Raw genomic sequence first — 71,384 nt, forward strand, 5'->3', positions numbered from 1 at the left:
TTGAATATACCTGTTTGTTTAAACTGAGCCATACGGTGTCTCTTTGCCTCTCCGTCCCGTGTGGACCTGCGCATTATGGGGGTCATCACACTGGTGTCAGAAGTGGGGTCTCAAAAGCAAATGTCCTCTGAATGCTGTGACATTCATGACTTCAAAATTGTAATCAAAAGAGAATCACGGGACTGATTGTGGGACTTTTACCCCCATTTGAGAGGCTTGAGGCACTGGAGGGCTTGAAAAAAAAATGACTGTATCTGAGGGAGCTCCCACTCCACAGCCGTCGCTCGGAGCAAGCATGCTGGCATTAGGAAGCGTCATTCCGACGTTTACGGGAGATAAGACAGGGGTTCCAATCTGCGATTTCTTTTCCATGCTAGAAGAGATTGGGAAAATGGGGGGATGGTCCGATGCTCAAATGCTGGGAATGGCGAGGTGTAAGATGGCAGGAGCTGCTCATGATTTTGCATGGCGAGACGAAAAAGTAAAATCCACAAAATCATTTGCGGAATTTAAGAAGCTCGCGTTTGAGCATTTTGACACTGAACCACGTCACGTGCGAGTACAGAGGTTCCGTGACGCCGGACAGATGGTAGGGGAGGACGTGCGAACGTTTGCGTCGCGGCTTCAGCGCTTAGCGCGCGATACGTTAAGCAGGGAGGAGGAAGGAGACCAGCTTAAGAAGAAATACGCGGAGGATATACTTAAAGAGGAAATGACCGCTTTGTTCGTGGCTGGTCTGCAAGACCCCGTGCGCCGGTTCGTGCTCTCGCGCAAGCCGAGCAATTTCGACCAAGCCGTGGAGGCCGCATTGGATGAGGAACAAAATGAGGCGTTAACGACAGCCGCAGCGAGAGTACGCGTCATAGAGAGAGCGGTGCTCAACCCTGAGGTTGCTCTCTTGACAGAGCGGTTAGATCGCTTAGAACAGCTGCTATTTCAGCAGGTAGAATGCCAAGTTGAAGCGCGCGCTCAACAGCGCCCATTCGCTGGAAACCGGGGACCGCCACAAAGCTACAGGCGCGGTATGCGAGATTTTGAAGAAATCGTATGCTTCGCTTGCCAGGGTCGCGGACACATCGCCAGGTTCTGCCAAAACGTGCGCCGTGGGGAGCCACAAAGAGAAGCAGGCGAGACACGCCCTAAGCAAGCCTACAGCGGGGCTCCAGATACCGAGTCAAAAAACTAGTTAGTCCTCCCCAGCCTGAGGAGCGTGGGGAGGGAGCAGTAGATGATGAGGTGGTGGTAGTTTGTGTGGCCGACGAGGCATGCCCTGTTGTGCGTTGCAAGTTAAATGGTTGTTGTATGGAATTGTTGATAGATACGGGGTCAAAGGTGACATTGCTTAAGGAGAGCAGTTTTAACACGCTTCGAAGGAAGGGGGACCGCGAGGTGTTGGAAGCGTCTGGTGGTATGGCAACCAAATTTGTAGGCATAACGGGGGATCCTCTTGGCATAAGTGGACTCTACCGGTTACACTTCTCTCTCGGCGGAATTGCATTGGAGCACCCCTGCTACGTATGCCCGGACACGGTGTCTCTGCCAAACGGAGTGTCAGGTATATTAGGGCAGGATTTTTTGAGAAAAGGGAAGGTAGTAGTCTCATTCTCTGAGGAAGAGGTTAATGCGGGCGGCTCAAAAGTTCCGTTTTTGAACAGGAGAGGGGCTGAGATTCGCATTACCGATATTGACACCCGTCAAACAGTGGTATCATTGGAGAAGGTATATTCGCGGGTTGCCGTCCGGCTGGTCGAGGAGGCGGTCTTCCTTCCTTGGTCGGAGCACATTTTGTACTCGTTTGTGCCTTCAGATGTAGAGAGCGGCGCCGTGGGAGTGCTTGAGCCGGTCGACTCTCTCAGCAATGGCCTGAAGGCAGCCGCGTGCCTCGTGACAGTTAATGACGCCCACAGAGTGCCCCTACGGGTGGTTAACTGTAGCCAGCAGCCACTGAGCCTTCCCAAGAACAAAACATTGGCTTTCTTCACCTCTGCGATAGAGCAACGTGAGCCCACCGATACGGTACTCGCAACTGTAGAGCATGCTAGTCCTTCGGCTGCTCCAAAGGTGTCGTTCGATCTTTCTCACGTAAAATCCAGGGAGAGGGAGGCTCTGGCTGGTTTGCTGAACGACTACTCGGAGGTATTCGCCGCGTCCAACCTGGATTTGGGCTGCTGTGGCGTTATAAAGCACAGGATAGAAACCGGCACTTCATCGCCCGTTTACCAGCGTGCGTACAGGATTCCTTACTCCCAACGTGAGGAGATGGAGCGGCAGGTGCAGGACCTGATTGATCGCGGCATTGTCGAACACTCAAAGTCACCCTGGGGAGCACCAGCACTATTGGTGGAAAAGCCAGATGGCTCGTATCGATTGGTAGTGGACTACCGCAAACTAAATGCCGTAACTCGCATCGATCCATACCCCATCCCCAATATACAGGAGACGCTTTCTCAGCTGGGCTCTGCCAGGTACTTCACGGTAGTGGACATGGCGGCGGGATTCTGGCAGATAGCAATGGATCCGGCAGATGCCGAGAAAACGGCATTCAACACGCCCTCAGGGCACTATGAATGGAAAAGAATGCCGATGGGTCTGGCCAACAGCCCTGCTGTCTGGCAGAGAACCGCTGATGTTATCCTGGCAGGTCTTCTGGGGAGGCTGTGCTTCGTGTATATGGATGACATTATCATATACAGTGGCAGTTTTGATAACCATTTGCGCGATATTGAGCAGGTTTTGGTGCGACTAAGAGCAGCGGGTCTCAAACTGAAGCCCTCTAAGTGCCAATTCCTCAAAAACGAGGTGAAATACCTCGGGCACGTTGTTTCAGCTGACGGCGTGCGACCGGACCCTGAGAAACTAAGGTGTGTCTCGGATTTTCCATCCCCGACTAGCGTCCGCCAGGTCCGGCAGTTTCTCGGCCTGATCGGTTACTACCGAAGGCACATAGAGGAGTTCGCCAAGCTCGCTAAGCCGCTCACCGCCTTAACAGCCAAAAATGTCGCCTTTCGTTGGGACGAAAACGCGGAGAATGCTTTTGGGGCCCTGAAAAGGAAGCTAATGAGTGCACCGCTGTTACGCCACCCGGATTTTAGTTTGCCCTTCGTTATGGCCACAGATGCGTCAAAGTTCGCAGTTGGTGCCGTGCTATCTCAGGTTATCGAGGGCAAAGAACATCCCGTTGCTTTTGCTAGCCGACAGTTGAGCCCCACAGAGCAAAAGTACGGAGCTACGGAAAGGGAGTGCCTCGCCGTTGTCTGGGCAGTAAAGCACTTCAGATGCTACCTTTACGGCCGCAAATTCAAGCTAGTCACAGACTGCCATCCTCTGAAATGGGTGATGAGTGTCAGGGACCCTAGCTCGCGACTCGCTAGATGGAATCTACACCTGCAGGAATACTGCTTTGAAGTTGAGCACAAGTCAGGAAAGACACATCTGAATGCTGATGCACTCAGCCGCACAGCTGCCGTGGCAGCTATAGAAGAGTTTGTCCCCGTAGTCGACCCCGCCGAATTACGCACAGAGCAGTGCAAAGATCCTGACCTGAAGCGAATAATCGAAAGCTTAGAGGGCGCACCGTCTCATCCCGAACAGCTAGGTTATTTCATTGACAAAGACGGCACCCTGTGTCGGCGCACGAGGCCAACCAGGAAAGGGAGACCAGAGAAAACCGCTTGGGAGAGAGTCGTCATACCTCGGTCGTGGACAGAAAGGGTTCTTCGCGCGTTTCACGATGCGCCATGCGCCGGTCATTTTGGCGTAGCGAAGACACGCAGGCGTGTGGAGCGTTTGTACTTTTGGAGTGGCATGCGACAGGATGTTAGAGGCTACTGTGCGAAGTGTCATTCCTGTCTCGAAAGAAAAACACCCAAGGGACGAAGACCAGCTCCAATTCAGCCGTTCCCTGAGGTTTCGGCTCCCTTCGAGCGGACAGGTATGGACATAATGGGCCCATTGCCCACGACCACTTCCGGAAACAAGTACATTTTAGTATTTGTAGACCACCTTTCAAAATACGCGGAAGCGGTAGCACTCCCAGATCAGAAGGCAGACACGGTTGCAAGAGCATTTGTCGAACAGATCGTGCTCCGACATGGACCCCCGAGGCAACTCTTGACAGATCGGGGAACGAACTTCGTGTCGCAGCTAATGAGGAGAGTTTGCGAGCTGCTTAAGATCGCTAAGAAGCAGACAACACCGTACCATCCGGCTTGCAACGGCGCGGTGGAGCGACTGAACCAAACCGTGGCCGGGTTCCTGTCGCATTTTGTTTCGCGCGACCAGCGGGACTGGGACTTGTGGCTCCCGTATGCAATGTTTGCCTACAATTCCGCAGCACACGAGAGCACGGGCGAATCGCCATTCTTTCTTCTCTACGGCCGAGACCCGGACCAGCCTAGTGAAGTGCCAGAGGGCCCCCGTCGTGTCCCATACGCTTCACTGGACGACTATAAGGTTGAGCTAGAATCGCGCTTGCAAGTGGCGAGGGACATCGCAAAGGAGTCCTTAAAGAAAGCGGCGAAGCGCAGGAAGGAGGTGCACGATCGCAGTGCTAGAGACGCGCCGTTTGATGTGGGGGACAGCGTGTACATTGAAAACTGCCAAAGGCAGATTGGGCTAGCTCGTAAGTTCCAGACGAAGTGGAGAGGACCGTGCGAGGTTGTCGAGAAGCTTTCTCCGGTAAACTTCAGAGTCCGAGACGTGAACCGGCGTTTGATAAGAATACACGCAAATCGCCTCAAGTCGGCACCGGTTCAGTATTCACGAAATGAGGAAAGGGAAAGCGCGGATTTTGATGGGGACAGAAGTGAAGCGGAGCGCGCAGATAGTTCGCAAGAAACGCCCTCTCCTGCATTTGTTCGGCAGGCGCCCGAGGTGACGGCCGGAATGCCACCGGATTTACTTCATGCATTGCTAGAAGAAGCGCGCGAGGTTGCCGCGCAGATAACGCCAGGAGATGCTCCTGCCACGAGCCCTCGCGAGTCCCAAAGCAGACAAAGGGGCACAGACTTACTTAGTATGACTCATGAAGGCCGATATCCGCTGCGAAATCGGAAAGCTAAGTCGGACTAATGGCGTAAACAGAGCGGAGTTGTGAACTGGTTAGAATTGTGTAATGCCGCAGCTCATAACATTGCTATGTGCTTATGTGTTAAGTTATCGGAGTTGGTAGTTAAACCTTTCTGTCATTAAGTAACACCTGCACAGGAGAGCATGCGGAGCGCATGCAGAACCTGCCCTACTTCCTTTCGTTATCTATATTTTTGTCTGTGCCGTGATCGTGCTAGAAGTGGGAGCTCCTTTGTAACTGTGGTAAATTTATTTCGTCCAGTTTGGACTAGAAAGGAGAGGCTTGGGTGCTGAGTTTCATGTTTATCTGTAAAAGAAGATCAGTGCTGCCCCTGGAGACGCCAGTATTGACAGCGGAGGCATATGGTGTTGTGCAGTGGTGTTGAGTGCAGCGAAAAGTGTTTTGTCGGACGCACTGTGCGAGGCGATTCAGAAAGACAAGGGGAGCTGCGTGGACTCAAATGTTCGGAGAACATTCTTCTGGAGGGTGAGCGAGTGTGACATTCCGTGTGTGCTACGAGGATCCACGTTCGACGGCGCGGCGTAGACGGAGACCCGTGACAGCGGCATCATCAATTACCCAGCCATGCTCTTTGAGTGACGACCAGAAAAACCGGACCCGCCGCCGCCCCGGGGAAACAGGCTTTATCCTCCCCAATTTCCGGTTACATTCCAGGACAAGGGAGCTGTCAGCGGGCCAGAACGCGCCGTACCACAGCCGACGCTATGCGATACCGCGAAGACGACATTCTTTCCCTCCCCCCCCCTTTGTCGTGGGCTATCGCCGGGAAGGCACCCACAGCTTCCCAGAAGGGCCGCGACGGACACCTGTCATGGCGGACAGGCAGTACTCGCCAAGAATGTGGAAAGACAGGCGCTAGTGAATTAGCTCCGAAGAGAGAGCCTGTGTATACTCTCACTTGAGAGAGAGTGGTGGCGTTTTTGTTGTTTATTTAGTTTGTATTGTTAACAGACTCTGGGTTCGAGGCTAAGCCCAACCCAAAGGGGTGGTCCCCATCTCGCATGTTATTTTGGATTGGAGAATTGATGCTTTGGGCGGGCCACTGGAAATGACCGCCCTTAGTCCTTTGTTAATCAAGTGCTTAAAAGCACATGTAAACGGATGCAGTCCAGTCTGAGCTGGGGCTCCATGCTTAGCATGTAATGTGATGCTACTTAGGCACTAACCTGCCCGGTCGATGAGTAAAGTAGTGCAAAGTTTGTTCTTTTGTAAATTCAGTTCTGCTTTTTCCAGTTTAACTCTCTGTATATGTATGTTGTAAAATTATGCTCTGCTGTCATCATCTACAAGCTCGCCTCCTGTTCATCTTCCAAGCCGAACGACACTAGAGGAAGGGTTTGTGAACCATCCTCGAAGAAACGGACGACTATTGAAATTCTACTGCATACACGCTGAGGACGACATCGTTCGCCAAGAGAGCCTTCAGTGCCGAAGCCCGACGGCGTGCAGCTTCTGCCAGCAACCGCTCGAGCCCAACTCCGGAGCCACTCCATCGCCCCCATGAAGTCGTCGGCACGTAAGCTCGGACGCCCCAGCCTCTGATGTATAACCTTAACCATGTGTAATTATTGAATATACCTGTTTGTTTAAACTGAGCCATACGGTGTCTCTTTGCCTCTCCGTCCCGTGTGGACCTGCGCATTATGGGGGTCATCACAATGTGCTCCCAAAGCTAGCCTCCCTACACCACATTGCTTGATTTCTAACCTTGGTTGAACATCTGGTCTCATGCATAGGACCACATTACCGAAAGTCAGGCTAGGATGACGTCACGGTTCAATATGGTGGATAGCGATGGAACTATGTGAGTATGGCGTCATGGGACAAAATGGATATTTTCGGTTTCTTGAGTCCAAGATGGCGGCCACTAAAATTGGCTGTGCCCTCTCATCCCCCCCCCCCCCCCCCTCATCAAAAAATATCCTAAAACAGGTAGAAAAACTGTCTCGTTCTGCTATATATACTCCGACAATGGGCACCCATCCGGGGACAGTTGTATACCGAATTTTATGGACAAATAAAACCCTATGGCTTGTGGTATAGAAATAAAAACAGAATTACATAATAGGTAAACATTGTATACATGCAATTACTAATTGAAGCGTTACCATATCGCACCGCACGCCGAATTATAGGCCCACCTTGACCCCCCAAACGAAGCAAATTCCATTTGGGACGTACCTTAAGGGGGTGAAACTCGACAATGGGTTGATGTGCATCGTAATTTCTCTGATAGATGGCACTAAGCGGCAATCGTTCCGCTAGGCATCGTGTGTGCATGCGTAGCCGAGCAGGGTGGCAATCCACACCGTTTCAAAGGGTAGTACATTCCGTTTCCCAAGACGAGCGGCGCGTTCTTCGCTTTCTTCATCTAGTAAACCAAACAGGTAACGCTCATTACTTCAATGACTTCAAGACGGTGACAGCCTTTTTTGGCACGTTTCAGTGCCAGAACTGCTCTTTAGAGCAGTAAAACTTTGCTAATTGAGCGCACCCCATGGAATGTTGCGACGCAAGTCTGCCCGCAGCCTTTTGGCCCCTTTTCCGCATCCAAAACACCATGGTTTTCTGGCATAGCATAGCGTCAGGAAAACTTTATTTTCGTGTGGATTCTATCACGGGGGACACAAGCAATGTGCTTGCAACTCAGGTTAAATGTTTGGGCGCGCTGAACCATGAAATTTGACAGCTTTCGTTCACTCCGCTGAGGTGGAAGCACTCGGCACTCGCTTGGTACTCATTACTAGGAAGGCCACTGGTCATGGGTTTGATACTTTTGTGGCCTGTTCTATACTGCATGAGTCTAATTCATCGATGGTATTAATTTGACACTGCATGCGCAAAGGGTCGGTGCCACGGTGGCGATGTCTCCTCTCACCATTTCGATCTAAGCCGGGCAAGCTCTTCGTGCGCTTCGAGTAATGCGGCTTAAAATGTATGCATTTGGGTCGGGACAGGAAGAAATTTCTAATAAAGCGATATTTCAAGTTAAGCTATTTCGTTATAACGAGGAATTACTGTATTAAACGTCAAAAATACGCAGTTGAAGGTTTGTCGAGTTGGGTTGCCCGCATTACATATTTATAAAATGGTGTTGCTGCACATGGCACTGCTGCTGAAACCAAGTCACCTTCTTTTAGTCATCAAATACACAAACGGCTTCCGTATTTGATGCATGATAAATGCGAGCAACACCATTTTGTAAATACACAGTGCCGGAAGGCCAACTTGAGGCTTTGAATGTGTTTTTTGACGTTCGCTATTTCAAACCACAGTGCCGATTAAGGAAATTTAGAAACAGGGCTCACCTTCGGTGGTGATGGCCTTTAATTTTGCAATCTAATACTGCCTCCTAAAATTAAAAATGAAAAGCTTATTATTTATTTTAGTTAATCATATAATTATCTAGTCATATCAGGTACGTAATGTTCGCCTTGCTGTACAATTTACATGCACAAACTGCTCTGACGTATTGCTCAGTTTTCAAAACACAGATCTGTGAAGGTTAAAGAATATCCAGCCACTTGTTAGAATCATCATCATCATCATCATCATCAGCCTTACTACACCCACTGCAGGGCAAAGGCCTCTCCCAAGTCTCTCCAATTAACCCTATCCTTTGACAGCTGCATCCACCCTTTGCCTGCAAACTTCTTAATCTCATCCGGCCACCTAACCTTCTGCCGCCCCCTGCTACGCTTACTTTCTCTTGGAATCCACTCCGTTACCCTTAAGGACCAGCGCTTATCTTGCCTTCGCATTACATGCCCTGCCCAAGCCCATTTCTTTCTCTTGATTTCGACTAGGATGTCATTAACCCGTGTTTGTTCCCTCACCCACTCTGCCCGCTTCCGATCTCTTAACGTTACACCTATCATTTTTCTTTCCATAGCTCGCCGCGTTGTCCTTAACTTAAGCTGAACTCTTTTCGTTAGCCTCCACGTTTCTGCCCCGTAGGTGAGTACCGGTAAGATTATGCTGTTGTACACTTTCCTCTTGAGGGAAATTGGTAAACTGCCACTCATGATCTGCGAGAATTTGCCATATGCGCTCCACCCCATTCTTATCCTTCTAGTTATCTCCCTCTCATGATCCGGATCAGCTGTCACTACCTGCCCTAAGTAGACGTATTCCGGCACAATTTCTAGGCTCTCGCTGCCAATTGTGAACTGTTGTTCCCTTGCTAGGCTGTTGAACATTACCTTGGTTTTCTGCATGTTAATTTTTAGACCCATCGATCTGCTCTGCCTGTCTAACTCATTGATCATGATTTGCAGTTCACCTCCTGAGTGACTCAGCAAGGCAATGTCATCAGCAAATCGCAGATTATTTAGGTATTTTCCATTTATTCTTATTCCCAACTGTTCCGAATTCAGGCCTCGAAATACCTCCTGTAAACATGCGGTGAACAGCATTGGCGAGATCGTGTCTCCTTGCCTGACGCCCTTCCTTATTGGAATTTTATTGCTGACTTTATGGAGGACTATAGTAGCTGTGCAGATGCTATATATATCTTCCAGTATTTTGACATAAGGCTCTTCTACCCCCTGATTACGCAATGCCTGTATGACTGCTGAGGTTTCCACTGAGTCGAATGCTTTCTCGTAATCAATGAAAGCTATATATAGAGGTTGGTTATATTCTGCGCATTTCTCTATCACCTGATTGATAGTGTGAATATGACCTATTGTGGAATATCCTTTACGAAAGCCTGCCTGATCATTTGGTTGATTAAAGTCTAACGTTGCCCTGACTCTATTAGCGATTACCTTAGTAAATACTTTGTAGGCAACGGATAGTAAGCTGATCGGCCTGTAATTTCTCAAGTCCTTGGCGTCTCCCTTCTTATGAATTAAGATAATGTTTGCATTCTTCCAAGCTTCTGGTACAGTCGAGGTCATAAGGCATTGCGTATACAGGGTGGCTAGTTTTTCTAGCACGATGTCCCCTCCATCCTTCAACAGATCTGCTGTTACCTGATCCTCCCCAGCTGCTTTTCCCCTTTTCATTGCTTCTAAGGCTTTCTTTACTTCATCTTTCGTTACTGGCGGGATGACGCATTGCTGTGCACTGCTGTCTTTCTCATTAACGCTCTGATTACATTGGCTACTGTACAGGTCTGTGTAGAACTCTTCGGCTACGTTAACTATCTTATCCATATTGCTAATGACATTGCCCTGCTTGTCTCTTAATGCATACATCTGGTTTTTACCTATGCCTAGTTTCCTCTTCACTGTTTTTAGGCTACGTCCATTCTTTATAGCATGCTCGATTCTCTCCTTAATAAACTTCCTTATGTCGGCTACCTTGCGCTTATTTATTAACTTTGATAGCTCCGTTAGTTCTATTCTATCGGTAGGGTTAGATGCCCTCATGTTTTGGCGCTTCTTAATCAGATCTTTCGTCACCTGAGATAGCTTCCCGGTATCTTTTCGAACTGTCCTACCGCCTACTTCTACTGTGCACTCCGTAATTATTGATGTCAGATTATCGTGCATTGAATGAACATCAAGATCATCTTCCTCAGTTAAAGCCGAATATTTGTTTTGCAGCGCTATCCTAAACTCCTGTGCTTTCCCTCTTACGGCTAACTCTTTAATGGTCTTCTTCTTCACTAGCTTCTTCCGTTCCCTCTTCAAGTCTAAGCTAATTCTAGACCTTACCATTCTGTGGTCGCTACAACGCACCTTTCCGAGGACGGCCACATCCTGAATGATGCCAGGTTTAGCGCATATTATGAAGTCGATTTCATTTTTAATCTCACCACTGGGGCTCTTCCAGGTCCACTTCCTGTTTTCTCGTTTGCGGAAGAAGGTATTCATGATCTGTAAATTATTTCTATCCGCGAATTCGACTAATAACTCTCCCCTGCTATTTCTAGAGCCTATCCCATAGTCACCTACCGCGTGGTCATCAGCCTGCTTCTTACCCACCTTCGCAAGGTACCAGATGCATAACCTGATAACAACACAGCGCCTACAAAAAAAATTGGCAATACTAAAAAGCAAGAAAGAATGCATAAGCCTTCCTATGTCTAAGTGAATGACAAGCTGAACTTATTCAGCTTGCTGTTGTACACATACTATCCGGCGGCCTTGATTAAGGTGCACCATTTATTGTAAAACAAAAGATGTAAGAAGTGGTTTGAGATCAGTGCGCAAAGGGCTATTTCTTTCCCTCAACCATAATGATGTGGTAGCCAAACTTGGTCTTCACTGGTGGGTCTGTGTAGACAGGGCTGGCTATACTGCTGGTGGGTAGTGCAAAGGCTGCATCCTGGAACGGCCCCACCATGGAGCCCCGCGTCATCCAGCCCAAGTCACCCTGCGGGCATAACACCGGGCAGGTTGTGACCTTTCACCTTTCAATGCCATGCCCTGTGCTCAATTTCATGTGTGGTAAGGTTATCACCAAAGCCCTTATTGGTTAGTTAACCTGTTCTGACTGTCATAACATCAGATGGAAAACAGCACAGGAAAAGGAAGCACATGCACTGCTTAAATCGAACCAGCAATGAAGCATTTGTAAGTAGATAAGCTTTGGAAACATCAAGTGCAGGCAGCAACACAGCAATGAATTTGCTGTGCTATGAGAGATGACAAAACAGTCCTGGGCAAGTCAATTTGCTCGGGATGGGGGATCACTCCTAAAAAAAACATTCAGCACATATGAAAACATAACTGCAGTCTCATACATGCTTCATTAGGCATTAAGCTCATAATGCAAAAAGTGTTGAGTGTCATCAAAGTAGCCCCATTTTCCTGCACACTGACAGAAGTAGCGCTCATATTGTCTATTCCGTTTGTCCAGTCTTTCGCGCAAACTTCGTAAGACATGGAAAACAGACTAGCCCAACTTCACATTCAGACGAGCTACTGTAGTTTTCTCTGGTCGCAAGTTTTTGTTGCCAGAAATGCATATGGCTCGCACCCACAATCAAGTTCACACCCGAATGAGCACTTAGCAAGCTGCCCAGAATGGCCAGCTGACATACCCCAACAGGGCCAGCACTTTCATTTTCCCCACAAATGCAGCGCGCACCACTGCCACTAGGCATAACTCACAGTTTCCAAACCTGTTTCAAGTTCAATCACAGCTATTTGCACTTTGGAACTGGCTGCTTCTCAGCACGAAAACCACAGTTTATAGTAAGATGTCCCCAGCTTACCAGGGGCAGCAGAAAAGACTGCTCTTGTTTTCCAAACTTCACAGTCCCCAAAGTACCAAAGAAAGGAAACCAGAAGGCACTATTCTTGCTTTCGCCCACCTAGCCAGTTCGTAGAAGGCAACGAGGGGCTTGCAGCCCACACTCTCCAGTGAACTGCTTTGCTTTTGTCAGTGGAACTGTGCCGGCCATGCGGTCATCACATGGGCACCTGAGGACCCGCGTTATTGCGAGACGATGAGTTCATGTTTGTGTGACAGTGTGAACCGTTGGGTTTTTACATTGCAAATATAGGTGTGTGGAATAGGAAAAGCCATAAACTCAACAGGGGGGTCGCTTCAGCCGGGAGCCCTCACCACAACAGACTCTTTCACAGTGTAATAGTAGAGGCACAAGGGAAAGATTCTCAGAAGTCCAGAAAATGCAAAGAAGTCATGAAGGCCTGCCTAGAAGTGGCCATGTTGCTTACAGACTGTTGTGTCATGATTTGTGGAGAAAACGAGATGGGATGAAAGAAAACGTGCCCAGTGATCCTGGAAGAAGAAACAAGGCGAGATCGGGGCCTTTTGATTAGAATCACCATCTACAGCACTTACCAATTCCATCAAAATTTCAAGGAAGAGAGAAAGAGGAAAGTAACTCCTTTCTGCAATGCCACTATCACCACGGCCACCAAAGCAGGTTCTACTTGTGCCAACAATTTGGCAGTGCCTAACACTTCTGACAAGGTACACAACTTTGCAATAAATAGTATGTCCCAGGCGCTGAGCATCATAAATAATACGGTGCAAGTCTTCCAACCCTACTGACAGCAATGCACGCAGGCAGACTGGAGGGACAAATACCTAGCTGTGCCTCCCTGGGCTGCCATAGCAACCTACACTCTTCACTAATTCAATTTTCCTGTTCACAACACAAGATATGGTACTAACCGTAATTCTAATTTGCCAATGTATAAAAATACGAGTGATTAATTGAATTCATTGGGATGGAGGTCTGGAGGAATACACTGACTATAGAAATTAAACTCTGTCAGAAATTTTAAGCTTCTTCGAAGTTATTTTTCTTCTACAATCAAGCAAGGTTGTGGTTTCGCTTTTTGTTTAAATTTGATGACTGTATTTCGTTCAAATGTTGGTTTGCACTTCCATTATGCAGTTGCCCAGATGCCTTGTTTGTATTCGACTGGACACTGGTGATTTCACTCTCTTATTTCACTGTTTGCATTTTGCTGAAACCTTAGTTTACACATTTTGTTATGCGGTTGACCAAATGTCGTTTTGTGTTGTACCAGATACTAGCAATGTAGGCTACTGGGCCAAATACTTTGTTCAAATTTTCCTTGACTGAGCAAATAATGCTTCCTTTTATTAGACACTACCATGCTGTTCCGCTGAACATCACTCACTGACCACAGGGAGACGAAATTAGAAAATAACTTCCTTTAATTACTGTTAGAGAGAGAGCAGGGAAGATGGACTTCTCACAAAACACCATATGAACCAGTGGTGAGAGGGAGGCCCCAGTTCACTAGCCGACACCTTAACAACAAAACTTGTTCTTGTCTCGGAAGTCCTTTTGTCGTAACTCTAAGACTTTCCCAGCAAAGTAGGTGGCACTACGTATTCCCACCATACAAACAAAGATAGAGCTAGCATAAGCCTCACTGTTATTATTTTATTGAATCTACATGATTTGACTGCCAGCTCAGTTCATAGTTCGTTGTTTATTCAATGCATTTGCCTTTCCTTCAGATTTTGCCGACTTCTGCCAGAGTGTGTTTGGATGCAGACTGGTCGATATGTCACTTTGAAGTTGGGAGACCCTCAGTCCTCTGTGAGAATACAGGATGGAGAGGAATGAATGCACACAGAAAAAAATTCTTTCGTGCAAACTGGGATGCAATGGTGCATGTGTGCGCATGCCACCAATTGGACTCAAGAGACAAGGAAGTTAACTTTCTTGAAACGTGCGTGACTGGCTTCAGCTCGTTTTCATTGTACACTCCTTCGTGATTACTGCTCAAGTGTTTCTGTCTTGCGGTTGTCCCTTTGACTAGGTCTTTTGGCCTCGGTGTTTAGTGTGATGCAAGGTCTATAAGGGCTTCTGTCAGAGAGCCCACCCACACTTCTGTTGGATTGTGTGTTTGCCCTCTCTTGCTCCTCGCAGAGAGCCAGCAAGAATCATTTTGTGCTCAACAAAACATCACTGCCTGCACCGCCATAGGGTATGGCGGGAAAGCAGTACACTCACCCCCTGGCGTGCCTTGTCCTCGCTGTAAGCGGCGGCCACCTCGTTGAACTTCATGCCCCCCTGGAGTTTCTCCAAAGCCTCCAGGGCCTTGGACTGCTTCTCACATAGGATGTGCCGCACCTGCAGTGATCACACAGGACACACACACTGGTTACATAGGGCTGCTGTTACATAGGCTGAAGTCACACTGACTTCAGCCGTTTGGCGTCACTTCATTACACTACTCTCAGCAAATTACAAAGTATGCGAATTATTCTCCCTGGTAAAATTTTTCAACGATGCAGATAAAGTGAAAATTTGAGAAGGTAAATTGATGCGCACCTGTTTACTGATTGCATGTGATATCTGGCAGTGCAATCCGGGATGTACTGTACATGACAACATCCTCTATTGTGAGCCCATTTCTTTATTTTTTTCCATGTTATGCTACAAGCACCACTAATATTGGTTTGAAAATCTTAATATATCTTTCCGTATTTTCTGGGTGTGTGAATTTGTTCCTGCTTCTATGACTGTGCATAAAAGGTGTCAAGTGGCCTTCGCGTTTCAAGGAATGCTGCAGGCGCCCATTGGGAGAGGAATGAACACAACATAGGGTCGACAGGAGAGGTGTGTTCTGGCATAGTCGGGTCACTCGTGCCTCTTGGTAATCCTTGTTCCCCCTCATGCAACTGGTTTTTCAATCATGAACAGACTAGCCTGCACAGGACTTCAATGTTACCGACTTCAATCTGTACCTCGTAACTAGGGGGCTGTCCACTCAAGTGGCAAGTCATTATTTTAGCCAAGCCTATCCTGGTTTCCATAACGAAAAGGTAAAGAAATAACTAACAGACAAAACTGGGAGGAGTCGAGACACCAAACTTTTGGTTGTGTGCTTTTTTAACGTGATAATGTTAAGGGCCCCATGTCGCTGAAAAGCCATCATTGTCGTCGGTGTCTGCCATGAGTGAAAAATCCAAGAGAAATCCCCAGAGGAGCAACCTAGGAGGCAGGTGAGCCGCCTGGGTCACGTAACCTTGTGATGTCATCACAACCTGCCCACCAGATTGTGAGAAAACAGCACTGTGGTGGGTGGCAGTTAAATATAATTGGTCGCGAGAGGTTGCTCGGGAAGAGTAACCTGAATCTCACAAGCCTCAGTGGTGGGGCATATATATTGCAGGAGAGTGGCGCATAGCTTAACCGCTTCACCAGTGTGCCAGGAGAGGTATGAGGATTCTCAGCGATCTATAAATGTAAAGTAGAGAATACCAAATTCCGCATCTATGGGCATTAACCCATTAATGCTATCACGTCACACTCTTCAGGCAGATTTTGGGTGTTCCCTGCAGTTTTTTCTTTGGAGTGGTGCACAAGGCATTAGCATATGTAAATCTCTGCATGGAATTCATCCATGCGCAGTAAATAATTTGTACTTAAATTTCTTCCTTGCATGTTTCAGACTAGATTTAAACAATCTGAACGGTCACTGTGGCATCACAGGCTAGTTGAGACAACAGTGAGGTAATTTGAGACAAGAAAAAACTGCAATATAAGTGCTGCTTCATCATTTTAATTCAATCCAGCTCTTATGACGGACTAGCCAAAAGCCAGCAGGACAACAAATGGAGAAGCAGCTACTACGTCATCATTTTTGTATCCCCCACATGACCCCGACACAGTCTCAACTCGCCTGTGATGTCATAGCCACCGTTCATCAGTTCAGAAAGAGAGAAGAAACTGAATTATATTTTATTAAGTGGGCCCACGCAAATTTCACATGGTGATCCAGGTACAGTAATGTCTTGTGCACCATTTCAAAGAAAAGAGCACCTCACTAAAAATTTGGCGTCCCTTTTTTTTTGAAACCTTAAGTTAACATTCCTTCACTAGCTAATCAGAAGTGTACACTGCCATGCTGAACAACACATAAATCGAAAGCAGTGTGATGCCATGTCGGCCATATGTCCCGAGCCCAGCGGTCAACAAGCATGGGCCTCAAAATCAAAAGCCAAAAGAAATTTCAATAAACATGACTGTGAAGATATTGATGCCACAGGGACTCATCACCTGTTCCTGATGTGGGCACAGTGTCAAAAAAAGATACCATGCAAGGCAGCTGTGTGCATTTGTGTTGCAACGTATGAAACCATGTGATCATGTTTCTCTTCGTATCTCCTATTGCTTTCATCATTAAAAATCAGTTAACAGTCTGCACCAGTTGTGCAAGTTTATATGCTGTTACTGTTCTCTAGTCCTGTCATAGCCAAGCATTGCAGAGCAGTTGCTTCTAGGATGTAAGCCCATGGAAACGCAAAGCTATAAGCCTGTAATGAATCATGACAAAGGCAGTGCTTGCTGTATGGCACAAACACACATCACTTTGCACACACACATATGCTTTGGTGCAATAATAAAGACACACAGACCAAAACTGCATGAGGCCAAAATAAGAATGCAGGTAACTGCACGTGCTCTACAGGTGCGATCATTTGCAAAACTGTTTGTAGTAAAAGTAACAATCGTTTTGATGCAGCTTCAGAACCAATACTGCCAAATACGCACAGCACAACTTCAGATGATCATTCTGGCATAAGTAGTTTGCATCGTGAAAAGCACTTCAGTAGAACTTCGGTCTGACCTTGTCGGTCCAGGTTATTTTGAACAAAAAGACAAATCACATAGAAAGCGAAATGTGGTTCCAGTGTGATTCGCCGTCTGTGAGCGTGCGCTAACCACCTTGAGAAGTACATACCTGACTGGACATTTATTTTTCTGTTCGTATATGTGGACTTATGTTGCAACAAATTTAACAAGAGGAAGGTCTGGCAAATGACACCTGTGCCAAAAAAAAAGTTCTTTATCAACAGGAGTCAAAAAGGCAATGCTCTTGAAAGGAAGTTAGCATACTCTTGAGCAGCACATTAAATGCTATGCAACCTTGCACTACCTGAAATGCTTTCAACTTGTATGTCTTATCATCTCCTACTTGCTCTTAGTTGCGCTGCCATTACACTTCCATAAATGCAATTAAAACCTTAGTTTTGATACAGATAAAATGTAAAAAACACCCATGTGCTGTGCAATGTTAGCAGTGCACCCTTTGAAACGAGGTCAGTGCAAGGTAAAGAACCCCAGGTAGTCGAAATTATTCCAAACCCCTCTCCCATGGCATCTCTCATGGCCCCGTGAAGCTTCTTCAAAAAATTTAATGCCACAAGCCCTCCATACCTCTTCATGTATGCCAGTTAAATTCTCAAGCAGACTTCGATTCCGCTGCAGATATTTCCGCACAGCCGAATTTCACTTTGTAAATTAACAAAATCCACGCTTGCCTGCTACTTATTCATCTATAGCTAACCCCTTCAGCCCTCTTCGATTCAGGTTCAGCATTCCACTGCTTTGCCATGGCCTCATGTGAGGCTGTAGTATGTTTAAAACAAACAGTTAAAGTGCACAGTCATATATGACCTATTACCTACACTTTGCAAGGAGCTAGTGAGCACGCTCGCGACAGTTTCCAGTTACTCCGGCTGTCCAAGGATCAGCGCGGGAATGAGAGCGCACTGCACCTTGACGGCGGTTCCTCCCTTGCTCTGCTTGCCACCCTTGGAGTCGGACGCTTCTTCGCCGGCGCCTTTGGCCGCAGCTTTGCCGCCCTTGGCTCCTTTGGCGTCGCCGCCTTTGCCTTTTGGCGGCATCCCGACTTTTGCGTTCGGCGGCGGCCTGGTGGTGGTGAAAAACTTTTATTGCTCTCAAAAGAGAAGTTTATGGAGGTGTATACGTTAGCCTGTCCTTAAGAGTCCGGCCCTTACAAATACTAGGTAGGGTCCCTAGTACGGGAGCCCAGTGGCGTCGGCCACTACCCGGGCGCGCTCGACCAAGGCCTTTTGGGCCTGCAGGTCATGGCAGCCGAGCAGGGTCGCCTCCCAGTCCTCCTTAGTGGGGTTGGGATGACGGGGAATAGCTGGGTTGGATGGGCAGGCCCACACCATGTGGTAGATGTCCGAAGACTTCTGCGCACATTGCGGACAACTGCCCGTGCAGGAAGGATCAAAATGTTTGAGGCCTGCCACACACACACCGCCACTCCCCACCTACAATGAAGCGACAAACGAAGACGTAGAATTTAAAAGCAAACTGTGCTTGTGTGCGGGCAGTGGCACATTGCTGCGCCAACATAAGCCCCTTATAATTTACGATTCCCCGGACGCCAGCGCAATGGGTACAGTTTGATTTACTCATTCACTGGTTTACGTTTGTCGAGTCAACCCGACCCGAGTTGACCGCTGTCTGGCGCTCGAACAGCTTCTCGCTGATTCTGTGTCAGAATTTGGAGCAGTCTTGTCAAACGTCAGCCGCCTATGGTTGCTATGGAACCTCGCACTAACTGCCAACAGCTTGCTCTAACGACCCGAATTTTCACGATAACTGTAGCCTCAGCGGTTTCATGACAAGCGCTTCGACGGCATCAAACATTAAGTGCAAAGCTGGTGCAAAGTGAAGCCATGTTGCAATGGTATTAACATACTTAGTAACGCGGGAAATTTCATATATTTTAGACAAACAACACAAATCCAGCTTACTACCTCTTAAAAACCTGCACTGAACGCCGGCTGGAGCGGCTGGAACACGTGCTATCACAAACGTAAACAAAAAAAACTATGTCTGAAAAACAGGACAAGCAGATAAATTATTCAAATATACCAAAAATATTATACTTAATGTACGCGTAAGTCGGTATTTTTAGCGTCTACAATTACTAAACTTGTTCTGTAAAGGTGTTGTTAACGCCAATGTTTGCCAACCAACGCTACCTCACGGGAAGAAGAACGGAGCTCTATAGATCATAGTCGTGTTAATCCAATCCAGAATCGGTTCGTCAGCGGTGCGAGATGGCCGATAATTCCAAGCTCTTCTACGGTGGCGTGTTTTTACTATTTCTCGCGTATAGCCTTCAAGATTTTTTTCTCAGTGGTGAGCAGAGTACGACACAGATGAAGGAGATTCCGAAGACAAGCTTCAAGACAGACTTCGCGAACCCAAAATTAAAGTTCCTCTACTGGTGAGTAGACGGTTCCGTCGGATGCGGCTGCAATTCCTCCGGTCTACACGGAAAAAAACTACGCACTACACGCGATCTTGCGGACGCATTTGGCCCTGAACGGCCTTTGACCTTCCTTTGCTTTCTTTTTAGGAGTTATTCCAATTTATCTCGTGTTATCCGCTCATCGCCCGCGCCTGTATCGGGGCCTTTGGAGGCGTTCGACGCCGGTGCAATAAGGATATCGCGCACCGTGGTTCCAAGTGATGCGTTGACCCCAAAATTCCAACATGGCAGTTGTTCAAACGGCAGGCAGTTCAGAATTTTCCTGCGAGCTTTATTGAAAGTAACGGGTCTTCTTTTCCATTTCGGTCGCAGGGGGAAGCGCTGCAGCTGCCTGTTGTTACGTTTGCTATGTGGTTGAACGGCACTTGTAGAGTAACGACCCGCCTTTGTCGGATGTGTCGTGTCCCTTACCCGAGAGGTCATCCTATGTACTGTTCGTTTTGGCGGTTGGAGGTGTTCACAGCCGCGTGACCTTTTGCGGAGGTGATTGCTGCAGTGAAGAAAAAGATGTGAGCCTGATTAGACGACTCCGCGAGTTTCGTCACTGCCCCAATCGAGTGGTGTGACGTCGAAAGAAAAAAAAAAAAGATGAGTCGTTTGTACTGCTACATATTTCTTGCTGCACCACGTTGCCCTTGTGTATACAGCACTGACGTCGTATGACCCGTTGCGATCTCAGCTGCTGCCTTCAGCGCCTATTCATTTTTAGAGCGCACTTCGGAGTTTGCACCGCGATGAGATGCACATAAAGGGCCAGTGAGTCGCTAATTGCAGTTTCGCTTGTGCGGGATGAGCTAGCATGCTCGTGACCGATCATTGTCACAATTGAGCATTTGCTTCTCGAGTGCGCATCTCGCTGTGACAGCCTAAGCGAGCTGTTTAGATAGTTACCGACGCCAACGAACTCGGGCATAGTAAAGCAAACAACGAGCTGCCTTTTAAAACAAAACAGTGTGCTGTCTGCCGAAATTTGGCTCGAGTGGGATTTTTCTAGCAACAGCACTGACATCTATCTTTTGGAGCGTCTTTCTTTGCATGCTTGCGAAATCGAGCACTCAGGCCTTCAGTTACTTAGTACTGGACTGCAAACACTTAGCGATCTTTGTCCATATCTTGGCCAGTCTTGTGACATATTTGTCCAGCTACGGTTGTGAAAGGTACTACACCTCCACTCCTGAAAATCTTTCTTTGCAAAAGTTGAACATAAAGCATGCACACGTACAAGATTGGACACAAGACGGGCACTTGTCCCGTGTGTGCATGTGCACAGATGCACAAATTTTCCATGTCTGGAGAATCATGTCAACAACATGTTCTACTTGAGAAAATGAGTTTGCATGCTAGAGTAGAAAGTTCGCGGTTGCTTAAAGAGATCCTGACACAGTTATTTATTTCAGTATGTAAATATAACCGTGGTACAATGTGGGTGCAATTTTCTGTACATGCAGAGACGTCCTTTGTAAAAGTAACTCCACAGGTGGCATGCATGTTTTCAGCCATTGCAAATTCTTTCGAGTAGTGGCACTTCGGGACTTGTGAGGCGATAGAAACTCATCCACATCTGAATGTAGTATGCAACCAGTGAACAGCTGGTTCAGTTTATTTTGGCTGTTTAAATATGCAGGCAGTAGTTTACGAAGGACTTTGCTGTCTTGCATTGGCACTGTTTGCAATTTTTCAAGCCATCCTAAGTTCACATTCGAGCTTGCTGGTGCTGTTTTTTAAGCATGAGCGCACAGAACACGTACCACTAAGTTTCTAGTTGGCTGTGTGCCAAGAGACGTAAGTAGAACTGAGTACAGCGTGTGTTACTGTGACATAGATTTCCTGCCAGCTGTCTGTATGTTCTATTATAGTGTGCTTAAATGCTCTGCGCTGAACCTGCCGCAGACGTGCTTTCACATGTGGATGTTATCCACAGAATGAAAAAACTTTACAAGTCCAAGAGTATGTGAATGATTGTGTGCTCTTATTATTGTATATTTTTATGAAGTAAAAATTGTGTGGAATTCTGGCATTACACTCTTTCTGTACTCGTGGCCTGCTCAGTACAGTGTAGCCTCGTTAAAGTGCTACTCTTGGAATTTGGAAAATCTCTGATATTGTCATTTGCAATTGATGGCAGTTTGTCTGAGGGTGGTGGGACAAACTTGAAAGCTATTTTGTAGGCAAAGTGCAAAGCCAAAACTTAGTGGTGGTGAGGCAGGGAAACACACATAGTGATTGTTGATTCAGATGAATGCACTTTATGTCCAGCCACTGCTTATGTATGTCCTTGTGCCATATTTATTATCTCACTTAATGGTTATCACACTATCAGTGAAGCGCTGCAAACATCGTGGTGCATGCATGATTTGAAATTGCATATGCACTTTGTACTGAACTAGAGATTCTTGCGTGGCTCTGTAAACTGCATTTCAGCACGAAAAGCCTCGGCTGCTCAGTGTATTGTGTGGCGAAGCTGAGAAGCTTATTTAGTAAAGCAGTTTTGTTTGAGTGCCTAAAGAAAAAACTTGTGTCAGCTACCCGGGGCATTTCTTGTGAAGTAGTGTCTGTCTGCTCTGCTCTCTCAACACATAGACTTGTACAACAAAGGTTTTTATTGCAGTGTGTGAGGCTAGCATTGTTTTCTTTTTTTTTTCATTTAAATTAAAAGAGAGCTCTGTAATTGATTCTTCAGCTAAACACCCCGCATCTTTGCAAAAGTTGTTCAAATTATCACAAATCTTTTTTGGCCTAAAATAGAACAAAAATAGTAGTGCACTGTGGAAGTTAAGTTGTTTCATTACAAGTCAAACTTTGTTTTCATTGACCGGGAAAGTTGTCTGTTTTCATCAACTGGCGGTTTAATTTTTGGGCTGTCGGAAGCATTTGCTGGGAAACTTTTGTAGGGTGCGACATTTATTTGAATCTGATGACTTTTTTTTGTATAGCCATGGTCAGTGTGTACCAATGAGGCGAGGCAGAGGCTTTTTTATTTTTATTCTTTTTTATGCCTCACAATAATTTATTTATACCCATGGTTGCAGGAGGAGTTGGGGCATCTAAAAGTATTACAGCAGAGAAAAATGTGTGCCACAGGTAGCATGTAGCATTTTAAGTATTTGCACCATGCATTTCTCGAGCTTTTGGTTGTAAGCAGGATGCTTCTCATTGACATGGGGCAGTGCAGGCGTACTCTCAAACTAGTTTACATTAGTAGATGGATATAGCTCTTGGGTGGAGAGATGCTTATGCAGTGACAGGACATGACATGTTGCCCGGGAAAGGTAGCATCAGTGCCTTTTGGGAAGAAAGCATTTTGCTCCTTGTGCAGGGATGCTTATTAACGGCCGGAAAAGTGTGGTGTTTTGCCAAGGGGCTCTGGGATAGTGATTTGCAACTGAAATAGAAGGGGAGGGTCGTGCTGTTTTGTGGCAAGTATAAAAGAGCCATCCGGAGATTGGGTTACACATCTCATTTATGCAGCTACTCGTGAGGCTACCGACGGGCCTTTGAGCAGTACGCGGGGCTGCTGATGGAGAAGTACCCATCGCTGCTAGTGGAAGGCGATGCATACCCTCCACCGCCCCCGCGCATGCAGCTGGCGCATGCCCTGTCGCTGCTCAAGCTGGCCCTTATTGCCCTCGTGCTGCTTGGCTTTGACCCGTTCACAAGGCTGGGCTGGGGCCAGACGCCCACCTTCTTCACCTGGATGCTTACCAACAAGGTATGCTATCATCCATCCATTTCTGCCTCGCAACTGCTGTGCATATTTGTGCAGTCAAGGACTGTTGATGTGAATTTTTTTTAGCATCATTTTTGCAGAGACTCTGGGGCTTGTTGTGGGCTCATTGCTAAGCTACTGCAGGCAATCTTGCGTCTTGCATTCTTAGCATCTGTTATCGTGCAGGAGAGTGCTTAGAACATATAAAATTTTGTTCATTTTACGCAGTCTGCATTGCAGCAAGGGTTTTTACAAATTCATGTCATACAAAAATTTGTCACCCATGATCAAATCACCGACATTCGGCTTATTAGCTAAAGCACATGCCAGGTTTGCATTCCTGTCCTATAGTGGGTCAGACACCTGCAATTTTTTCTTTAGTGAAGCAGGTTTGAAAACATACCTTGTTCGGTGTATGTTTACGTTGCATGTTTGTTCACCATGAATTAAGCTTTATAAATGGAACTTTAATGTATGTTTTTGGCCTTTCAGTTGCTTTGGAAGAAATTATCTAATCACAAGGAAAAACCATGCATTGTAGCTGCATGCACAAGTATGTAGGCAGCACTCCAACTGTCCCGATAGTGTGGCCTGAGTGATTTTACAGGAATGTTTGGAACTTTGAAAAATAACATGTAAAAGGCAAAGGCGGGCTAGTTGGTGGTTGCGCGGTTGCAGTATGCACTCCATTGTTAGAGAAATCACCTGCCAGTTTCTTAATTTGCATGTGACAACACATTAGTGAGTTTGCAAAGGACCCTAGTGCTCTTCTTGGACGTGTTTGGAAAATTTTCCCATTCGTTAGACCACATGCTGTAGGTCATTCGTGTTTAATATATAGCCGCTCTATCTGCAGTGGAAAACATACAGTTTCACTCTAAAAGTTATTTTCCACCCCCTTCGCCTTTCTTTCTCCCTTACGTGATGTGTCGTACGAGAGAGAAAGCAGGCTGAGCAAGCCTGTTGAGTTACAAAGTCACATGCCAAACTGGCAGTAATTGCATTGTTCACTCAGTGAAAAAAAAGAATTTAAGAGGAGTACACACACCGAATTTTAATTGTGTTTTCTGTCTTTAGAAGGATGTGCAGCACATTTTAAAACATAGATAGTTATGTGGATTGGGCCAACAAGTGGTAAATAATTTATAAGGGATTTTTTGAGCATCATGAATGCCTTGCAGTGCCGGCGACGATGCGTATAGCCCGTCGTGGTACACCAATGGATATAGCCAGTGGGTACAAATGGTACACCAACGGGTGCCAATGGGTATAGCCCGTCGTGCTACACATATATTTTGCAACCTTTAATGAAATGTGTTGCAGGGCCCCCTAAAGCAAGTTCGCTCTTCACCTGATCTTCTTGTTTTTCTTTTTGGCTTGGCAGTAAATGGTGCTGCAGAGCTAATTCTGCCTCTGTCAGCATGCATGCACGCAAAGCAGCCAACAATGCACAAAATGCACCATGTTCCTAGCAGTTGGTACAGTTTCGCGAGTGCAGCTGTTGTGGTGGATGTGAATTTTACAGTTTTGTTTTTCCTTCACGGTGTGACGTGTCCTGCTTGCTTGTGCACAGAACTCTGTTAGGCCACTTCCTCCATGCCGTGTTCTGTGGTGCAGCTGTCGTGATGTTATACGTCTTCCCCGCGCGCATTGTGCTGTCAGACACTTATGGTGCTTTCGGTGCTAAGCATTGTGCTCTGTGTGTTCTGCATGATGACCAGTCATTTTATTTGCGTGTGTGTCAGTGCGAGCAGAGAAGCTTTTTGCTTTTCAGCTTGTTGTTCCTGATCCCCTCTTCATGGTAGAAAGCTACTCTTTAAATCTGAGTTTATGATTCATTCATGTGCCAGTAATTTGTTACAGATCATGTGTATTCGATGCTCCCAAAGCCAGAGACTGCAACAAGACAGTTGTGATTGCTGCTAAAGGAAAATAACTTGCTTGTATGAAGCCCAGACTGCTGATAAAGAGTATAGTATGAACACCCATAATATATATATATATATATATATATATATATATATATATATATATATATATATATATATATATATATATATATATATATATATATTGTAATGGGACCGACAGGCGCAGCGCAGCGAAGAAGCGGACGAGTTCAAGCGGGACAACGAAGAAGCAGACAAAGTGCAGCTGGGTTTTTCGAACGACGCCTGTGAGTGTGCCCGTTGTGTCGCCGGACAACCAAGACCAACCGACCTGTGCTTCAAATAAACGCCTTGACACTTGGTGGAGGTGCCTCGGTTCCCGTCCCGGTCCTCATCCTGGAACTTCGAAGTGGAACGCTCCTCGTCTCCGCCACCATGCCGGAAGGTCCGAGTGAACCATCGCAGCCCCTCCCTGCCACCGTACTCTGTCACGGGGTGCAGCGCCAGCGTGACCCTTCTCCTTTTAGTGGCACCGATGACCAAGACGTCGACGATTGGCTGGCCTCCTATGAGCGCATCAGCACGCTTTCCAGATGCTGCTGGCGAAGAACCCCACCTCCGTCGCCACCGTCATCCAGCTGTGCCAAAGCTTCGACGAACTCCACAAGCAACGCGCATCTACGCGGCAGTCCGGCGCGCCTGCGGGGGGTCTTGCTGGCTTGGCCCTTGGTGGCTCGTCTGCTGAGCAGTCCCTGTTCATGCAGCAGGTTAAAGACTTCATCCGCGAAGAGGTCGCTCGCCAGCTTTCTCTGCTGCATCACCTTCCCGACCCCGTTTGCCCTCCGCACGACCTGGCGCCATCTCTCACGCCCACAATCCGTCGTGTTATTCAGGAGCAGGTCGCTGCAGTTCTGCCATCCAGTCCCCCACCTCCTCCTGTGGCAGCGCCGCTCACCTATGCTGAAGCAGTCACCGGTACACGGCGCTCGCCCACCTCTGCCGCCTACCCTAGCAGCCCGGCCTTTTATGCTCCACCGCCGTCTATACCCCTGCCGCAGGTCCCGGTTCGTCGACCCCGCCGAAACCCTACGAACCCTTGGCGTACCGAGGACAATCGACCGATATGCTATTCCTGCGGTCTTCCGGGCCATGTCGCACGCTTTTGCCGTCAGCGATCTCCTCGTTCTGGCGATTTCATGCGCAATTTCCGGTACGATTCCGGGCCGCCCTTGCCTAATGTCTCTTCTGCCTCCTCTACACATCGCTCCCAGTACCCTAATCGTCGCTCGCCTTCCCCTCGTCGACGTTCCATTTCTCCGATGCTCCGCCGCCCGGACCCTCTCCCAGAGGAAAACTGACTGCCGCAGTTCAGGAGGCAAGAACTGCGTGTTTTGCCAACTTTTTAAGTCCTCCGTGTTCTCCTGCTAACGTGATTGAGGTGTCTGTTGAAGGCGTCCCCGTTCTCGCGCTCGTCGACACGGGTGCTGCAGTGTCAGTAATTAGTGATGCTTTTCGCCGCAAACTTCGTAAGGTGACAACGCCGCTGTCTGACTTTTCACTACGTACGGCCACCTCTCAGCGCATCCACCCCATCGCAGCCTGCACGGTCCGCGTTACTATCAACGACGTCGCCTATACCATCGAGTTGTGCTGACCGCCTGCTCTCACGATGTCATCCTCGGCTGCGATTTCCTCTCGACCCACCGTGCAGTGATTGATTGTGCCCGTGCGGAACTTGAGCTTTCTCCCCTGTGTGATGTTTCGTTGTGTGACCTACCTGTGCGCTCCGCTAAGCTTCTTGTAGCTGCCGACACCGACATACCTCCCTCCTCTTCAGCCCTCGTTCCGCTCCGCCCCGACTCTTTCCTCAGCGGCCCTGTTCTTTTCACACCTACCGCAGCACCCACTCGCCATCAGCGCCTCCTCATTCCATTCGCCGTTGTCTCGATTTCCGATGGCCACTGCGCCATCTATGTCACCAACCCATTTTCTTACCCGTCGTTTGTTCTTCGCGGCGAATGCCTCGGCTCTATTGAAGAACTGGACCCTGCTCTTGCTTCCGAGTTCTCCGATACCCGTGCCTGCTCCCCAGTTACTGCCTTAGCCTGTTGTGCGACAGCGCCCGATCCGATTTCCATCGACGTCTTTCGTCGTAACATCGCTCCCGACCTTCCGTCCGCTTACCGTGACCAACTCTTGGAACTTCTCTGCCGCTTCCGCAACTCTTTCGACCTTTCCCAGCCCTCCTTGGGGCGCGCATTGGCCGTCTCTCACACAATTGACACTGGTACCCACGCTCCCTTGCGTCAGCGACCGTACCGAGTCTCGCCGAGCGAGCGCCGCGTCATCCGTGACAATGTTGACGACATGCTTCGGCGCGGTATAATACAGCCTTCTCACAGCCCTTGGGCCTCTCCTGTTGTCTTGGTGACGAAAAAAGATGGCTCCATCAGGTTCTGTGTGGACTACCGCCGTCTCAACAAGATCACACGCAAGGATGTTTATCCTCTACCCCGAATCGATGACGCACTGGATTGCTTGCAGGGAGCGGAGTATTTTTCATCCCTCGACTTACGCTCCGGCTACTGGCAGGTCCCGATGGCGGCGAACGACAGGCCGAAAACCGCTTTCGTCACCCCAGACGGCTTGTATGAGTTCAATGTGATGCCATTCGGCCTCTGCAATGCTCCAGCCACATTCGAAAGGATGATGGACACTATTCTCAGTGGCCTCAAATGGGAAACTTGTCTGTGTTACTTAGATGACATTGTCGTTTTTTCCAAAGATTTTCCTTCCCATCTGCACCGCCTTCAGCGCGTACTCACTAGCCTTACTGACGCCGGCCTCCAACTAAACTTGAAAAAATGTTACTTCGGTGCAATGCAGCTCACAATATTAGGCCATGTCATCTCCAAAGACGGCGTTCTTCCTGACCCTGCCAAACTTCGCGCCGTCGCTGACTTCCCCAAACCAACCACCTTAAAAGAACTTCGCAGTTTTATAGGCTTATGCTCATATTTTCGCCGCTTCATCCGAAATTTCGCCAGTATCATCGCCCCTTTAACGCAGCTTCTTGCCGGCAGCCCGAACCTTTCGTCTTGGTCCCCCGCCTGCGATACCGCGTTCAGCACTTTACGTCGCCTGCTGGTCTCTCCCCCCATCCTTCGCCATTTTGATCCCGCCTGTCCGACAGAAATTCACACTGACGCGAGCGGTGTGGGCTTGGGCGCAGTTCTTGCCCAGCGAAAGCCTGGGTATCCGGAATACGTCGTCGCTTACGCCAGCCGCGCCCTCACCAAGGCGGAATCAAACTATTCTGTTACAGAAAAAGAATGTCTCGCCATCATTTGGGCAATTGCCAAGTTCCGCCCTTACATTTACGGCCGGCCCTTCTATGTCGTCACAGACCACCACGCCCTATGCTGGCTATCCTCCCTCAAAGATCCTTCTGGCCGACTCGCCCGCTGGGCTTTACGTCTCCAGGAGTTTGATATACACGTCATTTATCGCTCCGGCCGCAAGCACTCGGACGCCGACGCCCTTTCTCGTTCACCACTCCCATGCGAGTCAACCTCTGCCCTCGTCTGTGCCTACGAATTCTCTTCGTTCAACATCCCTGATATGCTCTCCGAACAATTGAAGGATCCTTGGATCACCTCGCTGCTAAACTTCCTGAACACTCCCTCGCCGCATCCTTCGACCCGGACCCTTCGCCGCCAAGCCCACCACTTCGCCGTTCGTGATGGCCTCTTATACCGCCGTAATTACCTCCCCGACGGCCGGAAGTGGCTGTTGGTCATCCCTCGACACCTCCGTGCTACAATCTGTGCCTCTTTTCACTCCGCTCCACAATGCGGCCACGCCGGTGTACTGAAAACATATGCTCGCCTTCGTCAGCGATTCTACTGGCGAGGTATGTACCGCTACATACGTCAGTACATTCGGTCATGCATCGCCTGCCAACGTCGCAAGAAACCTCCCCACCCCGCCGCCGCTCCTTTGCAGCCGTTACCTTGCCCTGGCCGTCCCTTTGACCGCGTCGGCATTGATCTTTATGGCCCGCTTCCAACTACTTCGGCTAATAATCGGTGGATCATCGTTGCCGTTGACCATCTCACCCGTTACGTCGAAACGTCGGCTCTCAAATCTGCTACCGCAAACGATGTCGCCCACTTCATTCTACACAGTCTTGTTCTTCGTCACGGCGCCCCGAAAGAACTTCTGAGTGACCGCGGCCGTGTTTTTCTCTCGGACGCCGTCGAGGCCCTGCTCAAGCAATGCCAAATCGTTCATCGCTACACCAGCGCCTATCACCCCCAGACCAACGGCATGACTGAGCGGTTCAACCGCACTCTGAGTGACATGCTCGCCATGTACGTTGACACCGCCCACTCCAACTGGGATCAAGTGCTCCCGTTCGTCACGTACGCGTATAACACAGCTACTCAGACAACAACGGGGTTTTCTCCTTTCTTCCTCTTATATGGCCGGGAGCCTACATCCACCATGGACACCATCCTTCCTTATCACCCTGACCCTTCCGAGACCACCTTACTCTCCGAAGCTCACCTGTATGCCGAAGAATGCCGGCAACTTGCCCGCTCTTTTACCACACAGCAACAATGGGATCAGAAGCACCGTCGGGATTCCCCGGACCCTCCAGCGTCATACCCATCTGGCGCCCTCGTTTGGCTCTGGGTGCCTTCCTCCACTCCCGGCCTCGCCACGAAACTACTGTCTCGCTTTCACGGACCTTACCGGGTTGTCCACCAAACTTCTCCGGTGACTTATATCGTTGAGCCGCTCGTTCCCTCTTCGGACCACCGTCGCCGGGGGCGCGAAACTGTGCACGTTGAGCGCCTCAAGCCTTACTATGACCCGCCCATCCTCTCCTCTCCTTAAGTCGCCAGGATGGCTCCTTTTTCGGAGGGAGAGTAATTGTAATGGGACCGACAGGTGCAGCGCAGCGAAGAAGCGGACGAGTTCAAGCGGGACAACGAAGAAGCAGACAAAGTGCAGCTGGGTTTTTCGAACGACGCCTGTGAGTGTGCCCGTTGTGTCGCCGGACAACCAAGACCAACCGACCTGTGCTTCAAATAAACGCCTTGACAATATATATATGTGTGTGCGTGTGTGTATATATATATATATATGTGTATATATATGTGTGTGTGTATATATATATATATATATATATATATATATATATATATATATATATATATATATATATATATATATATACATATATATATATATATATTAGCAGACAAGGCAAAGGAAATCAAGGGCTTATTTGACGCACATATGAAGAAAGCAAACTGTCCCCGAAGCCAAGGTGCGTAGGGGAATGTTTTCTATTTTTGCCGCCCTCGCCGTTAGATGACGTTCTACGTCACATTTGTTGTAATACAGGACGTGCTATGTCCGCTGCTATGGACAAGGGTGGCACTGGTGAACACTTCAAGGTTTTCTTACACGCAAAGCATAAATACCCATGAGAGCAGCAGATTGGACAGCTGTTGCCGTAGCTCAGTTGGTAGAGCAGTGGACGCGATATTCAGATGTTGTGGGTTCGGATCCCACCGGCAGCATGGTTGTTTTTTCTGCTGCTTTATAAGTAATTTTCATTAAGCAAAAGATTACTGGCAGTGCTATTCTGTCATTTATCAGCACTACAAATTAAAAAAAAAATAGCAAACATTTCTCTATGCACCTTGGTTTCAAAGACTGTTGACTTCCCTTATATATATATATATATATATATAAGAATATCAGGAAGAAAAAACAAAAATATTTGAATTAGATGTACACTCCATCCATATACTAGGGGAAACACTGCACCATATGGATGGAGATTATTAGTTTCTTACAGATAGCATTATAATTAGAAGAGTGCGAAATTTTTAGTAGTTTGCGAACAGTATTTGGTATTCCATTCACTTTACACCGTACTTTCACTATTTGAGCCTCCTAAACTGCCCTAAGTTACACATTTATTGTTGATCTAAATTCGTGGCGATCAATCGTGACATTACCAAACAGCAGTAGCTTGGACTTGTCACATGAGTTAACTTGCTCTTTTCTTATAGAACCAACTGCCAGCACGCAGCAGAAGTGCGAGCTCTGTAATGCTAGGCATTGCATAAAATAAGTGCGCTGACAGCCAAAGAAAGCTGCCGCTGCCGGCACAGGTGTCTGAAAATGAAGCGCAGAACAACGCAGCATATCACTGTGTCATCTCATGATGCAGTCACTAGCTGGCTGCGAACCCTACTGGGAGCGATACCCTCATTCTAAATCACAATGATAAAAGACACGGCGCACGTGGAAGTGGCTCAGGTCGTGGACGAAGGGGCAACAATTGCGGCATGTGTGTGTTGCTGTGGATGTTTCGGAGCGATTGCTCTAAATCTTCACCAGTTCATGTCAAGAAATTGCGCATCTTAGGCCGCAGGGGGCAAGAAAAAAGCGTAAGCCCGCTTCACTGCACCACACATAGCGCGGCTTGAGTGATGGGGCGTCTAATGGTGTGGTTTTGTTTCTGTGCCTTCTGTTGGGCCCAATGTGTGACACTTGCAGTCTGGCAAAACTGATACACGAGGCCTAAGCAGGCAGGAGTCGTCATGGAAGCTGCTTTTGGGCTGAAATTCCGCAGTTGGCGCTTTCTGTTTAGGCGTCGTGAGGGAGCGTGGAAAGAATCGTCCCGCTCGCATTGCAGCTCAGGTTGCTGCTCTTGTGTCCGTTTCCAGAGTCATCTTGTTGTGTTTTGCCAGCAATGCCTTGCTCCTCAGATAATCAACCGCTGATGTCTCTCCTCCAGTAATGAGGCGTCTCACTACTTTAAAGTGCTTCATGACAGCATTCAATAAGCCCCTTTGTCATGTGAGAATTGGGTCAGACGGTAATATCACTTTTTTGTTTCACTATATGCAGTTGTTATCCAGAGAATTATAAACAAGGTATTAGTTTTATGTAATGCCTTGTGGACTTTAAAGGTTTAGTAAATTAAGCTGATGATGGGTGAAACTAAAATATCTTTGCAACATCTTTGTTTTTTTTTGTGTGGTTTCGTTTTGTGGAATAGCATTGATCTTTAGTTTGAGCTACCTGTATGAATACGTATTCAAAATCATTCAAGAATATTCTATTCAGTTTGTATGCAATTTTCAATAATTCGTGTTCACTTCGCAACCAAAAATGTGATGTTCACACACCTCTGTTTATAGCCCTTAAAGACACGCATTATAGTCTAGTGTTGAGAAAAATCTTAAAATTTGTGTATGTATTTAGAAGCTTATATTTCACTAAAATAGCATGATTGTCTAAAAGAAGCTTCTGCCCACATTTGTGCACATAAAGACTCAAGAACATCTAATACATCAGATGCCAATTGACGTTTTGTTTATACAGAGGAAATACTTGGGGTTTTCTTAGCCACATTCTTAAAAAAGAAAATGCGATAGCATTGGGAAGTTGGCCCGCCTTCAAATATTCCAGCAGACCCCCCAAATTTCAGAAAATGGATTAAGGTGAGTTAGTGGGATTAGTGGGTGGGTCAGAGGTGTATTAGTGGGGATCAGCCCATGGATGAATGAGCATTAGTGAGGGTCATGATGATATCACAACCCTCTCGGCCAATCAGGAAATTTCGTTGCGGAGAAACCGGGTTGTTTTTGAAAGGCGCCAACCTAAATGCTATCACTAACTCTGTAATAAGCATTCTTCTTTGTGTTAGGTCATAGAAAGCTCAGTGCTTTGTGTGAGCCTCGAGAAAGCAGTGATTTTCCACCAGCAGGCACAGAGATATACTGCACTTTTTACAGTGCATACGGATCATAGATGCGCAGCTTGCTTTTCTGTAGCATTATGAAAAATAAGTTTCATCATGCTGAGGCCAAAGTTTCTTGCCATCAAGACGTGCAAAATTTTGTTGGGAATGGCTTAGTGTTGTTCTCACCCAAGGAAACGTGTGCCAAAGCAACTGTCGTGAGGTCGTTTTCTTTACTCCTGATGAGTATAACACTCCCTCCTCAGTCACCACTAAGCAGAAAGCCGGTCAGTACTAAATTTCCAGCCTTGCACCAGGTGCATCCATTATTCCGGATGTCTACAAGAACAAAATTACTATTAGACATGCAAAGGGTTTGAATGCACTGCCTACAAAGGGTAGCGGGACCATGCCGTGATTTGGTATACTTGCGGCATGTTGTGTACGAAGTTACACACACTTGGAGCCACAGCCTTGTTCACCTGCAACACATACCTATTCCCAATTCATTTTGTTTATTGTCTGTAGGCTTTCCACTGCAAAAACAAAAACCACAACATCCCTCAGTAATTTGTTCCTCCGGATTGGAGAATGAAAGAAGTGACAGTGCTCAGTTGGCTGCTCGAAAGTCTAGAGCATTGTGGCGTCTAGCTTTCTTATTTTAAAAAAACCAATTCATGCTCTAGACATGTCATATACTACCAGCTTATCCAGTGGGGATTTCATGATTGATGTGATGAAAATGTGCCGCAAAGGGTTAATTATTGTGTTCATGCTGGTTTTATTCTTGCAGCACGTGTATTCTGCCCTCATATCCCAGTATTTTGACAGGTCTAAGTCAAACTGCACTACTGATGGCAGTAAACTTTTCACCCAGCTACTGAAGGCCAGTTTTCAGTCTGCTCAGAAAAGGAAATTAGACATGATGTGCCCTGCTCAGCCACACTACGTAATTGAGGCTAGGCTTGGTGTGGTGTGGCTGTTCTTATTGTAGGGGAATGGCATTGGAATTTATTTTTACCGCTTATGACTGCAGTCCAGAATAAATTCCATTAAGTGCAATAAGTTTCACTGGGGAACTCCCTACGGTGAATCCCAGGGCAGGTTCATTGGTAAATTGGTTACTCTAGTGTAGGAAGCTCTCATCGCGTTATCCTTCTACCATACTGTGTTTATTTCGTTTTCAAGGCAGACTTCTATTTAGTGGGCGCCGTGGTGAAAGAACTAAAGTCCTTTGGATTTGCTTGCGAATGCGCTCATTTGTCAGAGTGTATACTTCAGTTGCCTTTCACTGACTGGAAAGCTTGTCGAGCATAAAGTTGCTTGCTGTGTCATTGACATGTTGCGCGCATTGAGGCGATTACTCACAATTTTGTAATCCATGGTTTACAGGCATACCCAACAAATTGGGGGGAAGCAATAAAATATATATGAATGGCTAGAAAGTTTGTGTGCAATTTTCTTTGGTCATGAATTGCTTCCTTAAAGGCCAACTCCAACGTTTTTTTTTACCTCCTCTTATTTCACTGAAGCTTTAACAGTACGTTCTCTGCAGTTTTCTGGTCCTTCGTGCCGGATTTCACAGCGGGGTGGTGTCTTGCCGCAGTGGAAATGAATTTTAATGTTTCCCATTTCATGGCCTCATTCGGTGAGATTTCTACAGGCAACCTTGTGTCTTGTGATGCCACTGGACGCACGGCCGTCGACATCCGCTCAGCATTTGCTGAAGGACAAAATTTCGAGCTGGTTTTTGGTCATTTTACTCAAATAATGACCCATGCTGCCACTTAAAGCTATGAGTTTGGCCATTCAGTACGCACACTATAGGTTTCATGACAGTATCTGTGACATCATAGTCTGTCATGACGTCATCGTTTGATCGAAAACCAGTTTTTGCTCTTTTTAAATACTCTACTTGGTATTTTGAAAAACTGTTTTTGTGCCGGTGCGAGGTGACTGTAAGGAATGTGATGTGATTATAAACTCAGTGTTAAAAAAAGCCCTGGAGTTAGCCTTTAAGTCTGGCATGTTGCAACCCTGATCTGATGCCTTGTCCTATAATGTGTGTATAATGTGAGTGTCAGGTGCGTAGATGTTGTTGATGTATCTTTTTTTTTTTGTCGTGGTGGTCTTTGCAGCTGTACTCTTGCCTGATGGTGTTCTTTGTGTGTGGAGCCATTGAGAGCAAGTTGGTCTCAACCGGTGCGTTCGAGATCTACTTCAATGGTATGTATGCATAATGGCTGGTACTGGATTGTCTTTTTACCCTGTCAGCAAACTACCGTTCATATAGGTTGTGTATTAGATGTATGCTTTTTACTTTTAATGGGAAGTTGCTTACACTGTCAATTAACAATCGAAGTTAGGGAACAGATTGTGAGTTAATGGTATCCTGGCTAAAATCAAAAGGAGGAAATGACTACAGGCAGGACAGAGGGCAATTGACCAATGTTCTCTTAGATAATGGAGTGTATCGCAAGAGGAAGTAAATTCAGCAGGGGGTGACTGAGATTCAGAAATTTGCTCCATGTTTTTTGCTTTATGAAATTTCTTTATGTTGCCAGTTCTTCCTTTCTGCTTACTGCTGTGCATGTAAGTTAAAGCAATAGTGTCTGCTCTTTTCTTCGGAATAATGGCAAATTTTGTTCTGCTGCTTTTTCTTTCCTTTCTGATGGCTTTGCCGCTGCGTGAAATTCTGGGCATTTCTTTTTTACAATGCTTACACAGATGTCCGGGTGTGGTCCAAGATAGAAACGGGCCGCATTCCATCACCGCCGGAGCTGTTCCAGATCATCGACAACCAGGTGTTCCTCAAGTCCTCTGTCCTCGGACTGGCAGACAGCTAGCTGCCCGCTGTCACTGTGCAATCGAACACACATTCTGTTAACCAAGGTGAGTTCATAACCACATGGAGGCAGTGTCAGTAGCTATGAGTGAGTTGCACAGCTTAGCAAGAGGTGTATCAGCGTTACTGTTTGTTTGATGTTTGTAGCCCTTGTCTTTGAAGGTTGGTGCATGCTTTATATTATTTCATGCTGAATCCTGCCTTCTCACTGAATTGTCACAGCTTGCATGTTACACAGGAGTCAGCAGCTCTTTCAGGAAGAAAGTCTGCTTTGGAATGCGCTTTCAAATCACGAAAATTCCGTAATAAATTCGAATTTTTGAAAACACCAGATTTCATATCTATAAGGTCTTTCTAATTATGTCCCAAAAGATTCTCCCTGAAAACAGCCCAGGAGTGGCTTGGAAAACGTTTTTTTGTGACCATTGGTACCAAGAAACTGGCCGAGATCTCCGTGATAATGCCAGTTTTTGACCTGGCTGCCCTGCTTGCAGAAAACAGCGTGACAATGGCTTGATGGATTTTTATGTGGTTTGTTGCATTGTGTTCTTTGATAAATTCTTTATGCAGTGACGTTGCTATATTTCGGAATTATTTTCGAATTTTTTCACTCTTTCACTAATTTGATGTGACGGTAATGAGTGCATTATGCAAGCATTTATATAATGTTCTGTGTAGAAAAAACTCAGGTTGAAGAAAAATATTTGGAGAATGTCACTGCATTAAGGGGGGACACCCTTCTTAGAACTATTTTCATTATTTATGGGTGGATCTGGTTGAAACTTGCACCATTTGTATATTTTTGCATGCTGATTCCAAATATCTGATTAGTTTTCTTGTAGATGACTATTTCAGAATTATACCTAATTCATGTTGTTCGTTTGGCGGTGAGCAAATTACTAAACACTCTATGGCATGATGAGAATAGACCTGCCAGAGTGATCTAGAAGGATCATAGAGTGCAACAAGTCAAGAATTAATGTGCTAGAAGAATTTCAACCAAAGTTACACCTAGTCAAACTTTTGTGACAAAAAGCCCAAGTTGGCACCCAAGATTGATAATTAATTTTGTAAATGTTGCCATGTAATAACACAACGTACCGTATTAACGCGAGTAAGGGCCGCACTTTTTTTCCCAGATTCGGGGGGAAAATTTCGGGGTGCGGCCCATACACGCGATTTTCGAAAAAAAAAATTTTTTTTTCAAGTGAAAGCAAACCAATCTGGAATGCGCGGCATTTATTTACCGTTCAGGCATCACTCATGGAGTCTTCAGACTCCGAGCCGGTGCTGTGTTCAGGTAAATGTTCAGCCCACAGAAAGTCGTCTTCGGTCCCGTCTAAACTGTTTGAAATTCCGGTCACTATGAAACTCCGGGTTACAATGTCGGTCGACACGGAATTCCACGCGGACAAAATTCATCCAAGCACAGTCGCGAGCGGTGCCCTCTTAAGCCGCCCTGTCGGCGTCTCGTCGTGATTGCCATTGGCCATCCATTCCGAATACTGCCTTCGAAATTCAACCTTAAAAGGCCGTTTGACGCTTACATCCAGGGGTTGCAGCATGCCGTTGAGGCCGCCCGGTATCACGGCCATGTCTGTGCGGATACCGCGCAGGCGTTCCTTAACCCTACCCGTCAAGTGACCGCGGAAGCTGTCCAAGACGAGGAGCGATCGTCGGGCCAGCATGGCGCCTGGGCGCTTCTCCCAAACGCTTTTTACCCAGTCGAGCACAAGCTCATCGTCCATCCAGCCCTTTTCTTGGGCGCGAACTACAATTCCCTTGGGGAAAACGCCTTTAGGAATCGTTTTTCTTTTCAGGATGACATAGTGGGGCAGCTTCCGCCCGTCCGCGGTGACGCACAGCATAACGGTACACCGTTGGCGCTCCGCGCCGGTTGTCTGCACGAAAACACTCTTCTTTCCTTTCAGTTCAACTGTGCAGCTCTCGGGACAGTCGAACCACACGGGGGTCTGGTCGGCGTTCGCTATCTGCGAAAATATATAGTTGTGCTCGCGACGCAGACCGATGACATACTTCTGAAAGCTGAGCACCTTGTCGGTGTAGTCGGGGGGCAGCCGCTGGCACAGCGTGGTCCTTCGCCGAAATGATAGGCCCTTGCTCTTCAGAAATCTTGGTACCCAGCCGGCACTAGCCTTGAAGTCCTCGTGCGGTATGCTTTTAGCACGCGCCAAGGCTTGTGCCCTCACGCGCAGCATGTCCGTTGTCAACGCGTAGCCGTTGTTCCACACTTCCATTGAATAGCATAGCAGCTCTTCTTCTAGCTCAGGAAATTTGCATGGCTTGCCTCGGAAAGCGCTCTTTTTGGAGCTGGTATTCTTCAACGCATCCCTTTGTCCGCACCACCGTCGGACACACTTCTCGTCCACGTCAAATTTTCTGCTCGCGGCACGCTTGCCGTGTTCGAGAGCGAACTCCACTACTTTCAGTTTAAAGCCCGCCATGTAGCTGTTGAGGTGCTTGCCCATCGTGCAACAGTGACAATGCTCGGAGGCAGTTCATGAAAAAGTTAAGAACGACAGAACACGAGAGCAACAACTATGCCGAGCGACCACGCTAACGCAACCACCAAAAAATGCATGCTTTGACAGCCAGAACAGAACAAAGTTAGACCTGGCGATACCGATGCCGATACGGATAGCGGAAGTACAGTAGCAGAAGCTCGCGGCAGAAGAAAAGATGATGATGATGACCCGCGGCCTCGGGCGCCATCTATGGGCGGCACCTCGAAGCTCCTGTGCGCATGTATTTCGAAGGCGATTCTTGTGTGTTTCCTGGAAAGTTTGGGTGCGGCCCTTACACGGATTTTTTTTTTTTTTCAAATATATTTTCTTTGGGAATACGGGGTGCGGCCCTTACACGGGTGCGGCCCTTACACGCGTTTATACGGTATTTTAGTCTAAATGCACTATCCAAGAGTTTTTCTTTCTAACAGAACAAGAATAAGAGCTGTAGCACAAATAGTTTACGAAATATCGCTCCTCTAAAATTGCAGAACCCTCAAAATTGCAGTTTTGAGAAAACGAGAAAAAACATCTCACAGTATGTACATGTAAATTATGTCAATGATTGATATGTCAACATGATCAGAAACTAGTGGAAAGTGAACTAAAGCAAAAATTAATGGCTTATGCCAATTTCAGCCTAAGTTATGCAATAGGAAACTTTTGAAAGGAAAAGTCCATTTGGGTTCCCAAGACAGATAACCTTCTCAGTAAATTTTCCCTTATGGTCATTGCATTTACCTTGGTGTCTTGTGACTCACAGGGTTCCCTTTCTAGGAAAAAAAAAAGAAATTATAGCAATAGCAAGAACAGGACTGGAGATATAAATCTTTCAAAAATGCAACACCACCAAAATTGGGGGATTGTGAGAAGCACTCAAGCCTTACAGCATATTTAATCAGGAAAGAAAATCCCAAAGACCTTCGCATGCTTTCAAAATGCACTAGGAGCATAGTCAGGGTGCATGCTGTCGCAGTGCTTTTTTTTTTCCGCTTTAGCAAAGCCAAGCGAAGCCGCCCGCTTCTTCACAGAACGCGTGTTATGGTGCAAGTCCTTTTCTTCAGCTCTCCTGGAGACAGTTGCTGGCACGTTTGCGTTGCATTCTTGCAGAATTGCTGTTGCTGTATGCTTGCAGCCGGCATTGAAGCGCAGCACAGCTTCTGCTGTGGCTGCTTCCACAGCAAACAGTGACGAGTGCCGCTCTTTGTGGATCAAGGTCTATATGATCGAGTGGAAGCTCTCGTTTGAGTTCTGGGTCTTCCCCCGACTGCATCTCCGCAGCAGGCTCTTCTCTGATAAGCGACTGTACACGGGCAAAAGAGCTTCAGCCACATCGCTTGGCAGACTGTACTTATGCTTCGGTTCGGGCTCCTCTTTTGCTTTTGCAGCGTTGTGGCGGCACCAAGACTGCTCACCAGTGGGACACAAAGTGTGATTGGGGCAGTCATCAGTAGACGTGATGTGGTAATATGTCGCCATCACGGCTTCCTGCATGGCATCCACATAATCTACATTTGACCTTAGCACTCGGCGATAATATATAGCCAGCTTGTCAACTATATCAGCTGTGAGCCTTCCTCTGCCACCGAGACTTTGTTTTCCTGCACCCTTGTGCCTCTGCAAGGGGTTACGCAAAGCTGCTCCCATACGCTTGTGCACATGGTTTATGCAATTCTCCTTGACTACTTCAACGTAGCCCCAGATTTTAGCATCTTGAAGGGCATTAAACGTGCGACTGTCCCCATCGCATAACATCGTTGTGTAGCGCATGTTGTGGCACTGTAAAGACCTCTCAAATAGAATCTTTGCCTGCCTCTACCTCCATTTGGCCAGCTTTGCAGTTGGTGTTCTTTTGGCACTGGTGGCGCGATTTCCAGAGTTCATAGCCATCAGTGTTCGGCTTTGGGCCAGCTTCGCAGCCCAGGCAAAAGTTTGATAGCACCACATAATCGAGCACAAAACCAGTGAAGAGTTCCACTGCAGCACCGACGCCTATATGTGACGAGTGCCCGCGCGTCATCCATGTGCCGTCGTAACACACGGCAATGTTCCCCCTGTGCCCAAAACACAAGTCATCATATACCTTCGCCACTGCCTGCGCGGCCTGTGCCATAGCTCCCGCGGCTGCTCGAGTAGCAGCAGGTTGCAGTGTGTTTTTCAAGTGCCGTTGAAACGTCTTGTTGTGCATGCCACACCGCGACAATCCCATCGCAAAAAAGATATCGTTCATTGCTGTCTGGCCGTTACCAGCCAACAGCATTGCTCGACTAGCAAGAATATTGAGCTCGAAAGGATTGCACTTTTTCTCGCCGTCAACCCTCCGCGAGTTCCACTCGGCTGCAATCTCACCACAGTTGTCACATAGCATGATCAGTTTCACGGCGAGGCCGTAGCTCTGGTCGCTGGTAATCAACCTCACGCATCCGCGACACGTTTTGCACTGCACGGCATCCAGAAGGACGTTCGCAATGCTGAGGTCAATTATTGCATAGGAGGCTGTTCCGTCTGCATCTGATTCTGCGGACGCACCACTTGCATCGGCGAACAGCGCGGTCTTTCGTGAGGTCGCCGGTGTCGATTCCAGTCGATCAAGTGTAGACTGCTCACGGGTACTCGCTTGAGTTGTGTCACTGTTAGTGACAGGCGCGGTGTCAATTCGTACGCAACTACAGTCGGCACGAAGAACACCGCCGTTATCCAGTGGAGACTGAGAAGCGTCGCCGCCCGCAACATGATCTTAACGCAATCCCATAGCACTGGCGCTTGCTAGTTGCACAGTATGCAACAATGTCGCGTCATTAACACGTTTTTTTCCTTTTGCACGCTTTCGCCCGAACTTGTGCACAGAGCGGTACTTCTTCGCACCTCCTGGCATGGTTCTCGCGTTGCACTAGCGTGGTTGGCAGAAAGACAAAATGGCACTGCCGGGCATCCGCTTTCCATGGCTAGCTTGCCGGAACCAACCAGACGACGCCATTTTGATCACGTGCCTAAATTGGCCAATAGCAGCGCGCGCTGCTATTTATTTTTTCTTTCGTTTTTTTTTTGGCGAAGGCGGCATGTACAGGGTTGCTGCTCGAAATAAAAAATAAGCCGAAAGCCTGCGCTTTTGAACGAGACCAAAATGGCCGCGGTAGAGCACGTAGTTTCCATGCGCCGGGCGACCGAATTTGAGTGTTGTTTGTCCACAATTTAAAGGGCAGTGGGTGTGGTACTGCATTTTTGAATCGCTATAACTTCTTAATTATGTGGGGTATAATGATGAAAATTTGCATACAGATGTGGAATGGTGCGAGGAACACGAAAATGAAAAGATCGAAAATGTGATTTTTGGGCTGATTTTCAGTGCCAAAGAGCCATGACCCCCCTTAAACTAAATATCATGTCAGGTGCGATGCTATCGACATCTGTGCGTGCTTGAACCCAGTGGATGAGTATAGGCCCCGGGTAACATTTACAAGCAGCATGTATGGCCTGGGAAACCCGTAAGGTACCACGGACTTTCTTTATACCCCTGTCACACGGGCATTTCGAGGGCCCTCGAACCGATAGTCTATCGACTCAAAGGCGATCGAGCGCTGCTACACGGGCAGTTTCAATGGCGATCGAGTCAATAGCCTATCGAGTCAACGGAGCAGCACGGAACTCCATCGAGATTTCGAGGGCCTTCGAGCGCTGCCCAAGGTTGCTAGCGTTGCTTCGAGCGGCGCCAAGCGCACTTTCGTACACAACACATTCACGGTGAAAAAACATGAACAAACATTATTCGCATAAAATTTAATGCAAGCAGCCTGTAAAACTATTTTAAAATTATATTAGACTGGTTTTAAGTGCATTAATTTTGCGTTGCAGTCTTTGCGTTGCTTGCGTACTTAACGTTGACAACATGGCGGCACCCTGCCCGCCCGCTTCACAGCGATAACAGCTTCGTCGCTAATCCCTCAAAGCAATATCGTGTTCCAAGCTGTTGTATTCGCCTTCAATTTGCCCATTCTTACCCTCGCATAAAGTTTCAAGAGGCAAATAGCTCTTGTTTTTCAGATATCAAGGCGATTTCCCTGGTCTTAAGCCTGACGAAGCAGCGCTCCGACGCAGTTGGACTGGCTTGGTTTTGGCTCGTCTTGTATTAGTGTGGCTATAGCAGTGTATGCATATGTCCGTCGCGTACGTGCAATTAAAAGGGTTTTGAACGACTTTCGCGTATGCCTGTATTTCAGCATTTAGTATACATTTATCAAATATTTTTGTTATTTTTCCAAAATCCAAAGTAGCGATTGTGGCGCCACACATCCGTGGCGTAAGACACGAGAACCATTTCAATGGCCATTGAGATTTGCCGTGTAGCAGCGGCGAGTTCGATGGCGATTGAGAATCTCGAAGACCCTCGACTCGAGGGTGATTGAAACTGGCCGTGTGACAGGGGTATTAGATGCTTCAGAGCTTCTTGTGAATGAGTAAATAGGTGCACCTAGTTAGAAGGAGGGTCGTCAGGTGAAGCTGCTATGGCATTTAAAATCGCTTGCAGGTCTAAGGGAAGAGATGATGGTGTCAGCACAGTAGGTTTGGCGGCTGTCGAGTTCAGGGTGTGTTGGGCTTATAAAAGCAGTTATCCCCCTGTTGGGGTTATGGCGGCATCTGTGTGAAGGATACAGCCATCATTTTGTGTAGAAAAAGTTGACGGTAACGGCGGAGAGGAGAACTCCGACTTCTTATGATGAGCAGGCTCGTTTGATGTAATGTCACAGTAGTCCCATTGAGGTGGTTGGGGCTCGAATGTCGGACGAAGAAAAACTTTCTGTGCTCTATTGGTCTGTCGCTGGGTTATTAAATCTTTTAGTGTGTTTAGCTGTGCATACTCCTGCAGCAGACAAATAGTAGTTGCTTGGGGTAGGCCAGTAATGGCTCACATGGCTTCGTGGTTGAGTGCTTCAAGTGTAGACCACTGTCGTTTTGTAAGTTGTTTAAACTGAGCCTGGTATAGGAGCCGAGGTTGAAAGACAGCACGAACAAGTTGACGAGCTGTATCTGAGCAGGCACCTCCAGAGCGATTGGCTATTCTGCGGATGAGGCTAAGTGTGTTTATAGCACTCTTGCGCATAGCTGACAACCAAGCCGTGCCTTTGCCTGAAGCATGACAAAATTGCCAAAACATTGGTATGTTCCACTTCAGGAAGTGCTGCATTGTCAATAGTGAGCACAAACGGAGTGGCTTTGAAAATACGGCGGCCAGCTTTATTGCCCACATGGACATAGCAGGATTTGGAGAGGTTGAGGGAGAGGCCAGTATTGGCAAGAAAGTTGTGAAGAAGACTGAGGGCATTTTGCAGGGAGCCTTGCTGCACCTGAGCTGAGCGGTTTGTGGACCAGAGAGTGATGTCGTCTCCATATGCTAGAACTTGAACATTAGGAAGGGCGGAAAGACAGTGTATCAGAGGAATGAATGCGATGTTAAATAGAGTTGGGGCTAAAACTGAGCCCTGCGGTACTCCGTGATTAGAAATGAAGTGGCCTGTGGGCTTACCATTAACGCGGATAGCAAATGTCCGTTGTGAATGAAAAGTAATAATTGCTCGACGTAGCTGCAAGGGCATGCCAAGCGATGACATAGTGTTGAGAATGGCTTCGTGAAGAATGTTGTTGTAGGCCTTCGTGATATCTGTTGCTAGGACTGTGCGAACGAGATGGCTGTAAGGTGAGCGGCGTATTATGTCATTGGCAAAGTGGTCAAGACCATCCTCTGCTCCGTATCCTGGTCGGAAACCAATTTGGTAAGACGAATATTTCTGATGATGGTCGAGCCACCAGGAGAGTCGAGTGGCAAGCAGTTTTTCATGCAGCTTACAAATAGTTTGGGTAAGAGAAATCGGTCCTAGGGCCCCAAGAGTTGTGGGTGATTTTCCAGGCTTTGGTATCGGAACTACCACTGAATGTTTCCAATCAGGTGGCATTTCACTGGATGCCCAGATTTCGTTAAAAATTCTGAGAAGTGAAGTCAATGCTTCACCGTCCAGATTCCGGAATAGGGCATAAGGTACACCGTCTTGACCAGGTGCAGTGTTAGGGCGGATGTCTTCAATGGCAGCAATAAACTCAGCCATGGTGAACGGGCATGTGATCTTACCCTCTGGCTATGTTTGGGACTCACTGGAACAGGTGCAGGTGAGCAGTCATAATTCAGAAAAAACTGACGGGCAGCTTGCAAAGCGAATTCATCTGGAGAAAGGCGAAGGGCAAGGTGAATACTCTCGGCGTAGTCTTTGACGGATGGCTTGCATTCCATGGAATCAAATACACGCCACAAGTGGCGATTGCCGACAGGAGTACTGAGTTGAGAGCACCACTCTGTCCAGCGCTTGTGCAGAAGGTGTTTAGAATACTGACGGGCTTTAGCGGTGACTCTATGAAGTTCCGTTCGTGCATTCTGATCTGACGGATGCTGAGTGACGTATACGCCCAGCTGCTTGCGCCTTGCCCAGAGATTAAGGAGATGAAAGTCAGGATTTGGTTGCATGAATGTAGAAAGGGCTGAGGCAGGAGTTACTGAGACGAGGCGACCATCCGTGCGAAGACTGTCCCAAGACGTGAAATGGATCTTGAGGCGAATTTTACATAAAGTACTTGAGACAAAGTCAATTAGAATGGGGAAGTGATCACTGCCCCAGGTGTCTGCTTCGCAAGACCAGTGAGGATTGGGACCCAGCCACCACGTAAGGTCCGGAGTTGACGGAGGAGCACGTGGGCGGGTATAATTAGAGGAGTCTGTAAATGACTGGTAAAAAAACGGGTCGTAAATCTAATCTCCACGTTTAGAGTTATGGGTGTATCCCCAGATTGTATGTGGCCCATTAAAATCTCCTCCAACTAGTATGGGTACTCCTGGGTAACAGTTGCGCAGATGTGTAGGCCATCCAATGTTGAGTACAGAGGTTTGGGGCCGACCATAAAAAGAGACCAATAATACTGGAGTGCGTTGCGGCTTAGTGAGAATGGCAATTACTTCTTGACGGGTGTTGCACCAACGAGATAGGTCGACGGGAGAATGTGGTGTCGAACAATGAGCATATATAGCTGCTTTACCAGGAGCAAGACCAGTGCGGCGGTTGGGTATTGATGGATTGTGACATGCACAATAACCAGAGAAAGAAAGGGTGGCATTATGCTCCTGGAGAAGGAAAGCCCAGGCAGAGAGTTTGCCTTCTTGAATACGCAGCTTCAATTCAGGGAGCTTATTAGTAAGACCCCGACAGTTCCATTGTATGGCATGGGAAGTAGTTTTAGTGGCCATTCGCTTGCAAAACAGATGCAATCATCTGAGGGAGTTGCTGCAACAGGATAATGAGGGATGGCATTGAAGATGTTGTTACAGATTGCTCGGATTGTTCATATTTTGAGCCTGAACGATTGTGTACATTGGATAAAGGAGGCACTTGGCAAACAGGCTGAACTGGCGGTAGATGCATACGTCGGCAAAGCTGGTCAAGTCGTTGGCGAACGTTGGCGATCGCGTCATCGATGGCAGAGATCTCATCAGACATAGAGGAGGTTATTGGAGGCAATTCATCTTTTTTCTGCTGGGTACAGAAACCTGGCTTTAAAACAGAGGCATAGGAAGGGCAGATACTAGAAGGTGAAGGCAAAGATGCTGGCGGTTTTTCAGTATCATCTCATCTGTGTCTGTCGACAGAGCAGCAAAACGGTTGGAGATCTTGACTCCAGCCTGAGTAGGCGCAGTCACCAGACGACGTTCCTTTCGAGGGCATTTAGAATAAGTGATGTCATGGTCATTTGTCTTACAAAATGGGCACCTCAATGAGGGAAGACCGTCTGCTGGTGGTTTTGGCAGAGTGTCTTGGGATGCGGGGCACAACTCTTTGATGTGACCTTGTCTCAGGCACCAATAACGGAAGACTGGTGCAGGACGGAAAGGTTTCGGATGAACAATTCGTTCATTGTAGAAGAATCGGGTAGGAAGTTCTAACGGCCCCACTAGCAGGAGAAGAAATGTGCCTCGGTTGCCTAGTCGGCGGGCATTAAGCACGAAGTGGGTGTCGGAGTAGAGATCCATCATCACTTCTTTCGGAGGCGCATTAGCTTCCAGGTCATAAATGACAAATCTTTGCAAGCCGGGTCCAGATGCTAGATAGGCCTGCACAGGAACATACTGCGACTCGCTGCTATATAATTTGTCAATGCCACAGATCTTTTCAGCATTGGCAAGTGACGCTACTTGGGCAGTGATGGAGTTGGAGAGAAGGTGGTACAGTTAAACCTGGATGTAACGAACCTCTATGTAACGAATTCCTGGATTTAACGAAATTTTTGAATTCCCTAACGCCGCCCCCATTGAAGCCCATGTATTTTCGACCTTGATGTAACGAAAACGTTGCGGCAGTTAACCTTGATGTAACGAACTCGCAAAGCTGATCAGTCATTACTTTTTGCACTTTTAAGGAAAATTCGACCAAATAAATGCACTATATTAGTGAATATTAGTATTGTACGGAGCCAACAGCTACACGAACGCCTGGGATCACCGCGACCAAGCGAACTTAGCGATGATGATGATAGCGACGGTTAGCGCGCGGCTAGCGCCGCCCCGTGCCCAACGTAGCAGCCTGTTCAGGCTTTGCTTGTGTAGCGTGGCACCAGGTGGCGTTTGTAGCGGCGGTTGATTTCTTTTGTTGCATTTTTTATGTATGGATTTGAAAAAAAGCATTTTTATTTTGTGATTTCCATATGTTTCAATGGCTTAGACACAGTTATGTGCAAGAATTCACTTTAAAAGCAACGCTGATGGCCGGTTCTTTCATTACCAGGGCGAAGGAAGGAGAGGGGGGAAAGGAGGACGAGACCGACGGGACGACGCGTTGCATTCGCCATTTTGCGTTTGTCCTGCGTCTGTGCGTGTCAGCTGTGCTCTCGTGCTGGTTCGTTTGACTTGTTTTGGAGGTGCTAGGCCTGCCGTCGGCGTGTAGTCGTGCGTCTCCGCTTGTAACTGCGTCGTCGGTTGGTCATGATGAGTTCTGCTAGTTCTACTGCCAGAAAACGAAAAGTTTTGTCTTTCGAAGACAAACTTGCAATTTTAAATGCAGTCGCCGCGGGCGAGAAGAAGAAGGACATTGCCGCCCGTTTCAGCATTCCAGCGAGCACCCTATCAACGATTTTGAGTGCGGAACACAACATCAGAAACGCAGTGGAGTCGGGAACAAGCTCGAAGAAAAAAAGCCTGAAGACGTCGACATATGCTGATGTGGACAAGGCAGTGTTCACGTGGTTTTTGGACACGCGAGCCAGAAATGTGCCCATTAGTGGCGCGATTTTGCAACAGAAGGCAAAGGACTTTGCGTGTATCTTGGGCCATGACGATTTCAAGGCAAGCAACGGGTGGCTGCAGGGATTCAAGAGCCGACACGGTGTCGTCGGGAGAGTAATCAGCGGCGAATCTGCCTCCGCAGACAGCGATGCTGCTGCTTCATGGGTGGCTGACAAGCTGCCTGGAATACTGAGTCGCTTCGAGGCGGCCGATGTCTACAATGCCGACGAGACAGCTCTATTTTATCAAATGCTTCCGGGCCGCACGCTAGCACTAAAAGGCGATGACTGCCGCGGCGGAAAGCAGAGCAAGCTCCGCATAACGATTCTGCTGTGCGCCAACCTCGACGGCACAGACAAGCGAGTCCCGCTGGTTGTCGGCAAAAGTGCCCGTCCCAGGTGTTTTAAGGGAACGAAGCGTATGCCCGTCAAGTATGTGGCGAACTCCAAGGCGTGGATGACTCGGCCAATATTTTCAGAATGGTTAACGGAATTTAACCAGGACATCAAGCGGCAAGGCCGTCAAGTTTGCCTACTGCTGGATAATTGCTCGGCGCACCACGTCGAAGGCCTGCAGCTCTCGAACATCGAACTGCACTACTTCCCGGCCAACTGCACGTCCCTAATACAACCCCTTGACAAAGGGGTCATTAACAGTTTTAAATGCTGTTACCGACGCCGACTAATCCAGAAGATTCTTCTCGACATCCGGCTGGAACGGGAGATGAAGATTGATATTTATCAAGCAGTCGAGATGCTTGCTGCCTCCTGGCAAGAGGTCAGGGCAGAAGTTATTAGGAATTGCTTTTTAAAGGCCGGAATAGTAGCAAGAAACGCACAGGCTGGTGCCGATGACGAGGAAGACGTTTCTACTCCGTCCGATGTGGCTGAAGCGTGGAACGAGCTACGCACTAACGGTGGTGTACCCGACGACGTTGAACTGGATGACTTTTTGTTTGCCGACAACGCCGCCGTGGCTACAGAGGAAATGACTGATGCAGCACTGGCTGAAAGCGTGCAAGATGATCGTGATGATGGTGCTTGCGATGCAGATCCGTGTGACGTGCCTACTGCAAAGGAGGTGATGAACGCAATGGACGTTATGCGCCGTTTCGTCGGCTCGCGCGACGATGAAGGAGCTCTACATGATTTAGCTTCTTTGGAGCGGCGTGTCCTGCCTGCACTTGTGCCGAAGAAGCAGGCAGCAATTACGCAATTTTTCAGTGTAAAATAACGCCGCCTCTCCTCTTCTCTCAAAGCTCCTTTGGAAGCTTTTTTTTTCAACGGTCCCTCTCGGGGCCACTAATCGCGCTTCGGCAGAGCACGCAGGCACGATGATTCCCGCTGTCTCTCGCTCGAGTTCCTCTCTCTACACCAAGTCGCCTATGCGCAGACACATGGTGCAGTCGTTTCGCGCCACGCACTTCCACGTGCGCGGCGACGTAAGAACAGTTGTGTCACGTCATAAAAACAATTGACGAGCCTTCACGCGAAACCTGCATGTAACGAAAACCTGCATGTAACGAAAAATCGGGAGCTTTTTTCAACTTCGTTATATCCAGGTTTAACTGTAAATAAAACCGTAGTACCCTGAGATGCCCAGTGCATGGTCAATCAGCTGCTGCACCGATCTTGAAGGAACTGACGTTACGTCGTATTGCGAGGTAGGCTTAACGTGCACTCTGAAGGAGCGATCAAGGTCCGGGAGTGAATATTTCGACGGTGTCGTCTTTGAAGGGGTAGGATCGGTTGGAGTGGCCTTTACGTTTTTAGCAGCCGGTTCAATGCTGTCATCAGAAACAGTCCGAATAGGGATAGGCACAGAAATAGGCAAGGCGGTAGGGGTTAACGGTGGTTCGTCCCATGCAAGTGAGGACGGCGACTTGAGCAACGATGAAATACCGGGTGCAGGAGGAGCTGAGGTGCTGAGGAGACATCCTTGAGGTGGAACGGTAGGCGAAATGGCAGGTGCATTGATAGCAGGATGTGATCTTTCTATGTCATAATTACTGTACATGTCCATTGGCCAGGCTGACGTAGGCCTGTGCATTCCACGGAACCAACGTCGGCATCGTGAAGGCAGTGTCGGAGGGTCCGTCCCGAGATATTGTGGTGTTCGTGGGATCTTCAGGCAGCGTGAAGAGATGACACTATGGCCGGAAAGGTAAACACAGCACATAAAAGCACAGAAGTAGCTGATCGGTACACACAGGGCGACCGCCCAATTTGGTCTTCGTCGTCTTCCCTCCAAGCAGGTGACTTCCGGCACACTTTTTGATGTGCAGCTCGGGTAGCGAGGGCCTCTCCCGAGTTTTCCTTCCTCCATGTTCGCGCATCATGTCGGTTGCATCAAAAGGTTGCATTGTGTCAGTCAAGCCTGAAGCGGGCTGAAGAAGTCATATCTTCTGGGTTGAAGAACAAAAGCTTGGAGCAGGTCCAACGAGGTCAAGCTTTGTTGGAACAAGGGAATTTCAGCCTTGTTGATTCACTTTGCGAGTTTGATGAATTCGTAAAAAATTCCAAGAAGCGTTGAGATAGTGCCAACATGAAAAAAGGATGTTCAAGTGAACTTGTCCTTTGGACTTTTAGTCAAGCGTGCTTGGCTGAACTTACGTGTGAGACAGTGCCAGCATTAATAATGTTTTGTCACTCTTTTTTGTGATCATCTTTCTTCTGTTTTTTTTCTTCCTAGCTACACAAGGCTGAACCTGATTGCGTTAGTAACAAGCTCTTCTTGGTGATTCCTTTATTCCATGTGTGCTGCTCCCTGGTTGCTCCAGAATGATTATTTTTCTGCACCAAAAATTGCTCCAGAACTTGAAATGGCTGGACAACCACTGCTCTTGCAAAGTGAACTCCTAGTACAGACACTGCTGCCGTGGTGTGACAGCGGAACAGAAAGACGTATCGCTGGCGTCTTCATGCTGCATGCCGCAAAACATCTTTAAAGAGTCAGGACAGCTATATTTCTGGCGAGTTGTCCAAATCATCGTTTCTGAGGTGCATGTGATGTTTACTTCACGCGCAGGGACGGGAGCGCACGCACACTTCGATGCCAAAAAGCCCAACCGCACGCGGTCTCAGAACTAATTCTTGCAGAACGAGAACGGACATTTTTATAACACGCGGACAAAATAACGCCAGAGTAGTGGACGCGTTTATTACGCGAGTGCATCACTTGTGTGAGATTTTCGGTTATACAACGCCCAGATTTATACGACGGTTTCACATGGTCTGCTGTATGTACTAGTGGGACGTGGCGTGTGAGCAGTTGTAATGGAAGATACGCCCTCACACCATGAGATGGCATCATGAGTCCCGTAGGCCACTAGCTGCTTCAAACAGCATCACATTATTTTAAAATAATGGCGACAAGGTAGTGCACTTGGAGCTCCCAACATTTTGTGTAATTTCCTCTTCACTGCTCGCCACTATGCACAGAAGCAGCCATTAGTCACATTTTTCTTTTTTTTTTCATAATTTGCTATTATGGATGACTCTGCTTATGGACAGTAGTTTCTAGGGAACCAAAGTGCACATACTAACAGGGCACAGCTGTATAGCAACAATCTATTGTGGTCATTGTAATGCAGGCAGAATATTGAAATGGAAAATGCTGCAGTGTTATCATTAAAGTACTATACCGTACTTAGTACCATCTGTTCTTATCACTTATGCTGTGCAGTGCTGTAGCTGAGTCATAGTGACTACACTTCTTGCTCAAGGAAGGCTTACTGGGCAGGGAAAACCATTTTCATCATAGCCTTGAGCTTATGATTGTCTTGGGCCAGCAATCTTACCTACAGTTTATGGTTCTCACACCAATGTCTGCTTTGGCCCCCTTTTGACACTTAACTGATGGTCTGTTCAGAGTTTTCATGAAAAGCATTATGGCATGCATCATAGTTTGAGTGCCGGTAGGTTACCGTGGACTTGAGAAGTTAATTCATTCGCTGAGCTTTGGTGCACAGCTGATTAGTACATTTCCCGAAGTAGTCATTTCAAGGATTCATGCTGTGCAGGTTTGTTTTCATTGGTACTGTGCTTTCTTCCCCACACAACCTGCACAAACGCTTCTTAAAGCCGTAGCGTATTCGCTTAAATGAAAGCAGTTATTTTAGATAGGAACACACGGGTGAATTCACTTTGTCTGCATAATGATAGTTGGGCTGATTTACTTAGTGCTTAGATAAGAAGAGGAAGGAAATCATAGTTCAAGGTGCATCATTTCAGCACTGCAATACAGCACAAAAGAGCTGTAAATAAATCTTTGCGTCGACACTGCAGCTTGCCATTAGGTCATTGCTTAATATTTTTAATGTTTGGATTCTCCCATTCTCAGCAGAGTTCCCTCAGCTTGGTAATGCTCTTTGATGCTTCAGTCCACACTCGAAAGAGACTTGGCAGTCTTGACTGCTGGTTCATATCTTTTAAAACTACATCTATGCAGTCATGTTGGGACGATTTCTAATAGCGATAGAGGAGTGTATAGTTTCTTATGGTCCACTGCCCTCATCTTTCTGCATCCAAATTTTTTGTGCAGATTGAAGGCTGGCTTCACCTTCGGGCAGCGGCCGAGCCAGGTGCCACGCCGGGAACTTCTCGTCGCCGACGCCCCCATGAAGCTGACCGCAGAAAGCAACCACGTTGCCCGCGGCCGGCGGATGTTTCCCTTTGGCGTCGAGCGACAGGGAGCCGCCTGGCCGATGCTTGACTCCGGCCCCCGCACGGCAGTGGAGCAGCCTCTCTCCTCGACATCATCACACAACTTCCCCTACTCTCTCCCCTCCCCCATTCATCCCTCGGCTAGGAGGCACCTCCTTCCAGGGCCTGCAAGTGTAAAGGACAGTGCACACAAGTTGTGTTTCGAGTGTTGCAAGTCACTAGCTTTCCATCTTGTTTTCAATTGTTGCCATACTTGTTTCTTTTTTTCAATAAAAAGGTAATCTCGGATGGCCTCTGTCATCGTGCATTATGTTCCCACATCAGTTTTGCAGCATTAGCTCTTAGTAGGGTGGCAGGTGCAGCCACGTGGCCTGACAAGAAATGAAGCCGGGCGCTGTTATTACGTCAGCATCACGTGGTCAGTCGCTCACTATCGTGGTAAAAATGTGGCACGCTGGATCAGGAAGTCCGCGCCCGCAAAGCCGGCTGAGCTAAGGTCAGGTGAACTGCGATGATGCTGCTGGGGCGTAGTTAACGGGCAACCCGTTCGGTTTTGTGTGTACAGCCAGCGACCGCTGCTACTCATGTACACTTAACCTTTGTGCTCATCATAGGGAAGCTAGCGCTTAAATGCCTGCATCATTGATCATCGCCTGGTACTATAAGCTTGAACCACAAAGCAGTGCTTGCCCGGCGTCATGTCATAGTCTGTAAAGCTCCTTCATGACGCCCACTCTCCGTTTTTTTTAAATACCACAATAGTGCCTGGAATATTAGGCACTATGGACCTCCTTCACCCCGCGACGTCACGAAAATGCGGTGGCGCTGATGTTAGCAGCGACTTTCGCATGGTAGGCAAAACAGGTTCCGCTTGCCCGTGCCTACCGCAGCTACCGCAGTTACCGGCGGCTGCTTCAAGCCTGTGCACTGCAGAAGCAGCATATATTGACCAGCTGCGTCACTGCTGGATCTGCGTAGTAGCATAAAAAATATTAAATTAGCCTCGATAGGTTTCTCGCGCATAAATGCCGCATTCGGAAACTGGCTAACAGGCATTGGGCCACGGTAGTAAAGCGCGAAGTCTGGGAGTCGATAGGCACTGCCACTCAATGCACTTAATGCATGCAAGTTACTGCGTTCATTCACCTGAACTTCAGGATAGTAGGCTGATAATTGCTCAAGGAAAAAAAAAACATGTAGCTGCACACGTACTTATCACCTTGAGCCGGAGTGTACGGGGCGCCGACAGGTTCACTCGCCCCCAAGGAATGCGTTTTTTTGTTAATAGCACACCATGTTTAAATGGCGCGTTTTGCGACATTTAATAGTTACTTGAAACTGTTTCTTGATATGACGACGTAATTATTTCATTCGAGTAGAAAGAAGTCTGGTAAGTTGTGTCAATCTTGCGCGGTCGCGTTGGTGTGCTTAGAATAGCGTACCTTAAGTGTGCTAAACGCCATATGCTTTTTCATTGCATCATGCATGTGTCATGTTTCATGAGGTAATACATGATCGCGAAGCTTGTTTGGAAAGAAGCAGCCGCAGGCGTGCAACTAACAGACACGTGGCGAGATTGAGGGGACGCGGCATGAAAAGTGTTTTCGTTATTCATGCATGCGATATGTAACTAAACTTGGTGCAAATATGAAATTCCTACGCTAGTTTCAGTCATTCCTTTTATTTATAGCTATACCTGGCGCAGTTCTGGGTAATTATAATTAACACCGTCGTCAAGTCCCCCCAAGCTAGGTCTCAAATAATTGAGTAGATTGTGCGCAGTTTTTTTTATGCCAGCGTGTGCATAAAGCCCTGTTCTGTATGATGACGCGATTAGTTGTTTTTCTATATGATCAGTACTTATTCATGAATAGTTACATGAAAACGTTTCTTACAAAAAATAACTAACAATACTGCACGTGTAGGGAAGAAATCGAGAGATTTATTACGCTCCTCAACGTCTCAGGAATAGTTTGCGACAAATGGAATCATTTGATTTTCATGCGAATTACGAAGGTGAGTGATCCAGTCGCAGAAAATGTGAGAGGTCAGAAAACGAACCTTAAAGTTTATTCCCTCGTTTATGGCATCTTCGCTTTCTCTTTGGTCAAAGAAATGCGGCATTGAAATCAAAGAAATTACCTCACAATTTTTGACGACCACACTTCTAAAAAGCGTAATTTATAAATTTGTACTCAATATTTTGCTATAATTTTTCGTCACGAAACTAGACTTCAGGGCTAGGAAAGGAAATAATTCTAGAAATCAAAAATTTTCACCAAATCGACCAGCTTAACAAGAGGACAAGTCGGCCTGGCTGGTGCGTGGTCATGCGGCTAAAAACAGCGCTAAGCGAGACAGGAGATCGGGGACACGACTCGGTCCCCACTTTTCGCGCAGCGCGACACGTACGTATGTCAGCAGACGATGAGCGCATGTCTGCTCCGGCGAAACAACGCCAGCACTTCCCCTCACTACTGTCCCGAAGTAAAATCATTTCGGCTAGTGTAGAGTGTCAAAACTTGTTTTATTCAATGCCTAGCGCGTAAATAAACGGCAGGAACGGTTTCTACATGTTTACTACTAACCATATATACAATACACAGTGGCAAACTATTTCTCTTTATAGGCCGCACGTGGACAACGCGAGCTCGTGTACTTCGACAAATTACTAAGTTGGAAGCATCGACCATTGCTGTGATTCGCAGAAACCGGAAACGCGCCTACAAGCCTTGAAAACCCGCGCACAACACCTATCCGCGACGCCACTCCCCGACCTTTTGCCTACCACGAGCTCGCTAGCGACTGCAGCGCCACCTCGTTTGTTTACAAACATGCAGGAGGCCCATAGTACCACCAATACTTGAAGCGCAGCGCCACCTTTTTTTTGCTTCCGAAGATTGCTGAAGATTACTTTTCTGGTTCAGTTTTCCAGTTTTTGCCGGAAGTAGACGTCCATTTTGTTTCTGCATGTATTCATGCATCTGTGCCTTGGCTCGCCTCTGCGTCAGCAGTTGAGCAAATTTCGGGTTATCTCGCTCTATTTCCCGCATAGTCCTTGCTGAAGATTACTTTTCTGGTTCAGTTTTCCAGTTTTTGCCGGAAGTAGACGTCCATTTTGTTTCTGCATGTATTCATGCATCTGTGCCTTGGCTCGCCTCTGCGTCAGCAGTTGAGCAAATTTCGGGTTATCCCGCTCTATTTCCCGCATAGTCCATCAACACCCAGGATCAGTCCAGGACCTTCTCGAATCTCAGTACCGCTTCCCCCGACACTCCCCTCCCCACCTGTAGGTGGTGCCAACCCTGCCCTTAATTAGGAGATTTCGGAGGCTGAGGTAAGATTCACTCTCACTCAGCTCCACCTTTACTCTGCCCTGGGACTGGACAGCATTTCCAACAAAACTCTCCGTAATTTGATGACCCGTCCATTGAGGCTCTCACTGCCTTTATGAATGATTGCTGGACACAGGGTGAAATCCCGGCTGCATGCAAACGTGCACGCAAGACTTTCATATTGAAGCCCAGGAAACGACTAGCTCTCGAGCACGTCCACCCAATCTCCCTCACTTCCTGTGCTGGGGAACTGATGGAGCACGTCATTCTCAACCGTCTTCACCATTGTGTTGAAGATCACTATCTCCTACCTCGCACCATATGATTGGCTTCCGCTCAAATCTCTTCACGCAAGACATTATGCTCCAGCTCTCTCTCGAGAGCTACTGTGCCGCTCTACCAGAGCAGACACAAAGGCTATCCTAAGGCTTGATCTTTGACAGCGTCTCGTCTCGCATGGAGCTATTCTCGCTAACCTCTTCCTGCTAAATCCTGGTCAACTTACCTACGAGTATATACACACTTTCCTCTCTGGTCGTACAGCTGAACTTAGCTTTGGCTCTCCTCCCAGACCCAATAACCCTCGGTAGCAATGGCACCCCCAAGGATCCCCCTTTTTGTTGCGAGAGCAACACTACGCCAGCCGCTTCGCGTGATCGCACTTTCCGCCGTGGTCGCCCTTTACCTTGAGCCGTTGCCTAGCAACCGCCAGACGACGCCGCTGACCTCACCAGCTGTGAGCATGCACACGACTTCATAGCAGAGCCGCCTCGCCCGCGCGGTGAACCGAGTAGCAGCAGCTGTGCGCATGCGCCGTTGAAGGAGAGAAGGTGTGTGTGTGTATATATATATATATATATATATATATATATATATATATATATATATATATATATATATATATATATATATATATATATATATATAGCGGCGGACGTCCGCCGCTATGGATGAGGGTGGCGCCGGTGAACACTTTCAAGGTTCGCTTACACCAATTAAACATAAATACCCACGAGAGCAGCAGATTGGACAGCCGTCGTCGTAGCTCAGTTGGTAAGAGCACCGGACGCGATATTCGGAGGTCGTGGGTTCGGTTCCCACCGGCGGCATGGTTGTTTTTTCTGCTGCTAATTTTCTGTAGGCGATTGATTAATATAAGTATTATTAACCCAGTGATTAGCACTACACATTTAAAATCTAATGATAATAAAGATTCCCCTATGCACCTTGGTTTCGGTGACTGTTGGCTCCCTTCATAAGTTTTTCAAAAACGAGTCCCTCATCTCCTTAACCTTCTCCGCTATATATATATATATATATATATATATATATATATATATATATATATATATATATATATATATATATATATATATATATATACACACGGTCTATCGGAGCCAGGCTTCGCCCTCGGAATGTAACGAGGAGGCAGCGAGCCGAAGAGGAGCGTGCTGAACGTCTCGAGCCTGTAGCTCTCGCTACATACCAGGTTTAACCAGAGCTAAACCGCAGCCATTTTTTTTTCGATTTCGCCTTGCTCACGCTACCCCCTAAATTAGACACTACCTCGCGGCTATCCCATAACTTATACGCAGATGACATCACCTTCTGGGTTTCAACAAGCAACGATGCTAAAGTTGAATCCGCACTTCAACATGCAGTGGATGTCATTGAGCGCCACGTAGTCGGAGCCAACCTCTCGTGCTTCCCTTAGAAGTCCGAGCTGTTGCTCATCAGAGGTCAACCCGGCCTCCATGGTCATCCTCCCATCTGCGTTACTGCTAGAGTCCAACCCATAGGCGAAGTATCCACCAATAGGTTATTGGGGCTTCTAATCCAGAGCAATGGGAAAAACACCGACACACTGATTAACTCACAGTCTCTGTCTCGCAGGCCGTTCGTCTAATTCGTCGCATTGCTAACAAACAGAGGCATGCGGAAGGCTGACCTCCGACGTCTTGTTCAGGTGCTATCAGCCGCCTAACATATACCTCCCTTACCTCTACCTTAGCTGCCAGGAACGGGCCCGCGTTGACTGCCTTATTAGACAGGCATACAAGGCGGCTCTTCATCTCTCCCACTGGACCCCCACCTATAAACTACTGGCATTAGGGATCTACAATACTGTGACGGAGCTCTCGGAAGCTCATCTCACCTCTCATTACGTCTCACCCAAAACCCCCATGGAACGTCGCATATACTCGACAAGCTTGGAATAAGCTTCTAAATGACCGTCGCCGATATGGCCCAGCTTTCGTGCCATATCCACGGTAACCTTATTGTTAACCCTCTACCTAAAAAAAATGCGCCCGGAGTATCGTGTCGTTCGCCGCAAGGGCAGGGCTAAAGTCTCTGCACAAAATGTATTTGACAGATCGGACAGTGGTCTACGTCAACGCCGCCGGTATAGTCAACCATTAAGGACGGCCGTTGGTTGCGTGCTCCATTCCGGTCATATCGTCTGAAGAGGCCGAGGAGGTGGCCATAGCCTTGGCGGCGGTCTCCACCTCTGCAGAATCCATTTTCAGCGACTCTAAATAATAATAATAATAATAATAATAATAATAATAATAATAATAATAATAATAATAATAATAATAATAATCATAATAATAATTGGTTTTGGGGGGAAAGGAAATGGCGCAGTATCTGTCTCATATATCGTTGGACACCTGAACCGTGCAGTTCGTAATTTCGCCAAAGGCCGGGCCTCCCCTGACAACCTATCTCTCCTCATTCCACCAATCTCCAACTACGCCCGATCCAATAAATCTGGGTCCCTGCACACTCATACCATACAGGGAACGATGCGGCGCACAATCATGCCCGAGGATTCGTCGACCGGATGCAGTGTCGCCCGTCCGCAGAGAGATCGTATGGTTACATTTTACGATATCACTATGCACTACCGCTTAGGTAGACTTCTGAATCCCCCTGCACATATTTCTCTGAAGAGTATCGCACACATATCGCAACCGAAACGATACGGCACACGCCAAGGCGCGCGAGCTCGCGAACCGCGCCGGCGACCGTCGTCCATGGGACAGCACCAAAGACTGTTTGACCAGCTGCAACGAAATTACCAAGGCTCTCTGCCTGGCCCGCCGAACCTTCCCGCCGCCCAACGACAAGCTGGACAGGGCGCACGCGGTGGCCCTCAGACAACTGCAGGCGCTCACGTACCCTAACCCGGCACAATACCACAGACTCTACCCTGGAACATACCCGACAAATATATGCAAGTAACACGGTGGTTTGGGCTAGTTGGTTGCAGTTCATAATGGAGACAAGTTTCGCAGCATGAATAAAACGCACACAGAAGACAAGGAACAAACAAGACAGGACTGTGCTGCACTTCCAACTCCAACTGAGTTCCAACTGCACTTCCAGCTGAATAAAACGCACACAGAAGACAAGGAAGAAACAAGACAGGACTGTGCTGCACTTCCAACTCCAACTGAGTTCCAACTGCACTTCCAACTGAGTTGGAAGTGCAGTTGGAACTCAGTTGGAAGTGCAGTTGGAACTCAGTTGGAGTTGGAAGTGCAGCACAGTCCTGTCTTGTTTGTTCCTTGTCTTCTGTGTGCGTTTTATTCATGCTGCGAAACTTGTTTCCATTATAAATATATGCAAGGTCTGCCACACTGCTACAGCAACTTTACCCCACATGCTCTGGGACCGTAGCAAAAACCCTGACGGTGCTAACTCCGGAACCCTCCCGCCGCGGTGGGCCGCTGCCTTGTTCAGCCCCAGCCTCGGTGACCAACGCTGGGCCGTCCAGCAGGCCCGCGAGGCGACGGAGAGGCAACACCTCGACGTCCCCACGTGGGAGACCTAAGGCCCCGTCGGCGAAAGCTCAGCAGGACTTTTAAATAAAGTTGTTACCAACCAAACCCCAAGATGTTGCGTAGAGATGTGGCCAACATGACACTCTTGCCCTCGGGACTCCTCTCCTCGAGGTTTGCAGCTGTCAAATCCATGCCAGTGAGAGTCCGCATTGCTCAGTTCCGACTCGGACACACAGATCCGGGTTGTGACAAGAGAAGTCGCCGAGCGCCACCGGCTCATTGCGGCAGAACCGCTATGGAGGGATTTTAATCGTCTCGTACCTACCGTCGTCTCTCGGTGCCCGCAGGAGAGGGCGACCGAACACACAAGGTCGTAAGAACTGCCATGTCCAGGCGAAGGTGTAGAGAGATCGTCGATGCTCGGATTATTATTCTCTGTCCGTTGCTAATCGTCCTATTCAGCGGCGATGGGAACCTATTGCGGGGGCAAGGGGGACAATGGTGTAGTGTTAGCATGCCTCAAGGACGCGCGACCGGCAACCGACGCCTAGGACAGCAACAACCACATGTCCAACATTCTCGGACAAAAATTTTGAAAACTGAAAAATTGTAAGACACTGTTGCTGAAACATCGAAGGTAATGGTCTATTCTTCTGTTGTGTAGCAGAATCTTTCTTTTAAAGGGGCCCCGAAACACATTTTCAGTGCATTGTTTTGCCTGTTTGTTGCATAGGATGAGTTATAGTGATGCTATTAGCATCGGTCGTACCGCGTATATTGTGGTTTTTAATATTTTAATTAGCTTGCAAAAACAAATTCGTGGCGCTGACGGTGTTACCATACAGTGGCGGTTTTTAGCAGCGGATATGACATCACTTTGTGGGAGCTTGATGATTGGACAAAGAGTAAATATACTGCAAATTTGGTTAATAACTAGAGATACGTTTTGTCAAGTTTTGTGTTTATATTACATTAACAAAACCAGCTTGTTTGCCCTAGATAAAAGCACTGTAAATCAAGTAAAACAAAAACACGCCACCAGAGACACTGGCTACTTTTTGCATCGAAGGACTTTGCGCCTCTCTGTAAACATCCTACGACCTAGCACTAAACACTTGTGGCTACTCTCTATGTATCTGAGAGCGGCTTTGGGGAATCGATCCGATCGAGCCATTGCACTCTATAAGCGTTCGTTCCGGTACCAAGGAAGTATGCGTTCGTTTCACATTCAGCAGGCAGTGCGCATCGTCAGTTTGTGGAGAATCACCGGGCGGTGGCGCAAGATGGCGCCACGTTCCCGTCAACAGAGTCAACAGCGCGCGCTCCTTGCTCGCCGTGGCCAACCAGCGCGCTAGGAGAGACGGCCGATGCTAGGCAGTAAGCAGTAGCGGTACGCGCTATGCTAAATGTGTGTGATATCTTGCGCAGGCTGTCATCTCGCGCTCGAGTTCGGATCCATAAGTAAGGGAACGTCACTGATCAGTGTTCCCTTCTGCGCCGTCGACGTGACGGTGAACATCGCTGTGTCAGCTGGGCATTCACATGGTTGTTGTAACCATGCAAACGGCGCTGCCAGCCTTGGCATGAACGAGTTACAGAGAACAGGCAACCATGAAGTGCAAACTTCCTCCACGTGCTAAGATAGGCTGTTTTGATTGGTCGCCCTGAGTGTCGTCATTGGGAGAGTGAAATGGGAATGGGAAGCTGCGCGAAAATCGAGTTGAGAGCAGCATTTTGTTTGCTTGTATTTTGAAATTTCTTAATTGAATAACTCCCGTTCCTATGTGTCACATATATTAAGGAGCCTAAATTAAATTTTAAAGGAAAAAGGTGTGAAGAAGACGACGCGAATTAACCGAAGAATAAAGAAGAGGCAGAAGAAGCATTCGTTGATGTGGAGAGATGTGATTGGTGGAGAAGCATTCGGTGAGGTGGAGAGAGATGATTGGTGGAGAAGAGAAGACGACGACGACAAGGCTTACGTGGACTAACACCGAGGCTATAAAAGGGCGAGTTAGAGCGAGGCTTTGGGGGGAACAGCAGAGAAGCGGAGGCTCCGGCGGGTCAGGGACACTGGCTGGAAGAGAGCGACGCCGGCTACTGCTCCGGTGAGCACGCGTTCTACGACTCCGCATCGTGGACTGCCTGCCGTGCCTGAGCCCGTTCCGGAGAGTCAACAGAGGACGCTACCACCTGCTACGGCCAGGTGTGTCTCCAGCGCTGTTGCAACCCATCCGGGTGGTGCCCCCAACGCCAACAACACCGGCATCATCTCCACGGGCGCTTGGACCTGGAGCTTATACGACGCAGCCAGCGACGCCGCCACCAAAGCCAACACCGGCATCATCTCCACGGGCGCTTGGACCTTGAGCTTGTACGACGCAGCCAGCGACGCCAGCTCGAGAACGTCGAACACCGCCAGCGACGCCAGCCCAAGCACGGCGAACGCCGCATCGACGCCGCCTACTGGATCCATACAACGCCGCAGCCACACCGAACCAACCGTGAGCATGAACGCCGACCACGAATAGTAGAACGCTAGTAGTAGACGCTGGTAGTAGTGTGCCCGGGTCGTGTGTATTTATAGCCTTTGTGTGTTGTGTTAGTTTTGTTAGTTTTGTGTTCTAGTGTGTGTGTCGCGTAGGGTGTATTAAATGTGCGTTTGTGTGGGTACACCCGTCGCCTAGTCCATTCTTTCGGTCCGAGTGTTCTCCAGAGAGATCCGTGACAAAGATAAGTGGCGAGCCTGTGCCAGGATACATTTCCTTTTTCTTTTTTGCTTTGTCTCGGATTTTTCCGATCTCTCGACGGCAGAAAGTATGGACTTGGCAAAAACGTTAGAGCTGGCGATTAAGCTAGGGTTAAGCAAGGAAGAGGCGATGCGTCTCTGTGACGAGGAGAAAAGAGGCAAAAAGGCAGAGAGAGGAATGGGCGCAAGCACGCGCAGACGCTCGTGATGCAGAAGAGCGTGAGGCGAAAAGAGCTCGTGAGGCAGAAGAGCGAGAAGCTAGAAGAGCCCGCGAGGCAGATTGATTGATTGATTACAAACGTCTTTATTTCTTCAATGTTCTCCGAACATGTGGGTGGACCGCCTAGTCCGGTAGTCCACTGGCTGCTGCTGCTGCGCTGGCCCTCCCCACCAGCCAGTGCTGACGGTCAGGATCATCGCTGAGCAGAATAGCCTCCCACTGCTCCTCCGAGGGGTTGGGAATGGGGTCAACTAAGGGATTATATTGGCATGCCCACACCATATGGTAGAGGTTAGCTACCGCTCCACAATGTGGACACTGTGGAGAGTATAGTGTAGGGTACCACTGGTGTAATTTAGCTGGTGTTGGGTAGGTGTTGGTTTGTAGTCTCCTAAGGGTGTTCTCTTCTAACTTGTTGACGGATTTGTGTGGTGTTGGGTACTCCTTTCTGGCTGTTCTGTATGCGCAAGATTGTCAGCATACACTGCTAAGCCTATTAGGTCGCGGCACCCTTCATGGTCATCAGGGGGAGACGTCCGGTATAGAAGAGCTCGGGCATGCCTGTGGGCGGCTTCGTTTCCTCCTGGTAGTTCCAGGTGACCGGGGAACCAGATTACTGAGACCTGGTTGGGTGGATGCTTAGTCAGCAATGACAACCCTGACTTGTGAATTAATCCGTTATTGAAGTTTCGACAGGCGTTCTGGGAATCAGTGAGCACAACGGCGTTGGGGTTAAATGCTACAGCTAATGCAATAACTGCCTCCTCTGCGTGAGTGGGGTTAGATGTTTTCACCGAGGCGCAGTTCACCATCGACCCTGAAGGCGTTGAGACCACAATAGTCATGACTCCATTATTTGGTCCTGCTGCGTCCGCGTAAAGGGTGTTAATTTGCTTGTCCCATTTCTTCTGCAGGGATTCACCTCTTGCTTTCCTCCTCTCGGTGTTATATGCGGGATGCATATTCCGCGGAATGGGGTGCACGTTTATGCGTCTTCTCACATCGCGTGGGACCTCTTCCCTTTGGTAAATTGTATAGGGCAGATTAACATGGATTTTATCGAGCAGTTCTCTGCCGGGTTTTGTGAGTGCGAGCCGATTCAGTTGTGAGAACCATTGTGCTTCCCACATCTCTTTGAGGGTATTATGTACTCCTAGAGCCATGAGCTTTGCTGTTGGCGTGGAGTTTGGTAGCCCCAGTGCCGTCTTGTAGGCTTTCCTGATGAGTACCTCCAACTTTTCAATTTCCGACCTGGAGAGGTTAAGGAATGCCGTCCCGTACATTATCCGAGAGATCACGAAAGCTTGCACTAAGCGGATGGTGTCCCTTTCCTTCATGCCATGGTGTTTATTTCGGATACGATGTATCATGCGGAGGATTTGCTCGGTGGATGTTGTAAGCTTCTTCATAGTGGTGGTGTTCTGTCGCCCCTGCGGGATATACTGCCCTAGTATCTTGATCTCCGTGGGTTTCTGTACTGGGTGGTTCTCTATATACACCGAGATGTTCTGCGCTAGGGGTGTCCTCGGGTTCTTCAGGATTAGCAACTCGGACTTTTCCGGCGCACACTGGAGACCTCTCTCCCTGGCGTACCGGTCCACCGTGTCGGCTGCTGCTTGAAGACGCTCCTCGATCTCGGCGTCACTCCCCGAGTTGCACCAGACAGTGATATCATCCGCATATAATGTGTGTTTGACGCCGGGGATTTCGGAAAGAAGGCCTGGTAGATCTTTCATAGCCAAATTGAACAAGAGGGGTGACAGTACCGCCCCTTGCGGAGTTCCCCTCGGGCCTAGAGTGATGGGAACTGATTTTATTCCACCGAAGTTTATAGTGGCTTGCCTGACTGATAAGAAGTTTTTGATATAGTTGTAGGTTCTTGCGCCACAGTTGGTATCGGCGAGGCTTTGCAGGATGTTTTTATGTAGAACGTTATCGAACGCTCCTTTCAAATCAAGTGCCAGGATGGCCCTTGTCTGTGACTTGGGAGGTGTCTCAAGGAGGTCTTTGTACAGGTACAAGAGGGCGTCCTGTGTCGATAGGTGAGGGCGAAAGCCGAATTGAGTATTAGGTAGGAGGTTGTTTTCTTCTAAGTATCTACTCAGTCTCGTGTTGATGACCCTCTCTATGAGCTTCCCCAAACACGAGGTCAGCGATATCGGTCGTAGATTATCCAGTTTAAGGGGTTTGTTCGCCTTCGGAATGAACCGAACCTCGGCTGTCTTCCAGGATATTGGTAACGTTCCTGTAGCCCAATGCTGCTCGTTGAAGCATTCCACCAGCGCGGTGATGGTGTCATCGCTGAGGTTAAATAAGAGCTTCGCTGTGATTTGATCTGGACCTGGAGCGGCATTTTTTCTCATGGCCGCGATTTCTGCTTTGATTTCTTCTTTCGTGAGTGGGAGGTCCAGCTTGGGATTTGGCAGTCCAGGATACTCCGGCTGTTCCACGACTTGGTCCGTGCACAGATACCTGGTCTTGAGCTTTTCGATCAACTCTGTGTCCGTACCCGGGGTGGTGTGTACGATCTTCGTGAGCCTGTCTTTAGTGGCCGACTTGCTGCTGCTGGGGTCGATTAGGACACGTAGGAGCTTCCAAGTCTTTGACACACCTAGCTTCCCCTGAATACCATCGCAGAGCGAATGCCAGTTCTGTCTGGTTAAGGATATGGCATAGGATTCTGCCTTTTTGTTTATCTCCTCTATTTTTTTCTTGAGTTTGCGGTTAAGCCGTTGTCTGCGCCATCTCTTTGTCAATGAGTGCCTCGCTTCCCATAAATGTAGAAGGTGCGGATCGACCGCTGGGCAATCTTCTGTCGTGCAGACCTCTTTTGTAAAGGCTTTCAAAGAGTGCACCTCATCTTTAACCCATTCCTCTAGGTCGGTAATAGTATTTGCAGTAGATGCCTGGGCCTTTCTCCACCTGTCCCAGTTCGTAACTCTTGCGATACCTATTTTGCGCTTGCACGCGTTTGTGCTTATCTCCAGAGAGAGTATGAAGTGATCGCTTCCCAGGTGCTGTTCGGTATTCTTCCAAATGGCGTTTTGTATGTTCTTGGTGAACGTCAGGTCAGGACATGTATCTCTACTGACACTGTTTCCCAGCCTCGTAGGGTAAGTGGGATCGGTGAGGATCGATAACCCCTCTTGCGCCACTACTTCTTCTAGTTTTCTGCCTTTCGGTGTCGCCGCCGGGTAGCCCCATGAAGGGTGTGGTGCGTTGAAGTCGCCTCCAATCACGCAGGGGGCATGGCCCGCTAAGGTCAGAAATTTCTTTATGAGGGAACCCAATTTTGCGTTCCTGTCTTTTGGAGGGCTGTATACATTCAATACGTGCGTGCTTGCCGCTCCTCTCTGGAGAGGAAGAATAGTTATATAGCAGTGCGCAACATCCGGCTCTAAAGTGTCGAGCAATATGGCAGTGTATAATTTGTGCACTAACGTGGCAGTTAGCTGGTCGTGCTGATAAGTCACATAGTCTTGGAGCTTCATAGGCATTAGGTGGGGTTCTTGAATTAGGATAGCTGCCGGTGGGTCAGATTCCTGAGATAGAAGGAGATTAAGAGCAGCCTGCTTTCTCCTGTATCCCCGGCAGTTCCACTGCCAGATCTTTACTCTAGGTTTGGCTGGCATGTTGAATCCGTATCGGATGGTTCGTCCACGTGCATTGTACGAGCGAATTTCGACTTATGCCTTTTATACGCAGGTTCCTTCCGAAGTCCAGAAATTGCCGTCTCCGTGTATCGTCGGTTGTTTGCAATCTGATTTCGAATGTCTTGGAATTGAGCGTTCACATAAATTGGAAAAGCTTGAAACTCCTCCTTGAAGGACCTCAGTTCTTGGATGATTTGTTGGTAGACCTCGCCTAAGGCAGGCTGGGAGCTAGGTACTGCCTGCTGTTTTTGGTTTTCAGGAGTCAGCTGAGCTACCGGCGTTATTGCGTTAGTAGTTGCTCGCTTAAGCTCTTGGTTTTGGATTGTTAAAGCGGTCACTTGTTTTTTCAGACTTTCTATCTCGTTTTTGAGTGCTGCTAACTCCGTGTTATTCTGAGGGGAGGAGGAGGGAAGGGGAGGCCATTCTGCAAAGCTCACCTTCGAATCTGAAAGCTGGCCCGAGGACGTCTTCTTCAGCGCCCCGATGGGCTTGTTGAGGTTCTCCTGCCCTTGTTCTTTACCCGCCTCCACTTGACTGGCGTTCTGGTTGGAGCCTGTTGCCCGGCGTCTTGAGCTCGAACGGCCGCGAGAGGCGGAACGAGAGTGGGAGACTGATGACGACACTCCTCGCCGTCGCGATGTAGGCTGCCTCTTCTGCCTCGTCCTGCTCCTGCCTTCTTGATCTTCAAGTTTTGTTGTTGATGACGCGTTTGATGACGCGGTATTAGTGTTCTTGTTCAGCGGTCTCTGGAATTTCTCCTTGCAGTCTTTTGCGTAAGTCTTGTGTGGACCCTTGCACAGCGCGCAAACGGGTGTACACTCGTGCGTCTCATCTGGACTCGGCGTTCCACAGGTTTGGCAAGCAGCCCCCTTGGGTTTCGGGCAGACGTCTGCTCGGTGACCTGGCGTTCCACAGTTGATACAAGCAGCCCTCGTTTTACGGTAGATGTAGCAGCGGCGCTCTGACCACCCGTAGTTGACCGTGAAGGGAACCTTCTGCCCGGCGAAGACGATGACTGCCGACGTAGTCTTGCCCAGTCGGCGCGCTCCCAGGATTGTATGGCTGGGTGAGGAGACGTCTTGGAAGATAGAGTCATTACTCACTTCAGGCTTGATATTATGTATTACACCCCTGCAAACATCCTCTGGCAAGGCAACGTAGGCGGTGATCGTTATACTCTTGCCGTCGAGGTACAGACAATTAAGCTTGGCGAGACGGAACGCGTCTTCCTCACAGTGAGTACACACCATTATAATGTTCTGCTGGCTAACAACGCGCAGCGTTGGCTTTTCTTTTAGAGGGGTGTTGAGGGCTGCTTGGATCCCTAATTCGAGATCGTAGGAGCGTGGAGCCACAGATTGCAGATCCACCGTGGTTTTAGGTCGGATGATGACTTTGTATGGAAAATTCTTGAGACTCGGTAGACGCGGAGGTCTCGGTGCAGGAGGCTCTCGGCGTTCTTTCTTCTCCTGCTCTTCCTTGGGAGGTGTGGATTTAGCTTGCGCCGCTCTGTCGTTGTTGCGCCGGGGCCATATGTTCCAGCCATGGCTGTTGTCGTCCGTCGGGAGATCCTGCGGGGGCATCAGCTGCTGCTGGGATGTTGGTACATGACTGAAGTCCATCTCCGTCGGGTCGTAGCCTCTTAGAGAATTCATCGTGGTCGTGGCAGTCCTGGATGAAGCGGGAGCACTCACTGGCGAGCGTCGTTAGACCCGCGTTGCGCGAACGCTATGCCGCGCATCCGCGGGCGCACCGGCGTCTCCGCGGCGATAAGGCACCCCAACCCCTTGGCCGTTAGGGTTAGCGCTCCTCACGGGGTGACGAGAAGTAGACAGGCTGTAGCGCCGAAAATGTGGCACTCACAGGCTCACTGGTGGTACCAGGCCGTGTCAGGCGTTGAAGGCAACTCGTGGATGATAAATATATGGTGATCCAATATTCTAATCCGCCACAATCGAAGATTGTAAACGGAGCCCATGAATCGCACGTCCGCTCGTGACGAACGCTTGCAGCGCCCCCCCCCCCCCCCCGCGAGGCAGAACAACAGGAGAAAAGGATAGAACGGGAGAAGGAGTTTATTTTGTGGAAACAGGCGCATGCCGCGGGAGGATATGTGGAGATCACGGAATATGATCAGCGTTCCTTAGCGGGTACAGAATCTCCTAGACCGGCCAGAGTTTGCCCAAGGAAGCTGATGGCTCCTTTTGATGACAAGAGAGATGATTTGGATGCATATCTGCAACGATTCGAGCGGATAGCTTTGGGGCAAGGCTGGGAGCGCAGTGAATGGGCCTCGGCATTAAGCATGTGTTTAGTCGGAGAGGCGCTGAATGTGTTTGGAAGGATGCCTGCTGCTGGTTCCATGGACTACGAGAAAGTCAAAAAGGCACTCGTCCAAAGATTCAGGCTTACGGCAGAGGGTTTTCGTGAGAGATTTCGAACCGCGAAACCTGAGGATTCGGAAACCGCGAAGCAGTTTTCCTGCAGGCTGACCAACTATTTTGATAGGTGGCTTGATATGTCAAACACAGAAAAGAGTTTTGAAGGTGTGCGTGACAAGCTGGTCACAGAGCAATTTTTAGCGTGTTGCAGCTCAAATCTGGCGCTATTCCTGAAGGAAAGAAAGTTGTGTTCGTTGGAAGAGTTCGCCGACACTGCTGACCAATTCCTCGAGGCTCAAGGGTTAAAAAACTTGAGTAAGGCAAAGGAGGAAACCCAAAAGACCTTAGAGACAGATGCAGCAAAACCAAGAGCATATGGCAGTGCATCTAAGGCGCCAGTAAGGTGTTTTCTCTGCGGCAAGGTGGCACACCGTGCAGCTGACTGTCGAACTAGTAGTGCTGCCCAAAAAACACAGATTGTGTGTCAAGGTTGTAAGAGCAGGGGTCATACTCACAGGATGAGATCCGATACAGAACGCAGGACCGAGCTGCATGCGTTGTCGACTCAAGGGTAGAACTTGTCACGCCATCCGAAGTTCCACAGCTGAAAGGAGAGCAAACGCCGCTGGAAAATGAGGCAATGAGTGGAACACCCAAGTCGAAAGCAGCAATGCCAGTGGTGGTTGGGCAAATAGGAGACCGTCCTATATTGGTGCTTAGAGACAGCGGAGCTAACACAGTCTTGGTTTGTAGAAGCCTGGTGAAGGACGAGGATCTTACACGGGAAGCGTCGGCCGTCACTCTTGTAGATAGCACAGTGAGGTACCTTCCTGAAGCCAGGATCCTAGTGTCCACGCCATATTATACTGGGCAGGTAGTGGCAAAATGCGTAGACCAACCCATCTACGATCTCATCCTGTGAAACATTACGGGTGCAAGAAGTGTCGAAGACTCCGATCCCGAGTGGAGGATGCTCGACGTTGAAGAAAATCCAAAGGAGGAAAGGCCCGCGACAGCTCAGACGGGTGCAGTCAGCTTCTCGTCGGCAGTGGAGACAAGAGCTCAAGCGACAGCCCGAGCAACGCAGCGTCCGCTCTCTACTCCTGTTACGATGTGCCTGAGCGTAACACCGGGCGAAATTGCAATTAGGCAAAAGGAAGACCCGAGCTTGAAGGCTTGCTTCGAAAGAGTCGGGGAAAGAGTGAAAAGAAAGAAGAGTCGCACGTCCTTCGCATATCAATTGGTAAATGGTCTTCTGCACAGGGAGTGCATATTTAGTTCAGGAAGGCGGGTCCAACAGCTGGTGTTACCGAGAGATATGCGAGAGGCCGTGCTGCGCTTAGTACATCACGCCATTATGGCCGGACACCAAGGTGTTCAAAAAACGGTGTCTAGGATCACCGAGGTGTTTTTTTTCCGGGTGTTCAGAGTGACGTTAAGCGCTTTACTCGCTCATGTGACGTGTGCCAGCGCACAGTTCCGAAGGGAAGAGTTGGTCCCGTACCTCTGGGCAAGATGCCAGCCATCGACCTACCGTTTCAGCGAGTTGCAATTGACATTGTGGGGCCAATCTCTCCAGTATCCGCCAAAGGCAATAGATATGTGCTTACTCTAGTTGACGTGGCCACTCGTTATCCTGACGCTATTCCACTGAGAACTATTGACAGCATCCAAGTGGCGGAGGGTCTCGTGCAAATGTTTTCGCGTTATGGGTTCCCGAGGGAAGTTTTGAGTGACCGGGGGTCGAACTTCACATCGGAACTAATGAAGGTTAACCGCCTTTTGTCAGTGAGGCAGTTACTGATGACGCCTTACCATCCCATGTGTAATGGGCTTGTAGAGCGTTTCAACTGCACCCTGAAAAACATGATCAAGAAAATGTGCCAGGAGAGACCTACTGATTGGGATAGATATCCCAGCTCTTTTGTTCGCTTACCGCGAAGTACCACAAACGAGTCTTGGTTTCTCACCTTTCGAGATGTTATGTGGGAGAACCGTTAGAAGTCCACTTGCAATACTCAACGAGCTGTGGGCTAATAAAGAGATTGCATCAGATCTCAAGACCTCATACACATACGTGTTTGAGTTGCGGGATAGGTAAAAAGGAAATATGCAGGCTTGCACATCAAAGCCTGGAAAAGGCGCGTGAACGCCACAAGGGATGTTATGAGAAGAAAGCCATTAACAGAAATCTTAATCCGGGCAACAGGGTTCTTGTGTTGCTACCCATGGATCATAATAAGTTACTGATGCAGTGGAAGGGCCCGTACCTTGTGACGTGGAAGAAAAAGGACATGGATTATGAGGTAGTGATAGATGGCACTAAGAGGGTTTTCTATGTTAATATGTTGAAGAAATATGAAGAACGATGTCCCGTACGGCGGTACGCCCCCAGGGCAACTTGTTCGGTAGTGGCCGAGGAGACAGGTGATGCTGCCGAGGTGTCCACGTTCAGTGGGAAGAAAAACGCAAGAGGGGATGAGGTACTTGAGAAGCCCAATTTGAATGCAGACAGAGGATTACAGCTCTACTCCAAATCAAGGGGGAGACGTTTTGGGATGGGCCAAGCCAAATCGAGGTCATATGTCACAAATTAGACTTGTTTAGAGATAGAGCTAACTGGTCAGCTCCGGGTGTCTCTGGGATATATCATGTTGTTGCTGTGTTAATGTGTCTCCGAGATTTACGTTGTTGTTGTTGTTGTTGCTATTGTTGGTGTTATGTGATCATACAAAGGAGTGTGTTGTGGACACGAACATGTTTATTAAGGACTCTGTACGGACAGCGGCAGTGGTGTGTTCTGGAAACGCAATTTGGTGTGCTGTGTTAGTGGTGTGCGTTTGGTGTGTGGTGGACCTCTGCGGTGTGTTGTGTGCTGGGTCCAGAATCGTCACAGAAGATAGTCGGTTGGCTGGATGGCTTGAAGATGAGGATGACGTGAGC

The 71,384-nt window shown here is 48.2% G+C and overlaps 2 protein-coding genes and 1 pseudogene across 2 annotated transcripts; 1 reads left to right on the forward strand and 2 right to left on the reverse strand.

The window, feature by feature from the left end:
- Positions 1–11,183: 11,183 nt before the first annotated feature.
- Positions 11,184–19,219, reverse strand: LOC144124597 (peptidyl-prolyl cis-trans isomerase NIMA-interacting 4). The gene is made up of 4 exons (XM_077657381.1): positions 19,079–19,219; positions 18,062–18,215; positions 14,508–14,627; positions 11,184–11,413 (listed from the first exon to the last, which is right to left on the reverse strand). The coding sequence occupies exons 2-4, from the start codon at positions 18,188–18,190 to the stop codon at positions 11,255–11,257; spliced, it is 408 nt and encodes a 135-aa protein (XP_077513507.1). The 5' UTR covers positions 18,191–18,215; positions 19,079–19,219; the 3' UTR covers positions 11,184–11,254.
- Positions 19,220–19,354: 135 nt separating this feature from the next.
- On the forward strand, positions 19,355–52,600 carry SelT (selenoprotein T). The gene is made up of 5 exons (XM_077657382.1): positions 19,355–19,554; positions 23,068–23,308; positions 35,104–35,191; positions 35,693–35,857; positions 52,191–52,600. Exons 2-4 carry the CDS (start codon positions 23,117–23,119, stop codon positions 35,809–35,811), a joined length of 399 nt encoding a protein of 132 aa, XP_077513508.1. The 5' UTR covers positions 19,355–19,554; positions 23,068–23,116; the 3' UTR covers positions 35,812–35,857; positions 52,191–52,600.
- Positions 38,829–42,053, reverse strand: LOC144124596 (uncharacterized; annotated as a pseudogene).
- Positions 52,601–71,384: the final 18,784 nt, after the last annotated feature.

The sequence above is a fragment of the Amblyomma americanum genome, chromosome 3, assembly GCF_052857255.1.
Source record: "Amblyomma americanum isolate KBUSLIRL-KWMA chromosome 3, ASM5285725v1, whole genome shotgun sequence".
Taxonomy (NCBI): domain Eukaryota; kingdom Metazoa; phylum Arthropoda; class Arachnida; order Ixodida; family Ixodidae; genus Amblyomma; species Amblyomma americanum.

Excerpts from the sequence above, each read along its gene's own strand:
- LOC144124597 (XM_077657381.1), bottom strand. The coding sequence starts at position 18,190 with ATGCCGCCAAAAGGCAAAGGCGGCGACGCCAAAGGAGCCAAGGGCGGC. Across the intron at positions 14,628-18,061 it reads AGGGAGGAACCGCCGTCAAG|GTGCGGCACATCCTATGTGA; the intron begins GTGCAGTGCGCT and ends TGATCACTGCAG. Across the intron at positions 11,414-14,507 it reads AGGACAAGGCACGCCAGGGG|GGTGACTTGGGCTGGATGAC; the intron begins GTGAGTGTACTG and ends TTATGCCCGCAG.
- SelT (XM_077657382.1), top strand. The coding sequence starts at position 23,117 with ATGGAGAAGTACCCATCGCTGCTAGTGGAAGGCGATGCATACCCTCCA. Across the intron at positions 23,309-35,103 it reads CCTGGATGCTTACCAACAAG|CTGTACTCTTGCCTGATGGT; the intron begins GTATGCTATCAT and ends TGGTCTTTGCAG. Across the intron at positions 35,192-35,692 it reads GTTCGAGATCTACTTCAATG|ATGTCCGGGTGTGGTCCAAG; the intron begins GTATGTATGCAT and ends ATGCTTACACAG.